Raw genomic sequence first — 72,089 nt, 5'->3', positions numbered from 1 at the left:
AAGTCATGTGCTATTCAATAATCTCCTTGTTGAGCAATTTTTTTTTCTCATCTGCAAGAAGGTGCCTTCAAACAAAAGTCAAAGTCTGATTAGAAACTTAGAAGTGAGGCAAGCAGCAACATATGCAATTAATTTTTTGAGGGATATTTTATTTCAGTGACAGTTTGTACTTCTCATGCAAAGTTCTTGAGATGCTTGCACTGTAGATAATATTAGAGCAGCTAAACTTGGGCCTCACACATATTTATTGGGACACAGATCTCTAGAATAGGTGTCATAGAACATGAACTGCATTATTCATTTGCAGCATAAAATCATTCAGCATGAACAAAGTTACTAGAGGAACAAAAGGCTCTTGTGATCTTTTACCCAGTATTGGCCTAAATAGTTCTGACAAATTGTAAGACACTGATCTCTCCTCTTGCTTCCAGCTTCTTTTGCAGATACACAGGATTTTTGCTGCATAGAAAAGCCACCATGTTCGTGAAATCAGCTTTATGCAGGAGGACAGGGATCACCAATATTCATCATCAATCACTTCAAAAAAAGAATGAGGATGCTGGCTGGATAAATTTCCTAAACTCTTTTTGAAGTGGTCTTTTTCCTGATCAGGTACAATTAATACTTGACAGAAAGACATTAGGCAACTTTGAATGGGATAGAGGTGGTTTATTAGAAGGAGTTTCATTTTTATTCCATTTGCATAATCACTTTTATTTAACTAACATTGTAGAAAAATGATCTCTAGTATTTGCATTGTGCTTGGAGAGCTAAATAATGTGTCTAAGGATACAGAAGGACTCTTTCTTCCATACATTCTCCCTTATGTGAACAAAATCCTATATTAATAGATAAGATTCCTAAAACTTTTTCATTTATCAGAATTACTTACAAAAATAGACACCATTTGATGTATTAAAGATATCAGAATCTGGCCTTGAGTTTTCAGCAACACAATGGCAGTAATTAGGCTAGAAAATAGATTAACCATTAGGTATTCAGTGGTATCTTGCAGACAGCCTTGAAAATGAGAATCTGCTTTATTGTAAGAGGGACTGGGGGAGATGGGTTTTGCTTTTGACTTGAAGGGTCAGAAACTTGTGAAATGTTTGTTTGATCTGGCCCGTTGTACTTTACTGCATCCCTTGCAAGGCCACTGTCATCTGGCATCCAACCCCACAAGTCCAACGGCCTTTGGCCATTGAGATGGTGCTCTGTGTTGGGATTTATCAGTCCTAATTTAAAATCAAAAAAATTAGCTGGGAGTATCTAAGATTAGGGTCCCTTTGTGGTCATGAAGTGAGATGAGATGTCTAATTTTTAAACAGATGAATCCTACCCCACTTTGAAGGGAACCGAATGAGACCAAGGTGACAAAACAACAAGATTTCTATTAAAGGGAAGAACTTCCTGTCTGAAGGTCAGTTGGTCTGCGCATTTATTCTAATCTCAGAAGCATCTCTGCAGCAGGGAAAGGTTGACTGCTTAAAGCAATCAATAGCTGAATTTTCATAGTTTATAAAAATGCACCCCACATAAATTTGTACAGAAATCTACAGTTTTCACTAACCACCATCATCTCTGATAAAGTTATAAAAACTAATGTTAAAGCACTAAAATTCAGATAATTTCCACTATCTTGCCCACAGCATCTGAAATATAGCGTAAGTTAAAAGTTGATTAAAACTGCCTAATGCCAAGTTTTACAATGGGTTTTACTTCTTTCCACTGTCCCTCATCCTGAGAAACACTTTTGGGAACCACCATGCTTTACCGAGAGCCTCTAGCTAAAACTGAGAAGCTGGAAATTGTGGAGAAGATTTAAACACTTTTTACCTTTCACTTCAGAGCACTTTCAGAATATTCATACTTGAATTCAAATCATCGTCTTTATGGATTGAAACTCAAGCAAGTCCTGAGGTGATGTTCACCACCCCAGAATGTGGAAAAGCAGGCAGTTGGCAGGATCTGGCCCATGGATCCCACTAAAAATCTATAATGAAATAAAACCCTCACAGCAAGGGATTTATTTATGTTTGCAGAACAGCAATTTCAAGGTAACTTAGCCTTGAAATCACCATGACTATCTTATTTATGCATATGTACTGCAATGCTTAGCAGCCACTAAAAACCTGAAATGCTGAGGATGTGTTGTGCCTGGCATTAGTGAACAGTGCTTACTACTTCTGCAGCATAACAATCTTAAAAATTTTACAACTGCAGAGACACTTGTCTATATCTGTGCAAAGACTGCTGTTTCCAAAGGTCAAAATGGCAAGGAAAGGAAGCAAAGCTGTTCTTTCCCCACTGGTATTGTCTCCAAAGCATTGGTCCAAATCCTTATGAGATGAGAACCAGCCTTCTAAAATCAAATCAACATATTTTTGGCAGCAATGAGTAATCCAGCCCACACATACACAGCAGGACTGATAACATGGATATTGAGACGGCTGTGGAAAAGGAGCAGGGAAGGCTCTGATGTGCTGCTCTTCTCCCCACTGTACTCAGAGATGCTCCCTGCAGTTAATCTGCACCTAAAGCTGGTCCTCAGAGAAATCTCCAGGCTGTGTGGGCACGAAACACAGACAGTAGCATGGAGAGCAGCCTTACTGATACATCCAGATTTGCTGTCTGCAATAGCTGTTTTCTTCAGCAGTGTGACAGCCTGATCTGCAGACCTGCATCCACAGCAGACTTGTGCAAAGTCCTATTTAGTTTCTTTTAAAGCTTTCCTTATAACAATGTTACAAATTTAGAGGATACTCACACAGAGGCAGCAGAAAAGATAAGGAAACAAAGACAGAAATTGACTGAGGACCAAGATTTAAAGTTGTATGACAAAGCAGTAGAGGTGATGGCACTCTTCAACAGAACACCAAAACTGTTCATTCGGGACATTCAATGAAATAAAATGGAATTGTTGTGGGGAAATTAAAGACAAAGAGAATTTTATCATGTATATCTCCTCTCACTGAGTCACTTCAAATTTTGGCACTTTACTGAATCAGATATAAATTAATAGAATTTAATGACAGTGTCTTGTTACAGACATCATGACATCATGACATCATAACATCATAAACCATGAAGTTTAGTCCAATTATTCCTGCCTAACACCCATAGCTTAAGGAATATATTATGTTAAAACCCCTGTCTTAATGTAACAATATGTGATGCAAAGCCTACCTTATCCCTGAATTAATTTTTCTAATGCTTAGTTGTCCTTGTTGTTCAGCATTTCTCTCTTATCTAAATAAATGCAGTTTCAGCATTTAACTATTAGATCTTATTATAGTTTTGTTTACCAAATTAAAAATACAAAAAAATATATTACAGATACATGAAATACATTTAATTATGAAATTAAATGGCACCAGATGGATGAACCAAATTTGCTTTTTCTTCTTGTGTATGATAAGGGTAAACCAGGGTAAACTGCTTGGTCCTACCACGGTTGGAATAAGTCACTCCTCCAATGAAGTCAGTATGTATATAAATCCTACTAATAATGTATATAAGCTTAACACTGCTTTTACTCAAAACACTTTTGAGAAAATTATTTCTAGATTGTTAAACAATTTACTACCCACTGATCTGCAGTGTGAAATGCAAGGAAGAGTACACATAGGCTTGGTACTAAGTTCACTGGTTGTATAATGGAGGGGGAAAGAAGATATAAGAGCTAAAATGGTACCTGATATCTCTATATACATACATATATAAATACATATTTATATAAAAATACTGATTTGAAATATTATTGATATATTTGCAGCATTTGCTTCAGTCCAAGGTGTCCTGAATGCTAAGCCAACATCTTTCAGCTTGGTCAGAGGCCCAAAATTTATTTCTTTATGCCCAAAGCTAAACATGACCTAATAACAGAGATTCTACCAAAAGATAGAGGATGTTCTGGGACCACAGATTTTATTTTCCTTGCACTTGTCATTGAATATTTATTTGTGTTTTGCAAATGGTGATACATGACTAGCCACAGCCGGGAACAAAACACTTCCATTCTGTTCATATTTCCAACCAGTTTTACTTCTCTTTCATTTTAAAACCACTTTTTTTCTCATCAGCCAGATGCCTTATTTGTGATAACTTCTATGCCTCCACCACAATGATCTGACTTCAGTGTATTGCTTACAGAACTTACTTGCTATGTACAGCCAGCAACAGCTAAAGCTCTGTACATGAAAGTCATTAAAACTGAGACAGTAACTCTTTTTATTACTGATCACTGTCTTGACCTTCACAGCGATGCTTTGAATTGGGCAATTCATATGAAATTTAGTACGATGCTGTAATTCTCTCTGTCATGTGTGATAACTCAGAAAGCATGCTAGTCATTCAGTACTACAACTAGGTGTAATTGCTTCTGCAGCCTGACTGAAAGCTACATCATATGATCCGCCAGCACATGATTAGTAGTGTAATAAATCTCTGAAACAAGGCATGCAAAATACATTCTTTAAGTCCCTCATGCATTCAGAATTTATTGTTAAATGCTTTTTCTCATGCAGAAAAGTTTTGCTGGCAGTGTATGTGTTTGTTGTTATAATCAGTCACAAGTGAGCAATAAAAATGTTTTCCCCATTATTCCAACTTTTAATAAAGAAAACTGAGCATATATGTATTTAACATCATAAAACCCCAAGATTATAATGATGTGTACAAAAGCTGAGTTTATACATGTTTTGCATAAAGCAGTGTTGTTGCATAAGTTTTAGTACCTTGGTGCCAAATTCAGAGCTCAGACATGAGACAGCTAAGTGCAGAAGAAAGGCACGCCCTCCTCTGATAAGAATGTCAAGAATTTTCTCATTTCACCAGTTTTACTCAGTACTGTTCCAGACCAGATCACTGAACCCACAACTCAGGCCACAAGCTGGCACAGCTGCCTAACAGCAGTCCACCTTTATTTCTTACTTAATGAAATTAACTTCTTAATTTAATCGAGTTTTTAAATGCCCTCCTTTACCCTGTAATCTACTGTGTTATAGCTCTGCTTGGATTCCTATATTCACTGAATGAAAAATGATTACTTACAGCATGTGAAATATACTATTAAGATAAACTTATTTTGTGGACTGAAACAAAAATTGTTAATTTCCAGGAAGGGGCTGGTGAAAAAAAAGTTGTGGGTTTAATTTGAAGCCAAATATAAAGGCTCTGAAGCACTGACAGCAACAATGTCAGATTAAGTGTGTTTTAATTATGTAAGCATGCGGGCACAGCTGGACTTCTTTACTTTTTTTCTCCTTGCACAGGGTAAACTATGTTTTTTTTCTTGATGTTGGAATAAGGATAATTAAACATGATAATTATATTTTTAACAACGAAGATTATTGCCAAATAGAAACACTTCTCTTTTCAAAGCACATTAAGAGTTATTTTCACTGGGCTGAAGGGAGGGAAGGTAAGAGGCAGAGGAAGGACAGGAAGGAGGAAAGTATTTTGATAAAGTAACTCAGTGATACCTTTTCTTTATTTTTTAAAATATAAAAATCCTTTAAATCTTTTTACTGAATCCCTCATCTATTCCACTTGTTACTCTCTCTCCTGTCACAGAGTTCTATTAGTCTAAGGAGACAAATCTGAACGTCGGCAGCTGCAGGGAAATAACTGAGGCACTTGGAGAAAGGTGCCTTGTCCCTGCATTTGTCCAAGGGCTTGGGACAAAAATCAGACATCACAGATTCCACTCTGACACCCCTTGTTTGGAGTCTGCTGGCTTTAGAGAAACTTCAAAATGTCAATCTGCCCTTAAACTTTTCTGTCCTCAATCTGCTCTCCCTCACTTCATAGCCACTAGTGGTTTCCAAATTTTAGACTAGTACAAATGAATTTGGGTCTATATTTTGTATTGGTTTTGGATGGTTTATGGGGCAAAAGGTTCTCCTCTGTACTCACCCGCAATATCCCAGAGCTGGAGCCGTACCACAGTTTCAGCATCCCAGTTCAGCACCTTCAAAGCAAAGTCCACCCCAATGGTGGCCCGGTAGTGGGGGGAGAAGTTCTGGTGGACATAACGTTTGATGATGCTGGTTTTGCCCACTCCCAGGTCCCCGATCACCAGCAGCTTGTAGAGGTGCTCCTTCTGGTTGTGCTTCTGCATCTTTCCTGTGGCTGCGGCTGCTCCCTGCAAACTGATTGCATGCTCTGCCCGAGGAATCCTGCCAGCCTGAGGGGAAGAGAGGGAGTGAGGAACTGGGGAGGGAAGGAAGGAGAGCAAGGTAGGTGGAGGCTCTCTCCCTTTCTATGAAAACAGGATCACCAAGTCCAGCAGGCAGCCCTTCTGGGAGATGAAGTAAGGACAGACTGGGGAAAGGAAGTCTCCCAGAAAGTTTGTGCATATATGTGTAAAGGTCAGCACGAGGTGTGTCTGGGATTAGTCTGGCTGCTAAAGACTTTGCAGGAAAATTCATGCAACAGTCCTGTTCTCTGTTTCGATCCTTGCTGGAAGGACAGTATTTCTCTTGTGCACTAGTTTTACACACGTTTTTTAAGTCACTGCCTTGTGGATAATTTATCACCCTATGCTTGTTTCCAGACGTCTTTAAGATGCCAGTCACTGCAAAACAAAACAGAAATCTCCCTTCAGAAGTTTCGTCTTGCCATCAAAGTGCAAAAATTAAACCAGTGTGTCTTTAACTTTAGATGTGATTTGGTTCTAATTCCACATAAATCAGTGTGAATGCAGTTACACCACTAGAAGTGGTGGTTATAGCAATATACAGCATCTTTACTTGTTTCCATACTAGGAGGGCTGTATGAATTTAATTATAGCAGATACATATTTCTTAATTTCATTACCATAATTGTGATTGCCTGTTTATACCTATAAGCATGATCCAATCTGAATGTAGCACATAGCCACACAGCTTATGTTTTTGGTTTTTTTTTCATACAACTGGACTCTAAAATGCAAAAAATCCAGGTTTATCCCATGACTCCGATAATCAGAAGTTATGAAAGCGTAACAGCATTAGAGCATATGAATGCCAGAGTCTCAACAGTCTTCTGTTTTCCAAAACAAGTGATCTCAAACTTGCAAACAGTTGAACTCATTTGAGTAAATCATTCCACTGACATGATTGTCCCTGTATTTTAAATGAAGAACACAGTGAATTCTACCTAGGCAGCCTAGTGGAGACCCCTACCCACCGCCTAGAATGTTTGATTCTTTTAACAGCTTTGATAGCAGAACACCCAGAATTTTAATATTGTGTGCAACTCATCAATGAATGATTTTTACATTTATTGATGATCTTGATAACATGAAAAAACATTTTACATTTACTGAAATATTGTTTGACGGAGTACTTATCCAAATGTGCACTAAAATGGCATTAAAATTTTGTCATCTATCCAAGAGCTGGATTTTAGTAGAAAAAGAATTCAGAACACTCATATTATGCAATCTTTTATAATCAGTCCTTAAACTCAAACTTTAACATTTGTATATATGTATATATATGTACAAACACACAAAATGGAAATAGGTGCTTTGAGGAGAAAAATGTCTTATTTTCTTGAAACATTTTATTTTTAATACGAAGATTTTTTTCTCAATAAGATAAATTGTCTTTCCAAAAACAAGCTGTCATTTTTATCCTGTTTGGAGAGACAATTTTAAAGGGCTTAGCCTTTTTTTTTTATGGACATCATAAAAGACTACAATTTGAGAAGCAAATCAGTTTGATCAGTTAGTATCTTTGCATGATTCAAGCTTATTATTGTTACTACTGGTAGCATATGGTCCATGAATTCTTGCCTTCACAGCACCACTGTTTCCTGAGAGGATGCAACACTCAAGCACTGCTAAGAGTTCACCATTCCCCTCTAAAGTTGAAGCTTTTCCATTTTAGTGCTTAAACAAAGAACAAGCTGAGAGGGTTTAGCAATTTAGGAAATTATGAAATTGGTGTTTTGGATAAGGTCTAAATTACATCTGATCTTTTATCCTTTTTTGATGATGCCTAATGCTCAGAGAACAGTGTGGGGAAGGTCACTGAAAGTGGGTATTAGGTAACTGGGGGTCTTAGGCTATTAGTAAGTGTAGTTAGAGATTGGCCTACACCCAGAAGCATGAGGCTTTACCTCTCTTCCAAAGTTTTTGTTAGCATTAGCTATAATAGCTCTGGATAATCGTGTTACTTGTTTAAGTCTCCAATTCTTCTTTGAGCATGGCTAAATTCTTGGCCCCAGCAGCATCCTGGTACAATGAGCTCCTCATAGGCTTAATCAAGGTCACCCTGGGTTGGCAGTAGAGCTACCAGTGAGATGTTCAGTGAGGTGTTCAGAGCAGGGGAGGATGTAGGAGAGTTCATTGCAGTTAGAGGGATGATTTGCTGAGCTATAGTATGGACTGAAACATCCTGCTGAGTGAAAGCTGTACCCAGATCTCCTAACTCCACAGTAAGCTGGCTTTTATAGACACTGTCTGCTGAAATGCTCCTAAAGTGGGAGGAGGCTCTCAGCCCTACCTTGCTCCACCTTTTTGGAGCTATGTGTCTGTACTGGTTTGCCTTCTCTGTCATCTGAAGGCACCGGAGTAGGGAGGTGTGGATGTATTACTGCAGCACCGTCATGGGACAAGGCACATAATTTGGGCTAGTTATGACTTACGTGATCACCGCAAGACTTGTTTGGCGATGTCAGCTGATCCCTTCATGGACACAACCAGGTTACTGCAACCCAATGATCTCCTGCATGCAGAGGTGTTTTAGCTGAGACCATACTTAAGAATAGTTAAGATAAACCATAAAAGCTTGCACTTGTCATTCACAGGTAAGTAGTTAGCAGGGCTCAGCTGATTCCAAGCAACTTGTTAGGCTGGGAGAACCAGATGTTGTCTCCAAGCCCTTATTCTACTGCTTCAGGTCCTTCAGCTATATCTAGGCAATAAGAGCATGTAAGCATGGCACCAATTTGTTTGATATTTTTATGTTTATGTTTCGCTTGTCTATATTTTTTCTGCTAGGCATTCATTTTAAACTTTATTAAATAATTGTAAAAAATAATTGAAATTCCACGTGACATTATGTATATCTATGTTGTTTTATTTTTGTATTTCCTGCTTATCCACTATACTATTTGCCACAATAGTGTCATCTAATGCTCTGCTATCTCCATTTTAATGCCTATACTAATATTAATAGACACTATTAACATTCTATTTTAATTGGCAGGAATTGATACAAACTCTACACATCTCAATTGTAAATAATAACATTAAAAACATTACATCAAATTAAGGCATTAAAGACTCTGCTGGCCTCTGTATAAAAGTGAAACTCATTTTACAGTGATAATTGTCAAGAATTCCTCACTATTTCTCTGAGATAAGTGATAAAATTGAAGATGTAATTACATTGGCGGGAATCCAGGACAGAATAACTGCATCCTGGATTTTATCACTCCTCTTTGTGTGGCATATACCACAGAAAAGAATGTCAACCCTGAACACCAGAGTTGTTATCAACATACCTTTAAAAAATGACAGTGTTGTCTGAGATATTGAAACTACAAGGCAATAGTTTTTGTCAAAGGAAACACATTCAGATATATGTACTCAAAAGATTGCCATCTAATTACCTAAGGTTTTCTCATCACAGCTATTGTTGTTATACCTGGTAGCTTTGCATGTTTTCAAGGGATTGGCCTACACCATCATATTGATCTTACTTAATATGATATAAATGACACCATAATCCAGAGACATGCTAATACACACCTCTGTGTGTATGCATATATATATACGTAAAAACCAATATGATAGATTGGAAGATTATTTTATGTCCTACTTTAAAAAAAATACAAAACATTGACATTCTACACAGAGGTTTTTGCCAGACTTCTGTATTAATCTTGGGGTATGGAATAAATACTAAATTGTTAGCTACCCAGAAGACTGCTAATCTTTTATTAATATATTTTCTTCCTCATTTCAGTCATAGCATATTCAATGACTTCATTATGGGAATGGTCAATCATGACAAGAATAATCTCTCACAGAGAAAGAGGTTGTTTCAACAAAATGATATGTTTTCCTCAATTTTATTTTTAGACCAGAACAATTAATTTGGATTTTCTCTTCTTCCATTCCAGTGATTTTTGTGATTAAGACATTCAGTTAAAAATTACTATTGACTCCTCAAGCATATCCATCATGGAATGGTTATTGACTTAGCAAACATAGCTAGAGCTCTCCTTTGATTAAATTATGAGCTTCTTAACTTATAATTAACTCAGCAGAAAATACACTTTATCAGGAAAAATCTCTCAAAGAATATCTAAACAAATGTTTATGCAACCAGTAGAAGTACCAGGCAGCTTTTATAGTCAGAGGGCATATTACTATTCTAAAATTATTTATAACTCCTGCACTCAATTATTCTCACTCTTTAAAGTTCAGTCTACACCCTGGGAGAATTCGCTCTATCAATAACATAACAATATGGATTTAATGTGATGTTCAAGTGTTATCTCTTGGGAATTATGCTGCAACTGTCCTATAAAACAAAGTCTGGATGGCAGGAATAGCCCATGGCAGTGTCCACTTTGTCTCAGGAACTACACTTCTTGAAAACCTCTAAAACCTTACACTTACAGCCCATATCATAGAATCATAGAATTGTTTGGGTTGGAAGGGTACCTTGAAGATCATCTAGTTCCAACCCACCTGCCCTGGGCAGGGACACCTTCCACTAGACTGGGTTGCTTAGAGCCCCATCAAACCTTGCCTTGAACAGTTCCAGGGATGGGGCATCCACAGCTTCCCTGGGCGACCTGTTCCAGTGCCTCACCACCCCCACAGTAAAGAATACTTCCTAATATCTAATCTAAACCTGCTCTCTTTCAGTTTGAATCTGTTCCCCCTTGTCCTGTCAGCTACGTGCTCTTGCTAGTAGTCTTGCCCCATCTTTCCTGTAAGTTCCCTTCAGGTACTGGAAGGCCACAATTTTGTGATCCTGAATCCTTCTCTTTTCTGGGCTGAACAATCCCAGTTCTCTCAGCCTTTCCTCATAGGAGAGGTACTACATCTCTCTGATCAGCTTGGTGGCCCTCCTCTGGACTCAGTCCAACAGTCCACTCTGTCAGGACATAATGGTGTTATGGTGTTAAACACTGTCAAAGAAGGAAGTTTCCATAAAATAAGTCACTACACAGGAACTTAAGTGTAGATGGCAACAACAGGAAGATATCAGCCCTCGTAAGGCAGATCTGGGTAACCTATCTGGACAAAAAGTTCTCACTGTGCCAAACTGTGAGACAGGGAGCTGTTAATTCCAGGCCTCAAAGGAGGTGAAGGTTTGGAATTAACACAGTGGACAAAACTTTACTGTACAGGTCATGGGAAAGAAAATAACTGTTTATATTCATGCCAGCCCAAGTTGTGGCATATACACCCTGTGGATACCTGGGACTTGGCCTGTATAAAAGTGGTACCTCCAGAAGAACACTCTGGTACCCACACCACTGAGAAGACAAGAAAAAGAGGGCCAATGGGATGGCATTGGAATCCACGTGGTGGTGATATCTTTATCTTTTTATTTAATCTGTGTCTCTCTCACTGTCTTTCATACCCACCTCTCTCTCTCTCTTCTTATTTCTTTCTATCTCTCTACCTTACATTTACTGTTAAATAAAATCCATATTATTGACTTTGGCATATAGTCTCGTTTGAACCTTAATTCAGGCAGAGGCATCTCTTCATAACTGGATCCTAACACCTTCCTACGTTGCAGACGCCAGAGATGGATGCAGTACTCCAGATGGAGTCTCACCGGAGCAGAGTACAGGGACAGAATCACTTCCCTTGACCTGCTGGCCACGCTGCTTTTGATGCAGCCCAGGATGCAGTTGGCTTTCTGGTCTGCAAGTACACATTGAAAGCTCATGTCCAGCCTTTCATGCATCAGAAACCCCAGGTCCTTCCTGGCAGGACTGCTCTCAGATCAGTTCATGTCCCATCTTGTTGGGGCTGCCCCAACACAGGTGCAGCAATTGGTCTTGTTAAACCACATGAAATTCCCATGTGCCCACTTGTCAAGCCTCTCTAGGTCCCTTTGGATGGCACCTCATCCTTTAAGAATGTGTCAACAGTCTTAAACAAGCATGGGTTACTGGCTGAGGGTGCAATTTTTCCCTTATGGCAATGGATCTGTTTCTATGGTTAGAGATCTCACAAGGCCAATCCTCAAGAAAAGATAGGGCTCAGGACAGAGAGAAAGGGATAACACAGGAAAAGAGATTCCAAATGTTAACAGCCCATGTGTGCATGAATTGTATTAAAAGAGTGAGAGTTCGTGGCTCTCTCACAATTACAAACTCTTAGTCTGATAAAGGGACCCAGCTTGGCTATTTACTGCACATTCCAACATACCTTCCATACCCATCAGCCCTGCATGAGCACAGGCAGTGCTCAGATGCAAACACATGATTCTATTCCATCAGACTCAAAAATTAATAATAATTTTATGTAATTCCCTCTCTCAAGGATGATTTTTTTTATATAGATCCACAGAGCCTTATAAAATGCAGGCTAAGATTTATCCTTTGGAGCCTGCAGAAAAATCTTTGATGGGTTGCACTGCATTTTACACCAAGTGTATTTGAGCAGTCACCTGGGAATACATGAACACACTGCAACTTGAAAAGCAATAAGGGGAAGGACCAGAATGTCTGCCAAGGGTAAAATCTAATAACAGCGGGTCAGTAATACTCTGGAAACAGTAAAATGGCTTATCCCTGAGGCCAGGCAGCAGTGAAAGCATCATACAGCACAGATTTAGTCTGAAATGTGCCGGTTCCAAAGGAACATAGTTGTATCTCAGATTCACTCACTGAGGCTGCAGATGGAAGCATCACACCTATTGCAGGAATGCTACTATGGAGCTACCAACAAAAGCCTGGACCATACTGACAGGGAAGCAGTTTTAAGTGTCTTCAGGTACTGAAAAATATTTGTATTATGAAAATCAAATAGTTACAGTAGGCATGTCTAGATTAAGACAGAATGTTACTGATAATCAGTATTATGCCCCTCTCATAAGGGTCCATATGAAACCCTCATAGCAGGAGCGTAGAGACCAGTCTACCCTCTCCTCCACAGGGAAAATTTCCTTTAAGAGCAGGGCTGAATCACATCGTGATTCAAAACTGAAACTTTTGTCCAATTCATACAGATTTAAGCCTGATTCTTGAAGACTATCAATCTGTAATGGTGCTCATCCAGAACAACCAACTTCTTGTACAGGAACATTTGTAAGAATAAATCCTAAATTAACATGCATTGGCTTAAATCATTTCCCTTGAAACTGCAAATTTAAACTGTGGAACAAACCAACACAAGATGCTACCTTTACCTGATAAAAGTTCATCAGCAGTATAATTTGTTAGTTGTATTCATTGTAATTTAAAATATCACAAAACCACTGAGGTGGGAAACTACTTCTGGAGATAACTGAGTCCAACATGCTCCTCACCCAGCTGAACTGTCCCAGCTCTCATGGCCTCTCCTTGATGTTCCAAGCCCTTAATTATCTTTGTATTCCTTTGCTTGACTCAGTTCTCCATATTTCTTGTACCAGGAAGCCCAGCATTGGACACAGCACTTCAGCCATATCTCATCAGTGCTAATCAGAGATGAAAGATCACCTCCCTCAACCTCTTGGGGACACTCTGCCTAACACAGTTCAGGAGAATGTTTGCCTTCTTTGCTATAAAGCTCAGGTTCAGCTTCCACCATGACCCCCAGGCCCTTTTCTGCAAAGGTCTTTTCAGCTGGCTGGCCCCCAAAGTGCACTGATGCTTGGGGTTATTCCTCTCCAGCTACAAGATTTGACTCTTTCCCTTGCGGAACTTTGTGAGAGTCATCTCTGCACAGTTCTCTAACCTGTCAAAGTCCGTCTGACTGGCAGTCCACACATCTGGTCCACACACTTTGTATCATCTGCAAACTTGCTGAGGGTGCAGCCTGTCCCCTTGTCTAGGTTATTAATGAAGATGTTGTACAGTGTTGGATCCAGTACTGATCCCAGGGGAACCACTCTAGTCACTGGCCTCTAGCTAGGCTTTGTACAGCTGATCGCAACCCTTTGAGCCTGGTAGTTAAGATAGTTTTCAACCCACCTCACTCCTGATTCATTTAGCCCATACTTCATCAGCCCATACTTGTGTATTAAGTTATGGGAGAAAGTGTCAAAAGCCTTGCACATCATCTTGGGATCCAGGTAATGGTTACCAGACTGTAGTTCCTGGACTCTCCTTCTTTTCCTTCTTGAAGATAACAGTAATATTTGCTTTCTTCAGTCCTCAGGAAACCCTCCTGCTCACCATGACCTCCCACAAATAATCCAGAGTGGTCTCACAATGACATCAGTCAGCTCCCTTGGCATTTATGGCAGCATCTCTGTAGGCTAAGACAGCGAGTTTATATCCATCCCCAGTCATCTGTCCCTGCTTCCATCTCTTTTACGTTCCTTTTTTATGTTTGAGTTTCGTCAGGAGCATCTTGTTCATCCATGCAGGCCTCCTGCTGCCTTTGCTCAATTTCCTATGTGTTGAGATGAACCATTCTTGAGCTTGGAGGGAGTGATTCTTAAAAATAAATCAACTCTTCTTGACCCCTCTTCTGTCTAGGGCCTCTCAGAGGACTTTTACACGCAGATCTCTGAACAGGCTGAAGCTGCTCTTCTGAAATCAAGGCTTGCAACCCCGATTTTTGCCTTTTTCCCTCTTCTCAGGATTCTGAACTCCACCTGTCACGGTTGTCAGCCAAAGCTGTCCCCAGTTTTCACATGCCTGAATAGTACTCCCATGTTTGTAAGCATATGTTCCAGCACAGTATCTTCCCTCATCAGCTTCTGATTTATGTGTGCCAGGAAGTTGTCATCAATGCACCCCAGAAACCTCCGAAGTTGCTTGTCCCCTGATGTGCTGTCCCTGCAGCAGATAATTAGGATGACTGAAGTCCCCCACAAAGACCTGGAGCTTCTTCCAGATGTGTGGGGATGTTCTTAATATGTAAGAATATTTCTAATACCAACGAAAACAAAGACATTCAGAAATAGAATCAGTTTAAGGAACAGGTCCGTCTAAGTTATTTTGGTCATAGTGGATGAGGAGCCCACCATCTCCTTGCAGCACAGGTTCATATTCCTTTTCTCTTAAGCAACTGTCCGAGCTTTCACCACTCTGAGCAACCTTCATGCAGACTCCTTGTGATACCAAGAAAAGACCTATTCTTGCTATCCTCTCAGGGTGGCTGTACCTGCTGTGTTTTGCCCTTTTGATCACTTTGCCCTCATCTTCCAGGCTCTCCTTTTGCTGCTTCTCCTTCCAGAGTTCTCCCCTTGCCCACCATCCTCACTCATAGTCCAGTGAAGGAACAAGTACTTTGGGAAATCGCTTGTCCCCAAAAAAGCAGTGAAGAGGCCCCTTTTCTTCCTGATGCCCAGAAACAAGATTTTGAAAAGGAAGTAAGACACAATAAAAGTGCTTAATAAAGACAGTACTGGGCTTGGGTTCCTTCCGTATTTTATTGCTTGTTATTCAGCCTGCTATCAGAGTAGTGCTTCAGGGCTCAACAAGAAAGGTTCCTGCATGCTAAATGCTGCTGTGACCCTGGGTGGTGGCCAGGCCTGGTCCTGGAAACCTTATCTCAACAGGCAAGAAAAACAAAAAATAGAGATAAGAGGGATAAGTAAAACTAGTGAATCTCAGTCTATCAGGTGAAGGGTTTCCAGATTGTGATGTTTGTCAGTGTTCTCAACTGTAAGAAAAGAGAGAAAAAAGTCCTTTCTGTTTGTGTATATATACATACACACAATATATTCCATCTATATATATAAAAGGAATGTCAGGGCATGTTACCAAGCAGCTGAAACTTCTCAATCAAATCTTCCCTTTCTGTAGCTTTTTCATAAACACATTACAGAACAAGAAAAAAAATCCTTAAGTATTCAGAAATACCAGGACTGTTTAGGTTGTTTCACATTTTTTGATCACTTTTGTCTTGGTTTTAGTACCCTTTTCAAACAAGCAAAAAAATCCCTAACCTATTCTGGAAGACATTTCAGCAGTGAGACAGCTGCCCTTTCAACTGGGAACCAGCTCCCCAGCTATGATATTTTACCTGATCCATAACCCAAATAAGAGGGCCATCACCTGTCCTAGTAGAGCCAGCATTTGTATTCTTTGTGAAAGTGGAATTGCATAGAAGGGTGCAAACAAATCAGAGGGTAAACAAGAGCTTTGCCATATGTGATTGTTCATGGGTTCAAAACACCACACAAATTAACACTGAGGAAGGGAACTGTACTTGGAGACCTGTAGTTGAACTCTTAAGCCAGAGATTTTGTAGTAATTAACATTGCTTCTCTCTAGCACCAGCACAGCAAAACTCAATGAAACACCTCTAGGAGGGGAAAGTAATTCTATTTTAAAACATATAACAACACTAACACCCACCTTCTTAAAAGTGCCATGCTTTATGTTAAAATATCCTGCTTACCTATACCCACGTTTTCTTGCAGCAATGGAAAGAAAAAGGGATGCCAGCTATCGAGCCTCCATTATCTCCTCATCCCTAGGTTAGCCTTCAGGTGCTGGTTTTGGATGTCTTGTACTGCTTCATATCTGAAAACAGTCATGATTTTGCCTCTCCATTCTGTTCCACTTCCATGAAGCATTAGGTTTTGTTTATTAAAGTATCTAGTCTTTTCACATGGAAGCTGTTGAAAAGAATTTGTCCTTTTCTTCTTACCATCACCTCTTATTATCATAGGTAGGTGACCTGTCCTTTTATTTTTTTATTTATTTATTTTTTGATCAATGACTCTATGTCCAGGTGGAGGTCGATGATGAGTGGTGTCCCTCAAGGCTCTGTCTTGGGCCCAGTGCTCTTCAGTATCTTCATCAATGACAAAGACAGTGGGATCAAGTGCCCCCTCAGCAAGTTTGCAGATGACACGAAGCTGAGTGGTGCAGTTGACACAAAAGAAGGAAGGGATGCCATCCAGAGGGACCTGGTCAAACTTTAGTAGTGGGCCCACAAGGACCTCATGAAGTTCAGCAAATCAAAGGGCAAGGTACTGCACCTGTGTCAGAGCAATCAGAGACTTGAGTAGAGATTGGGAGAATAACTCATTGAAAGCAGCTCTGTGGAGAAGGACTTGTGTATGAAAAGCTAGACATAACCTGGCAATGTGTGCTCACAGCTCAGAAAGCCAACCATATTCTGGGCTACCTCAAAACCAGTGTGGCCAGAAGGTTTATGTATTTGATTTGGCCTTTTAGTTCATTTCTTGTAATTGATTTTTCCCCTCCCACAACTGGATGCAGTTTCTTGTAGTTATTTTCCTGCTGAAATTTAAACTTGTGCATATAATCCCAAGTTAATAGAGGGCTTCAGAAAAGGAGGAAGAAATGTAAGTGACAAAACTTACAGCCTCAGCAGTCTTATTAATGTATGAGATTTAGAAGAAAATCTTCATGCAAAGCGAAGTATGGTACAGACTGCAGACTTAGTCATCCAAATGTCAAGCTTTTGGAGTATTCCTGTTTATGCCTAAACACCTACAGGGTGAAGTAAGAAGGTCCTGAAATAGCATCAGGATTTTAAGTGGGCTCAAGATATTCATGAACTGTGATGCAGAAATAGGTCTGGGAGCAAGAAGTGGCACAGTCAGACCAAGAGCAGAGTAGTGAGTCAAAAGTCAGGAGACAGTTGGTTTGGGTATCCCCATTTCTAGGTGAAGTAATGGCCTCCCAGAGGTCCTGGCTTGTCTGCTTTCAGGAAGATTTATCTTCTGAGACACTCAGTTTCCTTCAGTCATCAATGCTAATGAGAAGAAAAACCTTAGGAAATCCCATCTACAGTCCAAACCAAAAATCCTATTTATTCTGGCTAAACACTAAACAGAACAATAGAAGAGGCTGTCATTTTATATTACAGTACTGTTACAAGTGTTAAATAAGAGAGTAATAGAAAAGGTAATTAAATGAAATTTTAAAAAAATCCACATGCTGTATGTTTTATGTTTGCTTTGTTAAATACAATAATAAGGACTCTGTCCAGTTAGTTAATGGTTCTGGAAATTTTTCCCACCTTACATGAAGGGCATCAGGGTTGGAACTGCTGGACATTTAAGAATGCACAAAGTTTTTCAAGATTCTGAAATCCTCCTAGGGCAAAGACATCCCTTTTTAATATCTTTGGTGATTATGACAGTACTTAAAGTTAATTGTCTTATTGCTAAAGTCATATCAGCCCTTCTACACAGCCCATAAAAATATTCTCTATTAAATGAGGTTAAGTCAGAGGTCCCAAGGATCACTTCAAACATAAACATGCATATAATAATAATAATGGCCAGTCTTCGCGAGCGAAGATTTGGGAAAGGTCATTAACCCTTCGAGCCTGCGCAGTGGATTTTTTAGGTGAAACACAGCATGCACTGAACTGAGCCCACCCTTTAATCCTGAGGTTCATCTGCCGGGGCCGAGCAAGCTTGGACAGTGGCAGTGAGATCCCCAGGACGTAGGTTTGTTTAGATGACCTTCTCTTACATGGATTGCCTTACAGGGCTGACGAGCTCCATCTGCCCGGGGGGCCGGGAATCGAACCCGGGTCGCAGCGGTGAGAGTCCTGCACCCTATTAAACATGCATATATATATATCTTAAAGTGCAAATAGCAAAATGTGCTTGTAAGAGAGAGAACTAAACTATCAGCCTAGTGAATGTTACCGTGAGAGAAAAAGTTTAATTTAGCTTGTGCACCTCATGCTAAATAGCATCTGCTGAAGTAAACCAACGGATCCAAATGAAACAATTAGGAATAATTGGCAGAAGTACATGTCAGAGCCTTTCCTATTACAGATATAGAAAACTGCATACTTACATGCCTGTTTCTCCCTAGCCTTTACAGCAAGGCTTTAACCTCTCCTCCTCCTGCCCCACCTGTCATTCAAAGGGAACTGATAAAAACTGATGCTCTGTTAATGTCCAGCACCTGACCAACTCTTAAAGTTGCAGGTTATTAATAACTTTCTAGCTGCCATTAAATGCTTTTTATTTTCTGTGAAACCTAAACACACAGATACACATGCTCACATGCTGCTTCAGCCTACAGCACATCCAGAAGCCATAGCAACCAGCAGAGAAATCCAGCCTGCTTGGGCTGCACTCCCCAACAACCTTCTCCTCAGCACGTAAGATACTCTGGCTCTGTGTCAAACAGAGAGCGAGACAATTCACTTAAAACTTGCTGTAACCAAAGAAAAGGTGGAAACTTTGACTACAGCATGAAATAATGCAATATACAGATACCATTCAGGATATGGAAAGGAGTTGTGTTTTCTTTTAAATATGCTTAGGTTCACCTTCAAAATTTCAAATTCAAAGTTCAGTTGAGATCAATATTTTTTAAAAGTAGCTACATCTACGTGTATAATGGACTGCAGTGGGGGAAACCACAGTTAGCCATGAATCACTCTGGGGACAAGAGTGTTTGCACTCACAGGCTTTCAGACCTCACTAATACACTTTATTTTACAATCCAAGTGCTATTTTGCTCTCGTGCAAATAGGAGGATTAGTAAGGCAGTGCTGTGAGACACATAGCGAGGACAGACACCTCCGCATAGCAGGTCCACCTGCAACCTGAATCCCCCACAGCCATTCCTGCCCTACTCCTGCAATGCCCTGGAGCTCCCACAGTCACCGGCAGATCTGGGAATAGACTCCCCCCGAAACCTCCCTCCTCATCTGCTGCTGCATCACATCCCTGAGAGACTCCTGGCATTACACCATGCTCTTCACCACATTCTGGAGGGCACACCATTTCCTACATTATTGCAATCCAAAGTGGGAAAGTTCCAGTGACATTAGGCGGCTCTATCCCTGCAGACTGTCTAAAGCAGAGTTAAGTAAGTCCCATCCACTGAGGTGAAAGTAAAATCAGTGATGGCTTTGATGTTTTAATGGGATATTTAACACATGCCAGAAATGTCTTTTCTGAAGAAATTAATGATTCACTGGGGGGAAAAAAAACGCTGATTTTTTTTTTCCTGAAAAGGAAGAATGAAAAACTGAAAATCTTGATAAAAGATGCTCTTTTGTAGACTGAAACCACTGAAAAAAATTCTTCCTTACTCCGTCTTCCTTTTTGTCTTCTAAAGTAAATAAAAAAACCTCCACAGCACTTGTCCCTTTTAAAATACAAAAATTGAGGAAAAAATGCTTTTCAAAATTCTCCATTTGATATCGCTGCAAGTGTTCAATTAACAACACCTACAGCGCTGTTTAAATCACATCTTGATCAAAGTAGTTGAGAAATATAGCTTAATATTTTCAGAGGTCATAGGAAGTTTGATGTCAGCAGAACCTTTAAAAGTGCCCCAATGTTCTTAACTGCATTTTACAAACTAGTTTTAAGCCTGCAGCAATGGACAGTAAAGCAATAGTAAAGCGTAGGTAATTTAAAAAAAAGGCAACTTATAATATTCTCCTGAGCTTGCCATTTTAGTAAACTCCATTGGTGAACACTTGTTTTTCCTGTCTTCCCAAGACCCCTGGACTAATAAAAATCTAATCAGTCCTAATTTCAGCATTCTGAACAAATCTAGGAAAGAAAATCTCTGCTGTTGCTTTATATGAATTTTATGCTGCAAAGTTAGAGTGACGACTTTGGATGTTGAATGTCACCCTGTGTTTCAAGTTCTCAGCTCACAGAGCTGGAAAGAGTCATGATGATCCAGCCACGTCTCCTTCATAAGCCAACTGCAGGATTCCTTGAGCAATTCTGTTGTCAGGGGCAGTGCTCAAACTGGGAAATCCCCCCACTCCACTGATAGAGACTCCACCACAGCCTTTCATTGTTTTTAAGGAATTATTACACTCCCTTTTAAACAGATACAGCTTATTTATCCTCTGTATGTATTAATTTTCAAAACATTAAACTTTTAATATCTCTGTTTGCTAGGCTGATGACCAGCTGTGTTTCCCTTGTAAGTATTTATCAGCCATGACATTATCTTAAAACCTTCCATGGTAAGTTTAATATATTGGGTCTTTACTTCTTCACTTCAAGATACATTTGCCAACTCTGCAAGTATTCTCCTGAGCAATAGCATCTTTCCCATTTTTAAGCTACTTCAGCTAACACATCATTTATAGGTAGAAGCCATATAAACAAACTATAACTCTTAGAAAAAAGCAAAGCTGCAGAAAACCACATTTCCATTTTGTTGGCAGTAGTTAGTTTCCAGTCTTCTGTACCCCTAAGCCAAGCTTAGTCCCACCCTGCAACTTCTGAGGAGCTGAAAGGATATTAGTGGGTGAAGCTGTGTCACAGCCTGCACCATCACAGAGTGTGGTACCTCCTCACTCCTAAGGTTTATCAGTTCCTGCAATTGCATCCCTTTTGGCCTGCAGGAAGGAAATGCTCTGGCTGATCTTCAGCCTGTGGCCCCTGAATGTACTTACTGTACTTGACCCACAGTCCCAAATAAAAGTCGAGAATCCAAGTATGTCATATTGGCCACATATCAGCTCCATCAGGCTGACTAACATTCCTCTGAGCAACTCTGGAATACAGAAAACAAGGATGTTCCCATAACTGCAGTCAGCCGGAGGCAAACAAATATGTCTGATGACAGTTGCTGGGGGCAGTGATAGTGACAGACCACTTTAGGAACTCTCCCATCTTCACAATAGCACCGGTGCAGCTGCCACACACATGCAGTGACAGACAGAGGTGGGAATGGCTAAGAAAATAACATACAGTATTATTCAAAACACATATAGCTAACATGATATAATACATGGTGAATAGTAAGTGCTTTTACATTCGTAGTGTGCCATAGGTGTCAGCAACAGTTTTATGATGAGTTGATATCCTAATGGCTAAAAGACAGTAGAAACAAACATCTAGCTTTTGTATCCTTATTCTCAAGCTAATCTCACGTGCTATTAAAGAAATCCAAGAACCTAGCACAAACAAAGCCATAACTTCATGAAAATACCTGCTTATTAAGAACTGACACTTCCAAATGCACAGGATATTCAAAATGCATTATCTGTGTAGTGAAACCACAGCGACCCCACAGGTAGTAGGACAAACCTGCAGGTCACCTACACAAAGACAACTGTCTTCTGCAAGGAATTTACTTCTCAACGGGCCTCTCAAGTTTTCCAGTAACACCAAATAATACAAGTGGGAAAGAACAAGTGCCCTGGTCTTCCCCTGCCCCCCAATTCCCTCAGCTAAAACAATCCAATGCAGAATATGAGCTATTTTGGAAGTCCTTGTTCCAATTCTGGAAAAACACAAGTTCTAAATTTCCAATATTGTCTTGATATTTTTTGGCAGGGGGTTGAAGAATGCCAAGGCTATGAAGCTATCCTTCCCCTGCCCCTCAACTTGAGCAAACTAGCGTTACGGAGTTCCCGTGAAATTCTGCTACTGTAGTAAAAGGGAGTTTTCCCCTGTAATTTAAATGAGATATTTTGATTACAGACGACTTTTCCATTTTTCTGTATTTTATAAACTTCCCTACACCTAAAAAAACCCACTTATAAGACTGTATGTTGCATAGAAATGCTTTGGTCACATTTTAACAGGTTACTAAAGAAGTCAACTTCTACCCATGAAACAGGGGTTTTATGCCACTCTTGTTTACTCAGGTGGAGAACAGCAAAGACCAGTGCTGTGTTAACCAAGAACTGTGTTGCAGCTCAGAAATGGTTAATTCCAAGTGTTGCAATTCTCCCCCTCAACTCTATTTTTCTACCTTGTGTATTTGAAAGAAATAGGGCAACAGATTAACAGAAAAGTCTAAAGCAAGATTACTGGGGAATTAGCAAATTTACTCAATGAATTGTCCCATATCCACAGCCTGGACAACTTGCTCAGAGCTGTTGTGGTATCTCAGCTTCAGCTGTAAGATTATTAGTTCCTCTCTTCTCTCATCTTCCTTTCCCATCAGTTTATATCCTGCTGAAGCAAAAAGTTCTTGACAAGAAGCTTACAGAGACAGGTCAGCAAAGAAGCAATTTCTTCCACAAGAACTAACTCCTATAGGAGTGGGGTAATTTTTATTGAACTCTGAAATGATCAATTGCAAAGCACAGCAATAAAATCCAGAACTGGAACATTCAGTAACAGCCTGAAACATAGACTTGATTTCTATTGTCATAAGGGTTTGACATGCAGTTTTTACAGGACACTTAAAGCTTTAAAATTTCCTTTTAATCAGTGTAATTGCCCATTCCCTCCCCAATCCACACATTTGTTCTAAATTGCAGTGACTTCCTGATTTCTGAGAAGTAAGGCACTACAGTGTCCTTTCAAAGCAGTTACAGATTACCACAGCAGACGCTTCCCTCTGAGCTCTGAAGGTCAAGATTGTCCATGGAAAAAAATGCAACTGGTAACTGAAGATGTATATCTAGTGATGAATAACTAATCACCACTGCTACCAAAACAGCCATTCTATGTCATCTACCATCAGACTCGAGAGGAAGCCTTCAGTGCATAGAGCAGAATGAACAGTGTTCATCCTCTCACATAGGGAAACTGCTCTGTTCTGGAAAAATTCATTAAAGCTGTCCTGTTCAAGCTAGGGGACAGATTTTAAGCATAGTCTTCAACAATTGGTATGTTCGTATGGCTCAGGACAAGGCACTGGATGAAGACCTCTACATTTATAATTTTGCAATAGGAGTTGCAGCCACTGCAATGCTTTCAATTGCACATTCATCAGTGCCACGGCGGATTCTGAAGTAACCATCTTCTCCCCATGAGGTGCCCCAGCTGTTCTTCACAATCCAGAATTTCTCACCACTTTCTGGGTCTGCACCATAGCCCACCAGCAAGACAGCATGATTGGTCAATTCAAAAGGATTTGAGTCATCTTGCAGCCCAGTATGATGGTAGATCCCCTCTTTATAAAGCATGAAATCATTATAAACCTCAAAGGCAACAGCCATTGGCCCATGCTGAACAAGCTCAAGTTTCATCAGGGCTTCATTGCAGCCTCCATAGAAACCACCAACGTAGTGGTACTCCGAAGTGTAGTAGTGGTAACAGCTGCGTTTGAAAAGGCATGGAGAATCTTGGGCTGTGTAAGGGAAGCAGTCCTCTTCCACCACACCGAAGTCTTGCACATACTTTCCAGCAATGAGATATGGGAAGCCACCATCACAGCCTAAACAAAAAGAATATGTGCTTATTACCTTGGAGAGTTATTTGAGGTGGGAGCCTCTCCTACTTATATCTTTTGGAATACTTTCAGATATACTATTGAACATGCACTGCAGAGACCCAGACAATCCTAATATTCTAGTTAGCTGTAGCTAGCTTTCTGTAACACACAAGGCAAAATTCCCACTTGTGGGAACTATACTGGGAACGTTAATACATAGACCCCTTTCTCATTCAATTGCTCCTGACAATCCCCATCAGGAAGAGCAGTTAGTTACATGCAGTACAAAGACCTGACTAATAAGCATACAGTCCTCCAGAAAGCCTGAGTCATTGCTTTTGCTCATCTCCCCCTCCTTGTATGCTCCTCCTCCCTCTAAATATGCTACTGGAAGAATATTTAGTTCCATTCTTTCTAGGAATGCATTGCAATTTAGCTAGATTTTGAGCCCTACTCCTTAGATATTCCCCATGTCACAGGTAGATCTACCTAAAATCCAGTAACATCCCAAGCATGAGGCCACCTGCTCCTTATTCAATCCCATCATCCATCCCACAAAGAAGTGGTCTGACAACTCTGGAATTTTTTCCTGCAATCTTTAAAAAAATAAAAAAGTACTATAACATATAGCCTGGCAAAAACTTTATGAAAAAGCTAAATTGTGTGCGATGGGGAAGGCACAGAAGTTTTTAATATACACTCTCCTTCTGCAGCATTATCAAAACTTGAAAGCTGTCATTGTAAATACCAGCACACTTACCCTGAGAATACTGGCTGCAAGACACAACCTGCTGCGGACTAAAGATCGGTTTCTGAGTATTGTTTGTAAGGATACGTATTCTTGCTTCCAGCATGCCCATGGAGGAAAACGCGTAACAGCTGCCACATGAGCCTAAGAAGGGGAGAAAACGGAACCATGCAGAGCAGTCAGTAACACAAACAAGCCTAGTCACCTACAGTCAGGTACAACTAATTCCTAGAGTCCACTGAGTCAAAACCTACCAGATGTGATTAGAAGTTAAAAACCAATGGAGCAGAAACTTTATATCTACATTTAGCTTTTAAGCACGCAATTAAAAAAACCCACTTCTAACAACTTCTGAAGGAACACAGAGCTTACGCAAGAATAAGAGACAGCATACTCCTCTTCAGTGTTTTTTCAGCAGTACCTTTTAAGAGCTATCCTATTATGCTATTCCTTCAGAATGAACCTACAGGGACCGCATTACCAGGGCAGAGAAGTCTCAGCCTACTGCCTCAGACAACAACCCTTTATGGAGTACATATGCTAAGTGGCAATGAACTATTTGAAGTGAATGCTGACATTATTGTTCTTATTTCAACCTACCAATGGATTTAGTCCTGTAATCTCCAATTGAAAAAATATTCCACCTCTCCAGCTACCCCTAAAACAACCAACTTTTAGAGACTAGCAGTATAAATAGCAAGTTTGATATAGAGAATTCATCCCAGCTCCCCTTGCTTTACAAGGGCTTGTAATTGTACGCTGGCTTTTCAGAGGCACCTTAACTTCCCTTTGGTTTCCCAGCAGAGAGTTAAGTCTCCTTACTTTTGCATCAGAATTTAGTATTGCCTCTAGCTTTAGGCCTCTTCACTTCCTTTCACATATAAAAACCTTTAGAAGTGGAATGACAAGCATCACAGGGAAGAACAATTACTTGGATGGGGTCCTATTTTATCTACTGATTGTCACCAAGGTCCATGATTTCCTTTTGTTTCCTGACAGCAGGAAAGTCAAATATTGCAGAGCTATGAAAACAAGGGAGGCCTGAGGAACAAAACAAAATACCTTCTCTTGAACTGTGTGGGTGTATAAAAGCACAGTTATTACAAAAGCAAGATTTTGTGAAATTGCACCTTCACTCAGATGTATCTCTGAAGAGAAGGGGCAAAATCAGCCTGAACATGAACACTCCTTTGCCCAGCAGGGCAAAGTGAAGCAGTGAAAGATGCCACCCACTCACTATACAGTCACAGCATCTTAGATGGGCCACACGGAACACTTTGTTGCATCTTGTGTGCAAAAATGTAAAAAATGCAATTCACACAACCATTTCAGTCCATTGGATTGGCTGCTAAATTTCTCTCCTGCTACCCCAGTGGTATTTATGAGGCTCACAGACTGACCTCTTTTGGAGGTTTTGTTTGTGTGGGGGTTTTTTGTTTGTTTATTTTTCTTTTTAAAGCCTGAAAGCTAAAATACTAATTTGATAGAGCAGAATGAATATTCCACAGACATTTAACATACTCAGCATGGACTTTTAGATTACAGGAAAAGTGTAGGAAGCTTTATTATTGGAAACAACAGAGTAGCTCTCATTTAGAGAAACTCTGAAGCAACATACTGGAGAAAGGGTAAGTTTGGAACTAAGTGTTCAATTGTCTGGCAGCTAAAAGAGCCTTTGGTATATTCACAGTTCACACCAGGAGAAAGTAGAGGACTCACACCTACACAGGACCATATAATTTCCTGTTGCCATCTTCCAGTGATGCAATGTATCAGCTTGCAAGGTAGAACTCCCACAAGCCTTCCTAAGCTTCTTCTGCTACCAGGAGCCCAGCTGGCAGAATAACTAACCCATAAATGAGGGATCAGTGATTTAAGTAACTCCTTCCCCACCATGCTAATGTTATGTTCCCTTCCCCAAAAAGTTATAACTAGATAACTACCAGAAGATGCAAGTTTATTTGGAAATGGTAGTTCAGGCAAGGGACACATTAATTGAGTCCACTTCTAGCTTCCATTAATTCAGGTCTAACCATCTTATTCAGGTCTCTCACACCACAGTGCTATAAAAGTACTTCCTACAGAATACACATATACCAGCATGGTATCCTTTTTATTCTACTTTAAGCTAAATAATTCCCTATCACAGGGAACAGTTTTATCAGTATTCTATATTTATCAGTGTCCACAATTTTAACAGAGACTAATGCCTCCTCTTGCAACTAACCATTTAAGTAACTCCTAAATTTATCAGGGTGGCAAGACTTGGAGGCAATATAAGCAATTTTCATGGGTTTATTCATTAAATCTGCATGATAATTTGCCATCAGCAAGAATTAGGGAAAGAGTTTGATGTACATCAGTTCACTGAGTGTACAGAAAACTGTGGCTGAGATGGATTGGACAAAACTTGAGAGCTGTCTTTATACAGGGTTCTGTGGTAATTGGCCTTCACTCCAGCAAGCTACACTGCTGTCTGGATAAGCCAGTACCATCACCTATTTCAGCACTGTTGGTAGCCAGGACTCCAAACAGTTTCTACAGGTTATTCATAGTAAAGGTGCAATCTGTCAACTGTAAGACACTTCTTGCTAACAGCAAACTATGAAGTACATCAAAAGAACACTAGAGCATTTCATTCAGAGCTTTTATTCATTTTTACCTTGATTCCGAATAGGGCTGACATAATTAACACCATTCACATTTCTCCAGTCCCAGGATTCTGGCAAGCTTGAAACTTTTTTTAGTAATTCAGGTGTTAGAGGTGCAGGCTTTGGTCTAAAGAGGAGAAAATGATTTTGAGAAACATACCATGCTCTAGACAAGGAAACAATTACATAACACTCAGTTTTCATCTTTTGGTTTCTACTAGTTGGACTTCACACTATGCAATTTGAAGTAGCCTCCATCTAAACTGAGTGGGTGTCAATCTGAAGAGATTAGTTTCAGCAGGATGCAAGACCTACTCAAATATGCTCCCTGACGGAACTATATTATGAACTATCCACTGCTGAGGAATACACATTCAGTACAGGAAGCTCAGTTTGCAAGCTGCAGTGCCAGCTGCAGATTGAGTTCTGAGTGGCCTAGATGAGAGGCTGTGAACTGCCAACCCTTTGCATAACCAAGGACCTGGGGACCTGCGGCCACACCGGACACTCAGAGACACGGCAGGAGCTGAGGAGTCCAGATTTTCACCGCTTAGCCTGTGAGTGGATAAAAGCCCCAGGGTTTCTTTGTTTGGGGCCCCTCCACAGAAGTACCAGCTTAAGCTGTTATTTTGTTATTTAGTTATTGCATCAAGATTAAATTATTTTACGTATCTGGACATCTGAGACTCTGCTATGGGAAACCTGGAGTGAAGCCAGGAAGGAAACCTGGTCTGACTGCGTGAGTGTGGGGTCTGTAGCTGCAAAGGGGTCTGTAGCTGCAAAGGGGCCTCGGTTCCAGCTCAGGTGCTGTGAGAGTAACTGCCAGAGTGGCTTCTGGATTGTCAAACAGGGACGTTTCCTTCACATCTACAAGCTGCTGAGGTCAAATACCTTTGTGCTCATCTGAAGTGCTGAGGGTCACTGCAACACAGTTCTGCAGCAGATATTTTACACCTCTGCTATCACGAGGTATGTAGAATATCTGACTGCAGGAGGCACCTTGTCTTGGCAGCATGCACTGACAGCAGCTACAGATTGTTTAACTGCAGACAGACATGGCTTACATCAACACTTCACTAGATGTAGTACCACTTGTCTCAGAAACTTCTCTGGAGCAAGTTTTTACTGTGACTATTGAAGAAGTATTGAATGTTACTTTCCTCATTTACCACTTGCAGCCAAGTGATGCTCATACATCAGCAAGCCAAGAGCTTTCTGTATTTAGCTTTCACACAACCCAATGCTTGTCCTTAGGTGCCATTCACAAATACCAGACACTGGAATCTGTTTTGAAAGCAGGAGAGGGCCAACCAAATACCATCATGGCACTGTATGGGTGCAACAGGTTATTGTTACCAAGTAATTTACTGTATTTGAAGATGATCTACAAGGTGAGTTCTGTCTATATGATGAAACCATGATAATCTGCATAATTATCCCACACAAATTAGCAATTTTATTGTAGAGTAGGACCTTCTTCTACAACACACAACTGCCACAGTTTGGAAAACTAAGGAGCATTCCTACTCACAGGAATACCAAGAGCGAAAAAAGCAAAAATGCCAAGAAGGTAGAAAGCTGTAAAGAAGAGAATCTTTAGATCAAAGAACTCTAGTTTGCAAATTAATCTAGAGGATGATGTACAAATCCCCATTACTGCTCTCTGCTCAGTGATCTGCAAGACCCTGAAGGCATTCTTGGGGCTGCTTTCATGCTTCTTCAGTGAGACACTACTCCTGCTAGAGCATCCTGTTGAAGGCATGGCAAATTATCAAAGTAATCAGGGAATTCCCTCAGAAATCATTAATATTTATGTTTAATGGCAGAATGCAGTTCACTGCTTTTTAATTGCAATTATGAACTAGCAGAACCAGGACAAAGTACAAGCAGAAACTCCTGACTGTGGCAAGCAGCTGATGAGCAGACACGAGAGTGAGATGACAACCAGGACTGTCCCACTTCTTCCCTGCACGTATGAATTCAGCAGCGAGCTACTGGGCAAGATTAAAGGGTAGGTTGCTCTATTTGTCTCAACTGCTTGAGATGACAGATGCTCAGAATAATCATTCAAATGAAAACTATGTTGGCACTCCATGACTATGAGCTGGAAGGCCCTGAAACTTGATTAAACATCTGACCCACAAGCCAAAACACAGCTAGAAAGCGCCAGGACAAATATAAGCAGAGTCTTGGCAGCAGCGAGGTTTATGGCAAAACAAAAGGTTTTGTTTTGTTTCAACTACCTTGAAGCTCTGGAATAGAGACCCCCAGCTCTTCTAGTTAGTTCTTCCAGGGCAAAATGCTCATACTCCTTGTATCTTGTCGCTCTCCACGACTTCTGATGAGCATTGATAGCATTTACGAAATCAGAGTTGTGCACATAACGCCTGCCTGAAAGTCTGCAAACAAAAGCAACCAAATAAAACAGTAAGAAAAGGACAGATTGAAAAATAAAGGTGTTCTCTAAACTCAACATGTAAAAGACTAACTCTGGAAGTGTCTTGTGGTAGGTACTGATAAAAAAACATGGAAATATTGGATCAAGGCAAGGTTCCTTAAACTTGAGACTGACTAGATATAATCATCTTGCTTAGACATGCCAGTTTTGTAACTGAGCTTTGCCACAGGAGAAACTCTGACGTGACAGGCACACGCTCCTCTGTTTTAGTGCATTCAGGTTTTATTTCCAACATTATAACTGGTATTAACTTTGCCCTCAGTAATGGAATTGGTCCTTATGGTTTTAGTTAAAACCTGAAGGACAGTTATGAAACATTTTATTCCAGTAAAAGCTCACTTATCTGTTGCTTACCTTCCCCTGGGCTTCTGGAGAGGCAGCTCGTTTATGTGAACATCTGAAGGAGATGAAGTAATCTTCTGTCCAATGAAACAAGCCCAATTGTGGCCAAGTACATCATGTACCCATCCTGGTAGAGTCTCATTACAGTAGCTGGTTACATTCTCGCCTTCCTTTTTGTACTGTAATGTGAAGAAGTTATGCTGGTGTTGAGCAGATGCATTTGTTAGCCTAACAGCAGTTTCCTACCCACTCAGTTGCTTCTTGCCTGTGTTTCAGAGGAAGTGACCAAACATATACTCCAGAGGTTAAGCAGATAAATGAAACTGATACTTATCAAATCACTGCAGAAGACAATCAGGTTGTGACTTGCACTATTAGCAACAAAGCATGCATTAATATCAGTATCAACTAACAGGTGCTAGTTGTTTGGGTTCAACAGTTACTTTCTCAGCAAGATGCAAAAGACCTCTTAGTACTTACCCTTCTCTTCAAGGCCCTGAGGTTTGTTGCTCCACATATGTGATTAGTCAAGCTAACTCTGGACTATTTCAAAAGTTTGAGAAACTAGGACTCAAACACAGGAAGGATAGCAAGTTTCTCTCATCCAGTAACCTCTCAGAGAAACATGTACTATTTCTATATTTATTTGTGTGTAATTTATGTACTGTTTTTGTTTTACAAGTCAGAACCAAAGATGAGACTTCCTGCAACTGCTTAAAGCTTGAGCTGTGATGGTACAGCATCAAGAAACAACTTCACGTGAACTATCAAATGAAACAGTATGAAATGATGATCCATTGAGAACAACTCATTTAAAGTTGGCAGTGAGGAAAGTGTTACTAAGGTCTCAAGTCCTGAGTCCTAACACTTCCCTGTTCACACAAGTCTTCATTTTAGTACTGAAGAGTAATAATGTTACGTATTCAGTAAAATGTGTCTTCATACAACAGTTAGCACTAACACTTTACCCAGCTACCTAAGTTTTCTGAATTAGCAATTCTTTGACAGCAGAATGTCTCAGGGTGGGGCAGGGGGCGTGTGGCTCTTTACTCATTACTCATCTCTTAAGGTTAGAGCCTGTTTTGTATTAAACTACAAAGAAGCTTGAAAATCCCATGCAACAAAAGCTTTAACTTTACTCTTCTAATCACAAAAATAGAATCCAAGTTTCCTAGTCCAAAAATACTTCCTTAAATCTCATTGGAGTTGCACATGTACAACAGTACAGGGATTTTGGAATTACGTTTCAACAAAATGCTTGCTCAGCTTCTTTACTGAAGAAAGTGGTGGTTTTTGGTGACGGAAATGCCCCAAGATGGAAATGAGTAATTAAAGAAACAGGGGGATTGTGACTCTGTACAGGTTTTGTGGGAAATTCGAAGGAGAACATGTAGTGAAATAATTAAATTTATCAATCAAAGGAATAAAATTAAAGGCTAATTCTCTGTTTTAGAACAGGAATTTGCTTTGTCCCCAGTCTGGAGGTTGCAGAGGCTTCATATCTACACTCCTGCTTGTCTAGCAAGGCAAGCAAGTTTGCTGACTGGAGCAGCATGGGGGCACTAGGAAGTTGACCTGTTGCCTTGCTCTATTCATCCTCTCTTACTGTGCAAGACTGTGCAATATAGGATATAACTACACTTGGCCACATAGCAAGGGCAAGGTCCAGAAACTATTTGAGAAATACCCTCTTCACAACAGGAGTGCTAGAAATCCAGACACCCAAAAGCAACAGGTTAGTGACTTTACATCTATAATTTACTTTAGAGCCAATCACTTTATTGGCTCTACACGACAGCATTAAATTAATACCTGTCTTTTTTATGTAAAAGTTGCCACAGATTATAACAAGACCAAGTACAGCTATTCTCAATAAACACAGGCCTTCAATCTAAATACGTGAAGATCAGAGGAACAGGCCCACTTCCTGCAACAATCAGACACAGATCCTGCCTAGTATACAGTTATACTGAATTAAATTAAAATTAAATTAGATTTAGGACTTAACTCGTTGCCTTTTTTTTCCATGAAGACATCTGATAACTAGCAATTAAAACAACAAAATGCCTTTTTTTTCCTGTTTTGTTTTTCTCTCCTAAAAATCCCTGTCCTTTTCCAGGAGATTAAATTCATTGCTTTTTTAAAGATGTAGATAAACCAGAATAGCATTCACAACATTTGTGCAACTTATCTTTTGGGAAAGTGAATTTAGCAAGTTTCTTAGACTGTTCTTTCAGTTCATACATATCAGCGAAACTAGGAAGGGGGTAAGAGGACAGTCAGTGGCAATGCCTCAAGACACAAAAGCCAATTTCAGACAGTCTGTGTAGAAGCCTAAAATTAGGCAATTCAAATCCTCTGTAGCTAACTTTTTGTAGACTGGCAGACTATAAGCTACTACTGAACTGACTTTAAAATGGGGACACAGAGACTTTGAGACCATAGCATATCAAATGATACCTGGATAAAGAGAATTTAACCTCAAAGAAGCACAGTCAGCTAGGAAATGAAAATATACCCGAAAAGTCCCAATTTGCCTTTCCCCCTCTGACTTGTAATTGAGAGCCACTGACGCAGCGAAGTGACAGAGAAACCTTTAAAAAAACTCCAATATTTGTGCTTCATTTCTACAAGCCAGTTAATTACCCAATGAGCCACACGTTAGAAGAAATAAAATGGGGTAGCATTGTCATAGGTGCCATGACAATGACATCCACTGCTTACTACCAGAAGGTACATCACCAAGTCAGTACATTATTTCTAAAACCACAGGTAGCATTTCTTACTGCTACCAGTGAAGGTCTGAGAGATTCGATCTGGAAAATCTGACTGTGCCAGTGTAATGATTTTAGAGGACTGACTATGTGTATGCCTGCCCAAATAACAATCATACAGGGACACAGCACCACTGCATGAACAACAGCTGACTCAGATGGATGTGAATTTTAACATCAGACCCCAAAGAAGCTTCCAGCACAGCACCTAAAACATCCACAGAACCCATCCTGTAACAGCATCCTTCATGGAGGACAACAGTCAGACAGCTCTGATCACCAGCAACTGCTGGACAACTGCTGCATGCATTTTCTCTGCAGACCTAAGATGATGGCTTTCATTTCTGAGTTAATAAGAGACCACTGCAACCATACCACATGGTAACTTCATCAGCCAGTGCTCACATCCGCAGCATTAAATAAACTGCATCCAGTGATCTGACCAGTCTAAGACAACTCCTGCAAAAAGGCACCAAATATATTCAACAGTTCAAATTCTGAGGTTTAAGCTTTAATTCTATTTCGAATGCATATTTTTCTCAAGCCTGACAACTCACGCGACTTTGCCTAATGCCAGAATTTAGCCAAGCCACTCCAACAACATTAACCTTAAAGGGCTTCATGTATCTAGACTTCGAAGACTGCTGTCAGATACTTGAACCCCAGGTAAGGTTTTTGGTGCAGTATACTTTTAATAGCATCTTTCCTGTGTTGGTCATCATGACAATCTATCTGCATATTCACTTCTAGTCCTGGTAAAAAAACATAATTGTTTAAAGCTTTCTTTAAATCTTTAATCTCACTAAGGGGAAAGCACAAAAGGATGGAGACCTTATTGGAAACGTTATTTTAACAGGGATTCAGCAGTGCTACAAACACAGACTGCCCACCCATCCCCTTTTACATCTAATGTTCTCAACTTAAGCAGTGCTTGGGCAAGAAGCCAACTTGAGTTCTAGGGGGTGGGACTACCCTATACACTTAGAGGACTGGGCAATCACCAACCATAGGAAGTTCAACAAGGGGAAGTGCCAGATTCTGCACCTGGGATGGGGCAACCCTGGATGTACGTACAGACTGGGCAATGAGATGCTGGAAAGCAGTGCCAAAGAAAGGGAGCTGGGGGTCCTGGTTGACAGCAAGTTGAATATGAGTCAGCAGTGCCCCGGCAGCCAGGAGGGCCAACCATGTCCTGAGGGGCATCAGGCAGAGTATTGCCAGCCGGTTGAGGGAGGGAATTGTCCTGCTCTGCTCTGCATTGTGGTGGCCTCACCTTGAACATTGTGTGCAGTTTTTGGGCACCACAATATAGGAAAGATATTAAGCTCTTACAGAGCATCCCATCCTAAGGAGGGCAATGAATATGGTGAAGGGCCTTGAGGGGAAGCCGTATGAGGAGCGGCTGAGGTCACTTGGTCTGTTCATCCTGGAGAAGAGGTGACTGAGAGGAGACCTCATTGCAGGTCTCATGTACAACTTCCTCATGAGGGGAAGAGGAGGAGCAGGCACTGATCTCTTCTCTCTGGTGACCAGGGACAGGACCCAAAGGAATGGCCTGAATTTGTGTCAGGGGAGGTTTAGGTTGGATATTAGAGAAAGGTTCTTCACCCAGATGGTCACTGGACATTGGAACAGGCTCCCCAGGGAAGTGGTCACAGCACCAAGCCTGACAATTCAAGAATCATTTGAACAATACTCTCAGGCACATGGTGCGACTCTTTGGGATGGTCCTGTGCAGGGCCAGGATTTGGACTCAATGATCCTTGTGTGTCCCTTCCAACTTGGCATATTCTGTGATTAAGCCTGGTGGAAAGACTTATCACTCATTTGTTACCAAATTTACAAGTGTGGCTATGCATTTTAATACAGGAAGCACACACTGAATTAGAACAGAGTTGCAGACTTGCAGATGCCCTACTGTACAAAAATACAGAAGATTATGGTAGCAGAACAAAGTACTGCATCTTGCTACCTGATATAAAATGCAAGCAAGTATCAACTATAGGGGCATTTTCTTTACTCTAGAGAACATTCTCAAATTCTGAGACCTGTGCTTTCAGATTTACACTTTAGGGAAGCAGCAGTTGCACACTGCCAGTTAAGGGAGCCCAACTAAGAGAGGTTAAAAGTTGACTTTCAAGTGATATGCAGAATGATTAAATAGCATTAGCAGCTCTAGCACTTCTACTTTAGCACATGAAATGAAATGAATTCAGGGGTTTTTTTTCATATCTCAAAATTTAAACATAAACTACTGTCACATATCGAGACTGGTTATTTCAGAACAGTAGTCCTTGATTTTAACCAAATTTGGGAGCATTGGGGAAGAGAGAAAAGGATGTGACAAAGATATCACCGAATCAGTCTGGAAAAGACTAGTAACTTGAGTGGTGGAATATTCTATTATCTACTTCTTTCTTTTTGCTGAAGTGATTATACTGTTTCAAAATGAAAAAATGCCAGACTTGTGGTTTTTGCTAAAGGACATCTCAGAAGTCAGAATTAGTACCAGTTAGCTTGAGGTACAAACAGCAAGAACCTTACAACACTGTTTCCCTCAAAGTGGTAGTCTCAGCAATAAATACCTTAAAGCTATAAGTAATTGAAATTAGTTAGCCTCAACTTTCCTTTCAGCCTCACTTTATCTTTTTATGTTATGTTGTTTCTATTTCTTTTGCCATCCTTCGGGGAAAAAATAAAAACTTTAAAGCCTCATATATTGCATAGCCCTAAAGAATCCTTGTATCATCCAGCAGAAGCACGTGCTCAAGCTTCTGCTAAGTCAGTAGACTAAATTCATATCCAAGTTCAGTATAGGGATGTTTCAGCAGCACACATTAAACAAGAGCATTCCTGTAAAACAAACAAGTTACTCTGCGCTGCAAACAAACAGCAAGAAGAATAACTATGACTTGTCAGAAGCAGAATGCAAGAATACAGTAGGATGTTGCATTTAACCTGGAAAACTTAAGAGAACAGTAATACAACGACAGTTAGAAATAAAACACTGTTAGAGTTTCTTTACTTAAGATACTAAAGCAAACTGAGGAAAAAAATGCAAAGATAAGCTCACTCAATCCACTCCTTTGCTGTATATAATCATTTCCCTACAGGCCCCAAGTCAAAGAACAACTAACTTGTAATGGTAGTGAAGCCCCACGAAAGTCTTAGTGGGTGTCTGTTTAGCAAGCCATAGGAACAAAAAGCTTAAAAACTCACTGACACATGCATCATCCAACAGGCTGTGTCTATATATACACAGTACAGTAGCTCCGATAAAGCCACCACTTAAGGCAAGCTCACAGCATTCTAGTCAGTAATTAATAGCTTAATTTTTTAACATGAAGCAGAAATACACCAGAAGTTCAACTAGCACCAGTGGCACTTCTATGCCTGAAACACACAGACTACACTAGCGGCTTAAATACTGCTCTTCATTGTGCCAGGCAACTCCATCTCTCTTCAATGTCAGAACAGGAGCATTACAGAATACAAGTTACAGGACCATAGTATATAAAAAGGACGTTTCTTCTGTCCTATCACCATGATGAGGTTTTAGCCACATAACTTTAGTGCAACATAAAAAGAATTTGAAACTGATGAGCAGCCTTTAAGCAATAAACACTTGCTTGACAAGCCCAAACCCATTACTATGGAAAGAGATATGCAAGGTTTTCTGTATTATGGCTGTTCCAATACCACAACCCGCTCCATGAACCAAGAAATTATTCCACAATCAAGCAGTAACTCCAGAACCATGTTCACACTCTAAGGTTACTTCAGAGTGAATTAAGTAATTTTACCAAGTAGCAAAAACAACAGCAAATTACTCCATATCAAACATATTAGTTCTTTCTTGTTGTAGAGCAAGAGACTACCAGCAAAGAAAATTCTTCCCTTCCATGAATTCCAAAGGGACTTTGTCTTATGACTTTTCAAATACTCAACAGTGATCAAGGCTAAGCAATATACTATGAGATTGCTTTTACGCTTTCCTCTTATTGCATTTCCAGGGAGGAAGGCCCTTGCCAGTTAGTATTATAGTTTACCCTTTTTACTCCAAAGGCTTCTCAAGTATGACCAACACTAAGTAAATGAAGTCTGCTATGTTTATGTTACTTTCATGTGCAAATGGTAGGAGTATTTTAAACAATAGGCAAACATTGTTCAAAAAACTCTGAAGCCTGCATTGAATGGAATATATTACTTATTCCCTAGAAATTTTAGGGTAGAAGATGATGAAAATCGTCTTACAAAAGAATTAGTTGCTTTTGAAAGATAAAACCACATTTCTAGTTTCTACCAGGACTAGACATTTTGTATTTCTATTTCATATGTAATGCAGTATTTACTGGATTAAAAGTAAACAGATATGCACAGCTAAATATGTCACAAAGTCAAACAGTTTGTAAGGAACCACTTCCTCCCTCCAAGTCCCCACTGATGGTTGTGAAGAAAGAATTTTGGAGATAGACAGCATTGCATGTTGTTGCCCAATAACATCAAGTAGTTATCTGCAGCAAAAAAATGCAATTACTAAGTGTTGTGGTATTTCCTCAGCCTTCTCAGACATTTTACATGCATCTTGGTAATCTATTGTTTCCTTTAGAGCAGGAAAACTAATAGATGGTAACCGAATTTGGCTCTAATCCTCTCTATAATGTCTAAGAAAAGAAGTCTTTAAATTAAAGATGTCTTGCTGATGAATTCCCGACTACTGAACAATGAGCCAAACAAGCTTGCCATTTCTCAGTACCAAAGGTGACTGCAAAACTAACAATTAATGCATTTGCTCACAAACGGCTAAGACAGATACATGATTTGACTGGCCCTGTTTTGAGCAACAAGGTGAATCAGATGACCACCAAAAGTTCCTTCCAACCTAAATTATTCTATAAAAGTTTTGGTATATTGTTTTAAGATTACTCTTGCGAACAATGCAATACAAGAAATCAACACTTTTTGATTACTTGACTTAGTGCTCATGTTCTGGGATGTATTTCACAAGGTACATCCCAAGCAGAAGCAGAGCCTTCTCTGACTCTCAACTGTCTTCAAGTTGGCTCCTAACAGATCCATTTATGTTCCAGAGCAGGCCACACTGTTTCTATGATTGCACTGCTCACATACAAGAACTAATTTGATAATCAGCACCTGTTTCACTGCTCAGCATACCGGCTTGTAAAGCCACTCTGTATTTCAGTGTAAAATATCAGCCTAAGGATTCCCAGTCTGCTAGTTCAACTATATTCTCCTCAAAAGAGTTCAACAACTGCTGAATTCTACCTGCCAGACACAACACCTCAAGCCTGAGTTCATGGAAATTCTATAGCATAGTGTTCCACTGTCCTCACAGAGGCAGCAATTCCTGCTACTTTTGAGGGAGGCCCTCCCACTGTAGGTAGGCTCATAGATGTGTCCCTGCCTAAGAAGTTTCAAAACAATTCTGCCCAATTAGACTACCTTTCAGTGTCCATACAGTTTTTGGTGTATCACCTGCCAAAGCTATGAGAAGTGCACATAGCAGCAATTTAGTTTCACTGTCTTATACAGATGAGAATGTCAATCAGGTATTTCTCTCTCACAAGTATAAGACCCTGTCTTATTTTTAAAAACTGCATTCTTATTTTAAAAATTTACAGTTATAAGAGCGCACTAGTCTTGACAGTTATTTATAGCAGCTGATATAGTGCCACATTTTTAACTTGTGAAGAAAACAGTGTTGATAATTCAGAGGTGTTTTAGTTATTGCTGAGCAGCACTTACACAGCATCAAGGCCTCACCTGCTCCTCAGAGAGCCCTGCAAGCAAGTAGGCTGGGGGTGCACAAGAAACTGGGAGGGGACACAGCCTGGACAGCTGACCCCAACTGACCAAAGGGATATTCCATGCCGTACAATATCACATACAGAAACAACAGTTGAGGAAAGAAGGAAAAAAGAGGAACATTCAGAATCATGACATCTGCCTTCTTGTGTAACAGTCACGCAGGATGAAGACCCACTTCATGGAAATTGCTAAAGACCTGCTTACTGGTGACAAGTAGTGAACGAATTCCTTCTTGTGCTTTGCTTGCCTACACAGCTTTTGCTTTACCTGTTAAAGTACCTTTATCTCAATCCATGAGTTTTTGCACTTCTTCCAATTCTCTCCCCTGTCCCACCGGGAGGGAACAAGCAAGTGGCTGATTGGAGCTTTTCTACTTATCAGGGTAACCCCTATCTACACACTGGGGCTGACCTACAACAATGAGCACGTAAATAACCCCCCATTAGTTATGTTAAACAGCCTACACAGTCCTTTACCTTATATGAGCTCAAATTGACACACAGAAAGCTGCAAGGAACTTGCAGTTAAATTCAAGCCTTATACATCACTTCTGTTCAGTAAGGATTACAATTCTCCTGGGAGAGCGGATTATCACTTTTCTTAACATCTGAAAACACTGACTTTAAAACAGCTACTGTAAAATAAACCATCTATGATGGCATCTAGAAAGATGATGTAAAGCAAAAGTAATTTCTTCACCCTCCTTCTACTAGTGAAGGTTCAGTGATTTTGTGCTTGGACAAGGCCTAGGTGTTTACTGCTGACTCATCTGAAGCCAGACACAAGATCATGCTTCCTGAAAAAAACAAGAAACATGTTCACTGTTCCTGCCCAGGACTGCATTCACCAACTATTGCAAAACATATCTGTCTCCCAGGTAGCAAAGTTATCCTGCAGAGATTACTTCAAACCACCCTTCAGACTCACAATGCCACTCACTGGGACAGCAGCAGAGCACTCCTTTAACAAGAGAGTTTTCTCCTGTCTACCCCCTGTCTGCCATCACTGTTTTCAGCTTGGTATGAAGTCATTAACAGGGACTGGAAAAAACAGTATTACTCCTGATGAATAATTATAGGCAGCATAAAGGTTCCTGAGATATTAAAGCAGTATTCTGAAATAAAATTTAAAGAATCCTATAAATCCTTCAGCAAGGAGAACAGAAGGCTCCAAAATTTCCATGCATTAGAGAACATCTTTAAGGAAAGATAAAAGGAATGGTGTTTGCTATTTCACTTGGGTCCACAGTGTCAAGAAAAGTAAAAAAAAAAAAAAAAAAAAAGAAAAAAATTCTGGCTACTAAGAGAGTTAGCTTCATGAAGGCCTACAATTGTTTCAAGCATGCCAAGAAAGGAAAGCAGCAGTATCTGTAATTTTTTTCAGATAATGCCCAGTATGGGCATTACTCCCTACCCAGGCACTGATAACTATTTCCTTATGTTAAAAAAATTCTTTGTCTAGTAATCTAGGCAAATCTTAGAATCAAATATAATAAGTGTCCCAACTGACCCACCATGCCACTCAGGGACTGAAGAGAAGCCTAACTATAAGCCATTTTAGCAACAGCCAGTGATCTAGTACACACCAAGTTAACTCACCTTAAAAAATGCAAACCACTTGTAGTCATTTATCACAATTTCAAAGCCTTGATTGTAAATCAAAGTGAAGAAACCATAGTTGCCCAGACTATCTTGAGCCACATCTAACTTCTGAAGGTTGACGAGCACCTTTTTCTCCACAGGCCCTATAAGAAATACAATCATTACAGCATGATTACTGTGTGCAAGAGATTAAAAGCTAAATAGTAACTCCTCGCTACTATTATCTCCTCGCGGGTATTTCCACGGGGCGCGGTACTTCCACCTCTCTGGATGCTGTCAGGTTCCCCCGACAGCCAGCTCTGGCAGCCGGTGGCTTCCCGGGAGGTGCCAGGTGTGTCGCCCAGCACAGCCACGCTCTCCTCCTGGTCACAACCATTGCCCGGGCAGGCTGAGCTGGGCAGGGAGGCACCTGTGAGGGGCAGTGAGCAGGCAAGAGCCGTGGGGCTCATCAAGAGGCCTAGTCGAGCCCTAACCGAAACAAACAGAAGTGGTCAGACGCACTTCCATGCAGGAACCCGCCTCCTGTGCCGGCTCTGGGCTCTCCCGGCACGGAGCCGCCGCTGCCCCCCCACCCACATCTCCTCGGGCTCCCCGGAACACCCTCTCCCCCTCCCGGAGCGGCTGTGGGCACCCGGGGCTCCGCGGGGAAGGGGAACTGGCCAGGGCCGCCGCGGTCTCACCCGCCTGCGAGCAGTTGCCGTGGCGGCCGCCGGCCCGCCAGACGCGGAGCTCCCAGCTGCCCAGCAGGTCGGCGAAGGAGCAATTGGCCGGCGTGTCGGCCACCACGGCCGCGGGCGGCGCCGCCAGCAGCACCAGCGCCACGGCCCCCAGCGCCCACCCCGCCATTGCACCCCTCCCGCAGCCGCCGCCTCCGCTGAAGTGGGCTCGGACGCCGCCACCTCCCCGCCCCGCCACCTCCCCGCCCCCGGGGCCGAGCCCGCCCCGGGCCGGCTGCGCTCCGCCGGGAGGGGCAGGGCCTCCTCCACCCCGGAGGGTGTTCATTCCGAACGGCGTCCTCTGCTGCGAAGGGCGCCCACGTCTCCAAAGGGCATCCTGCCTCGCAAAGGGCATCCTCCTCACCGAAAAGCATCTCCCGCCCCAAAAGTTGTCCTCTCCGACGGGAGTCCTCCTGCCCCAAGGGCATCTTCTTCCCCAAAGCCCATCTATCTCCCCGAAAGGCATCCTTCCCTCAAAGGGCAGCCTCCTGCCCTGATCCCCTGTCCCGCTACCCAGCCTCAAGCCTGGGCACTCGCGAGGTTCCCCGCAGAGGGGCAGCCGGACGAGGCTGGTCCCCAGGGTCACTGCAGGTCTTGCTGCTGTGGAGGATGAGGGTTCTTGTTCGCCATGGGTTTAGCGGCACAAAGTCACTCAGAGTTTCTGAAGCAGCCTCATGTCACAGCCGGGAAGCCATGCGGCAGCAGTCCTGCTCGGGGTGTAACCCAAAAACCTGTACCATCTTTGAGACCCTTTGTACACAGCAGCAGTCAACAAAAAGCATGGAAAATCCCCCCCTGAAAGTGGAAACTTCAGTGATCTGCAAAATCCTGCACATCCAACAACCAGAATGTTTGCAGGGGACAGGTGTTGTCTAAGGCAGAGACGTCTCCACCAAACTGTGAGACTCTGAGTGTAGCCTCCGAGTGCACAGCTGGGTGTGGAGGGAAGTGGTTCTTCTGCTACTGTCTCTCCAGATGCAAAATGTGCCTACTTTCACATCCCCATATGTGCAATCAAGAAGTCTAAAATACTTGCTGATGAGTAAATATACCCTAATTTAAAAAAAGAATTATATATTAAAAAAAACCCTTTCCAGGGAACAATAAATGCATATAGTATGAAAATGTTGGCTATGAAAATGATGCACTAGCTTAACTAAGGATATAAATTTTAAACGAATTTTGTTAAACTAGTATAAATCTACATGTAGATGCTCATCACAGATTTCAACAGTGCAGCTTTAAATAACTCACTTATGAGCTAAACTAGGTTTAAACTATGTGTCCATTTTTTTTGTAATTGATTTAAATCAGGGGATTAGGAATTATATCAGTAAATTTTAACTGGTTTAAGTAATACATTATTTTACCACAGTCACTTTGCTTTTATTCTGTCTTCTCAGCCTTTTGGGGAAGGATTAATTTGACACTTTGCTGCTGACTCTTAGAGCAACCAACTAATAGATGTTCTTATTCAGACTAGCGAAGAGATAAAAACCACATTGCACTTGTTTTGGGACTGTCTTTTAAGGATCCTAAAGCACTGACTTGGTTGAGAAAGCAGAATTTCCTCCATTTCACAGACAAAAAAATAAACGCGGCTTCAATTCACTAAGACTGTGTTGTCTAATAGGGTTATGATATTAAAAAACAGAGCTCTAGGCTGTTTTTTCGCAAAGGCAGCTACATTTTGCTGGACATGCCATAGAAGTGCATGCACCTTGCCATTCCTGATCAAGCCTCTCTAATGAAATGCGGCTATGCAGCATCCCCCTTTTCAGAGAGCAACCCAAACATTTCCAGTGACCCTAGAAGAAGGAGGTCTGTGTTACAGTTATTCCTGTTTTATTTGCAAGAGCAGAAAAGGTCTGTGGTATCTCCATCTCATCCCCATGACACTGGTTGGATGATCCTGCCTCTTTGCATTTTGCAATGCTTTGAGCCTCAGTTTTCAGTTTCAATTTGTAGCCACTGCAGACTGTCATTGTGCAGAAACATATGGGTTTCTCTAATTGCCTTGGAGTCACAATAGATAATTGAAAATAGAGGTGTATTTTACATAATGAGCTTGTACAATGGTCACTGAGAACAGGCAGAGATGGTTCAGTCAGGCCTATTGAGTTCAATCCAGTTCTGGTCCTTAGCTGTAATTTATTTTACCTGTGTAAAATAAAGGCAGTCCCTGTGCTTTCTCTCCAATAGCAATTCTGAGCTAACTACTTCAATGGAAAAAAAAGTCTTCCCAGCTCACAAGCAATGACATACCTGGATTTGTCAGTGAAATACAGCCTTAAATTAATATTACTCTGCTTGTCAGACTCATAGGGCATCTTCTGTGTTTGGTGACAGACTTGCCCTTTATTGTTATGCTCAGGTAAGCTGTTACCTGTTCTCTTGAAGCCAAATTGTTATCAAAAAGTTTATAAGACCTCCCCAAATTGTAGTTTATCAGTGTTTTACAAGGTTCCTGAGGCTGAGGAGAGTCAGGCAAGGAGGGACCAAGTCAGTGTGGTGGTTTATTGTCCCCAAGGGAAGTGGTTGGTGTAGTAACCTCCTGATAGCTATGGTGTGTACTGACCTCTTTTGTAAGGTAATTGAAATCACTGTCATGAGGGGGAAACTCCCTCAAAAATAAACCATGAAAATTCTCCAGAAGGTGAATAGCTTTCTGCTGGATTGGTGAGCTGAATCAGTTCAGCGAAGGATTCAGGGCTCGTTGCTCACAGAGATTGGCACAGCCAACAAGAATTGCATGGGGGAAAAGGCAGATTTTCCTTCCGTGACAGCAGATGTGAGGATAATCTCACCATGAGTTGAACACTTATAAACAAAATTTTGGCAAATAATGACAAATAAAGCCTTTATTTCTGGCCTGTCCCAATCCTGGTCCCTTTGACTTGTCACTGTTCAAGCAGAAGTGGTGTGTGACTGTATGGTGTAGTGATGTGAGGAAATGAACTGGCTGAAAATAATCTTAGGAGCAAAAATTCCAGGGGTGGTTGTTATTCAGTTGTCTAATTTAGGAGCTGACCATGACCTGAGTAGTAATCAGCCATCCACTTTACAGGCAAGAACATAAAGATTACATGCCTGGAGTGCTTCACAAAGAACTAATTTTAGGGAAAACTGAATTGAAAAAAAGAATCCTTGTGCACAAAAGCTACACACTTATTTCAGCTGTTTCTGTCTAATAAAAAATATCTCCTTAACCCTGCTGCACTTTCATCAGTGTATCATCATCCCTACCACTGATGAAGCTGTTAGCGCAGTATAATTGGATTAATTTTAAAAAATAACTGAGGACTGCCTTTTCCCTTGCTTGTTTTGGAAAGGTGCAAGAATATGAGCATTTTCATGATCCTGTGTAGGCTCTGAAATTACCTCCTTACTGAGACGATGCTGTTCTGCAGATGGCTTTGCAAGAGCAAAGTCCTAATTGCTTGCTTTTAGAAAGTGAAAAGCTGTACTCAAAGACTTATTTTTCAGAGCATTATTTCATACATGATCATTATCTCACTATAAAATTTGATATTTTTTTTTTTACTGCAGAGTACTTAAGCCAGTTTAGCACTATACACCTCTATGCATGATTGAATGCATACTGTTTACTTCACAGTGAAACTGCTTCTGGCGGTTTTTAGGAGGTGGACAGATAATATGTATTCATTTGTTGCAACTATAAACTTGGGGGTTTTTAAGGTAAGATGCTTGATACACGGAACAATTCAAACGGTTTCTAGTAATTATGTGAGTTAATTTTGTGAGCAGAGTGAGAAGGATGTGTGTGTACAGCTTGATGTACAGTACTTTGTCTTGAAGGTAGGGGAAAAGAAACCCTGTTCACTACAATTGTGGAAGCATCCAAATTTTAGAAGGACATCAGTGGCGTCCGTTTTTTCCCACAGCACGCTGCAAGGTTGGAAATCATAATGAAATGCGATTCCATAAGTTAAACATAAATATCACCTTTCAGTTATTTTGCCTGGCTTTTGTCCACTGACAACTTATTTTTTCTGCCAACTTTCTCTGAAAGGTGATACACAGAATACTTGTCTGCCTAGCCTGTGTGTGTGCAGAAAAACATGTTATAATTTAAATGGTGTGGAACTTGTTCTCCTATTTAAAAACTTTAAAAAAAATGGTGAAAGCTTCCTGGAAACTATTACTTTGATTATTGTAATGATTATTAAATGTAATTATTATTAAAATAACAATACTAATTCCATGGTGATTAAGACGCTATTAGAATATCCAGATAATGTTCCAATTAGAGTAGAATAACAGGAAATTAAACAGGTAATTAAAAGCAACATGAAAATTCTATTATCTTCATAGCTCCATAATTTTTAGTATAGAGAAACTCGACTTTAAAATCTCTTTCTTTCGGGTATTTAAATCTGTAGAACATTACAGCACCAAGGAATCAAGAAGGTGTCAGTTGAACAATTTGGTCCAATTTGGAGTAGCCACTCCCAGAAAGATATGGGTGAGCTGCTAGAGTCCACAAACATTGCCCCATAGCACATCCAACCTGTACTGGAAGATATAAGCTGGTACTGAATGGATGGTGATATCTTGGAGAGCTCTTCAGCCCTGTAAGTCATTGAAAGGAGGTGAAGAAGACCAAAAAATTTTAAGTGACCTTCTCAGAGTTGTCTTCACTGCAAGAAATGCCAGTTTTCAGAAGCATCAGATCTTGTATACCAACAGCTTTTCTGTCTGAGTGCTTGGTACATGTGAGAGTTTTAATATTCAAAGGGTAAAAGATTTTACAAACCTGAAATAATTCAATATCTACACATCACACAGCTAAATATTATTATTTCCACTATTAGGAACTGGCAAAAAAAAAAAAAAAAAGGACAGAGAAGTTGAGTTCATCTAGTGTCCTGCAAATTGATGTTACAATGTGTAGGTCAGGTGAGAAACTGGATGGCCATAAAAAATAGAAATCCTGATAGTAATAGGGCTGTATAAGGTTGAAATAAAATAAGAAAATCCATTATATTTAAATTCCCAATCAACTTTCAAATGGGCAAACAGTTAAAATGATAACTAATTTGCCTTTTCTGGTGTTTATTTGTAGTTTGATGTTCTGCTTTAGCGTGTATAATTACAGGCTGCTTCTTCTGCCTCTTCTTTCTCCCTTTTTCACCAGGCAGAGCAGGTGCTTTTGTGGCATCAAAGCCAGAGATTAAGCTGTCACAGGTGAGCAAGGTGATCAGACAAAAAAAAAACCCTAGCATGTCCACACACTGAACCTGTGTCTAGACGGTCCCTGGGTCCTCCCTGGAGTGGAGGGTGGGGGCAGCAGCATTTCTTTCACTACAGTAACATCAGTGGACTTGAACTGACCTCCATATTAGGACTAATCCATTCATGATCTAACCTTTTTCTCCCAGGGTTCTGGCAGGTTTTCTTATTCTGAGATGCAAGTCTGCTAAAAACACTGATTTGCACAAGGTTCTGCCTATTCTAGGCAAAAAGATTATCTATCCACTACTCTTTTAAGGTGGGGTTTACAACTCGAGTACAACTCTGCTGCCCACTGCAAAACCGAATCAGTTTCATGCCGTGCAGTTGAGTGCTGCCTCAATTATGGTGATCCAAAGTGTGGTCGTAGCATACACAGCTCCTCTGTACATGGTCCCAGAAGGAACCAGAAGGCTGTTACTGGTGCTTGCCCTGCCTGGCTGAGCTCCCTCAGAAATTAATGACGAAGACATGTCAGTGCAGCAAGGTCTGTGGAGTATGTGTACTTGGCAGGAAAAAAAGGTATTTCTAGTGCGCCACAGACTTACTGCTTGGTAGGAACTGGGAAACTAAAGACAGCCATAAGTCATTCCTGTTCTTTATCAACTGCTAAAGTGGGATGAAATGAGGTAAGCTCCCACTCAAATACTGGCTGTTCTCTGTTTATTGCTATGTATTGCTGCCTGCAGGCCAGGAGAAACTTTCCAGGACTGTATCAGATATGGTCCTATTTGAGAAAGGATGAAAAAAAAAGATATTTGCAATTAGAAGTGCTTAGCTGCCTTTCTTTCTATTATTGCTGTTTATAACTCAGATGAAGTCCTGCCTAGTTTTAAAATGGGGTTGTAGAAAGTGAATACACATATGCAGCTGTGTGGTGTGACCTCAAAGCTAAATGACAATTAAACTTTGTGTGTACCAAAGAACCCTGTGCATATGATGAATATTCAGTATTACTTTTCTACCGTGAGTTTTGAAAACAAACACTGGATTCTTTTCCTTTTTTTTCTTTTTTTTTCTTTTATTTCTTTCCTTGTTACTCCAAGATGCCTGAGGATTATACAACCAATGCATTTTTAAAGTGTGTCAAGGGCTTGTCAGTTTGTAGCACTTTTTCTGAAATGCTGCCAGCCCAAAACATTCCATTTTTCGATCAAACATGAAGGCTGTCAGGAAAAAAAAAAAATAAGGTCTTCTCTCAGAAAACTTTCTGTAATTGCCTTCCTCTTTATTGCTAACTTAATTTTCTAATTGTTTTTTACTCCTTTGATACCAGGGCCACAAAAAAATGGAGTCTGTCTTGAACTCTTTCTCTTTCACCTTGTTTTTACATATGAAATTAAAAAGCCTTTTATCTGAGGCTGTTCCTTAGCTCTTTTGAGACACAGATGCAATCGGACTTCAATCCAAATTGCAGGTTTTGCAAGTGCCCTTTGCTTGTCTCCATTTACAGAAGATAAAAGAGTTTATTATCAGCTCTGCCATTCACTCCTTGCATCCAGGCAATTACGAAATGCAGGACACACCATTGCTGGCTGTTACTGCACTGGAGGAGGTGACACCAGAGCCAAGGGCATGTGTAACCTGAAGCCAAATGACTGCTGGCAGAGCAGCAGATGGGCACATACTGGCTAGGTCAAAATTCAGTTTGGAAATCAGAAGGCGGCTCCTAACCTGGATGCTGCTGGGTTATCCCAAAGAAAGGGTAAGAACTTGGGAGTGTCCTGTTTTAGGAGGATTACAGGGGACCTGTTTGCCACAGCCCAGATTGAGCTCAGTGACCCTGAGGCACATCTCCAGGCCTACAATTCTGCAAGTGGGCATGTATATAAAACATATGAAGAGTAAGTAGCCTAATTTAGACTCCTGTTTTGAATTACCCTTTGAAAGAGCCTCTTTCTTTCTGTTCCCACTGTTTCTCACACTGGGAATGTAAAGAATCAGACTAACTTATGCCACAGGGTTTAAAATTGCCTATTTTTTGAATAATACTGAGAAAACACTAGGCTGTTCATTTCTTTTATTCAATAGCTGACCATTTTCTTCTTTAAAGAGACAAAATTTTTTCTTCGGGAAAAATCTTAACCGAATTAGTGTAGGTTTTAATAGAATAAATTGAGTGTAAGAAGCTGCTGCCTCTGTTTTCAATCTATAAAGCCACTGAGTTAGTTGTCTTGAATCTACCTCATTGTTAAATGTGAGACCTTTAGATACAAATACAATAACATTTGAGAAACTTGCAGAAAGCCATTCACTGCATATTGATTCATTTTTCTTACAAAAAAGGAAATGGTCCCATAATTTCTAAATATATTTCCTAAAATATCAAAAAAATGTTATGTTCAAGATGGATAAAATAATTTACACCTATTTTGAGATGCCTTAATATATGGCAATGCTCTGAAGTTGTGCCACAGCAGTCTTTGGAACATCAGCACCCACAAGATTTTGACAATTGCTATACACAAAGTTTTGGACATCATCCATATGAATGGGTGTGCTTTGACTTCTATAAATGCAAAATTACAAGAAGGAGTTGATTTGTGAGGCTCTGAATGGGCAGACCTGCATTGTATGGTGTGAGGTAACTGACAGGCGTCAAAGGTGATTTGCTCTGAAGTCATCACAAACGTAAAATATAGCACACAAGCACAAAAAACCAGTCTGTTAAAATCAACAATGTTTATTAGTCAAGGAAGGAGGAGGCAACGAAGGAGCAGAGGATGCTGCAGCACTCCAAATTTGAGCCTGTTTTCCAGATCATGTCAAGTGTGAGCCAGTTCATAAGGTGGAAAACATGCCATGTCAAAAGCAGGGGGATGTGCCACAAGTCTTCACTTATCTGTAGTGCAGCAGATACGTGTTAATCACCACAAAACTGGCGTACCACCTGAAATAGGCTTCTACCTTTTTTTCATTCACCTTTTTAGATAAAAAGCAAAAATTATGGATTTTACGTATAATTTTCTGCCAGCAGTTGGAGTCACATCACAGCATCATCTGAGCCTTAAAAATTATAAAGCTACCATCTCTATTTTTCTGCCTCCTCTGCCTTGTGTATTTTGTTTTCTCTTTTGTTTGCGGGTTGTGTTTTGAGTTTGGGTTTTTCATCTTGCTGTTCTAGTTTTATCCTTCTCATTTCTGCTTTGGTTCTCCTTGGATTATTCCCTCTTGCAAGCAATTTTTGCTTTATTGGAAGCAATATCAGACCTATTACAGAGCTGCAGGGCTTGCTTGCATTAACCTTAGGATTGCTTCACATCACTTTGGGTAAGAAGCTGAGGGATAATTTCTCACTATGTCTTTGCACTCCCCATCTATTGTCTCTCGTTATTGTCTTGTCTAGAGCATGAAAAATCACAGGGGAGCAGTGCTCAAAGATTAGGAGTTCTCACTTTATTTTGGTTTTGCACAAGGCCTATCCCAATAGAGTCTGACAACTCCTAGGTACTGTTGCAATATAAACAATGCATTATTTAATGTATTTGGTTTATTGTATAACATGTAGGTTTGCAAATTCCAAAACAGCAAAAGGAGGCTTCTGTAATAGTGAAAATCCATGTCTCCTCCAGCGTTTAGACCTGCAGATCTGGTTGCTTTTATAGTGATAATATTCCTGCACTGACCCACATTCAAGAGAGACTTCACAAGGCATCCCACAGTGGAAACCCCTCTGGAGACATGTGCAGTGATGATCTTGTAGAGAGTTTACATTTATTTACACTAGTCCAATTTTCTCAAACAGCAGTGTTGAGATGGGAGAAATGAGTCCTGAAGTATTGAGCCACACCCTGCTACATTTTCTTTGCATCTGACCTCCATTTTACATGAATGTGAAGAGATTCATGAATCTGCAATCAGGACCAGGGTCTGGCCCATCTGTTTAAGAGACAGTATAAATCCATCTTTTCACTCTGCCTCACAGTACGCAGATACTTTGCATGAGAAGTTAATGCAGAGCACATTAATGCAATCCTGAAGTATTTCTCATCATAGAAACCTATGAAAAGCACTGGAGGGGTCATCTTTCAGGCTTACATCAAATATCACTTGATTCATAGTTACCCAAAATGATGATGACTTCACTATGGTAATTCCAAGGCCATGACCAGTTTTAGCGCTCATGAGTACAGTGGTGGAATAGGTCCCTTTCTGAACACTGACACTGTTTTATGGAGCATAGGGATTTTTGTTTTGATGAAACCAAGCCTTAATTAAATGATATGGACCTCATTTCTGATTTTACATTGTGTACATTAAAATGCCCCTCTGTTTTCCTTGTCACCAAACTAGTAAGGAATCAGATATTCTCCCCAGGTAGTCCACAATTTTGCTGAAAAACTCTGCCCAGAGAACATGAAAACAACTTTCTTTTGGGTGCTGAATACCTCTTGAAAGGGCACTTCAGATTTTGTTGTTATTTGGAATAATTTGGAATTAAGGTAACACTCCTCAGATTGAGAGAGAAAACCTCCTCTGACCTGCTAAGTACTCCTTAGCACCTGCTCAAAGTAGTATTAATGCCTATTCAAGGACATACCAACAAAGCAGTGCTTCACATAATAGTAACAATACTCAGCGTGGCAGAGCTCTGGGATATGCAACCTGAACTGTCACCTTCTTGCTCAACAGCAGCTACAAGCCAGCACACAGGAGCGGCACATGCACGCAGGACACACACACAGGAAACACGGGCTGGCCTAGGCACAGGGCTTGCAATCACACTGCTCAGCTCTGCAGCAGCTGAAGGATGACCTTTTACCTCTGCTCTCATGATCTTACTGCAGTTATCTAATCTTTCTTTTAAAACCGGGTGTCTGTCATTTTTCAGTACAACAGAAATATGGCAATGGGCCAATCTTTTCTAGACAGGGTAGAAACGCTGAATATCCTCAGAAGACGGAACAGGCAAGGCAATGACTAGAAGTTAACATCCAACCAATGTAATTTCTCACTTAAAGTGATGCAATGTGTGATAGGGTGTATTTCAGAAATGGCTCTTTGAAGCTTTATTTGGGTTTTCCTCACTGTGTTTTGCACTGCTTTGATGCAACAGTTTATGGATAAGATAATTGTAAAGAACGGTCAAGCTTTTCACAGAAACCATATGCGTACAAGAAAGTGCTTGCTAAACACCTCAGAGCAATACTTGCATTCTCATTTGTGTAAGGATGCATTTGTGCCTTTTGTAGTTGTAACCCAAAGTCCTTGCTATGTGTGGGAGCAGTGAGCCTCTTTCTACAGAAACACAAAAAGCAAGGAGAGGTTATATTTTCTTCTCCTAACTTCTGCTGAATTCACTGGTTCTAGGGGTTGTAATGACTTGGACTAAGTTGGCTTCTCCTTGTTCTCCCGTCCTTCCCAGATATATCAGACAAAATAAACCTCTGCTTTCTGCTTCAACAGTATGATTACCTCAACGTTCTTCAGGTAGAGAGGAAAATCTCTGGCAATATGCTCCTGCAGGAGCAGGAGACCAAGTCCATGCACAGTGAAGCTTGTCTTTCTGAGCTATAGCATGCAGCAGGGAGATTACGGTCTTCAATGAACAGCACTCAGGGACTTCTCTTCCATTCTCCTGGAAAAGAAGAGGTTCAAAGTGTGTAGGATCATGGGATGATTCAGGTTGGGAAGGACTTTGGGCATCTTCACTCCCAAAAACTTGGCCAAAGTAGGATCATGTCTGAACAACGTGAGGTTGCTTAGGGTCTTATCCAGTTGGGTCTTGAAAGCTGTCAGGGACAGGGAGTGCAGAAACTCTGGGTCTCTGTCCCACTACCTGACTGTCCTCATGGTGAAAAAGCTGTTCCTAATATTCAATATGAACATCTATTTTTTTGCCATTCCCCTACTATACACCCCTATGAGGACCTTGACTCTGTTTTAATGAGGACACCACAGGAAAAGCCTTACCCAGCATCTTTCTGCAATGCTGAAAGGAGCAATGAAACCAGCAAATGCATGGAGCCTATGATTCCTTCTTGATTTAGAAATGCAGTTATCTCTTTACCTGTGGTAGAGGGGCAGGTTAAATGCAGACAGGGACTGTAAGAGCTAGCTCTCCTTCACTGTTTTCATCCTGTGGACAGGGGAGTGCTTTCTCCAGTGTTGGGAATGGAAAGAGCAGACACCCTGACATACACCTGAACTTCTGGCACTGCTCTCAAGCTCCTAGGCAGCAAGGAATCCAAGTGACTTCTGAAACACAACTCTCTGGAGTTTTTCTGGTATGTCCTGTCAGCCTGGTGGGATTATCCTGTGTGTGATGCTTTGCTTTTTGGTTGGTATGAGGCCTTGGGGTGGAGGGGACATTGTAAGGTCTGTACTGCAAGAATTTTCTGTGTGACAGTGAGTGCAGCTTTGTGCAGTTGAGAATGGAAGGGTTAATCCTCCACCTGATACACTTGTAAAGGGAAGAAAGAAACCTCAGCTGGGAGGTTTGTACTGAGATTAGCAGTGTTGATGACTGTGAATCTGCAGTGGTTTTGCAAACAGATTTCTGTCAGCTCAGGGCGATATTTCTGCTACAAGGTTGTCCTCCCCCGTTCACAGGAGAGACAAAGTGCAGTCCCTGCTATGGGATCTTCAAAGGCTCTTTTAAATCAGAAGGCAGTAAATATGTCTATTTCATTTTTACAAAAATAAATGACACTTCTGTCCAAATAAATGCCAGATCAAGTGATCTTATTGCTTTTTTTGCTTAACTAAGGCAAAAAGAGCAAGGCTTCTCTTTCGCAGTGTGACATGCCTACTCATTGCTCTTCATGCTCATTCTTGTTTTCATACTTGTTTCTCTACCTCCTGAGTTCTCAACCTCTCACTTAGATCCTCTTCTCTTCTAGGTAATCACCTCCTTGCCTGTGGAAGAACTGCTGAACACAGAATGTGAAGAGCCTTCTTTGCTGAGTGTGCTATGAAATCAAGTCCTACTGGAAGCCTGAGGTCAGCATAGGTACCCAAAAATATGGAGGGGGGGTGTGATGTGTTAAAATATTTAAGCAGTCAGGATTGCTTTTACAATCCTCTGACTGCCCCTTACCTAGTAGGAAGTATTTGTTAATCATTGGCATTAAAAACTAAAATCTGTGAAATCCAGCATGTGCCCTCATTGTAGGAAGATCATAATGCAATTTTTAGCCAGTTTGGCACATATTATTGAGCAAGAGTCTGTCTAGAAAAACATGTCTATTGCAGAGTAAGGGCTTTCTCATAACTAGTTTTGCAATATATTTCATTTATGTTCTCCAGGATGATATTCACTTCAGTGTTTCTCCTTCACTTATTTTGCGGTAGCTGGTTTTGTTCTGAGTTTTGTTTTTAAGGAAGCATGAAAAAACAAAATCAGAAGACATGTACATGTGCTATCAACACTAGATCAATTTCTTCTTTACTGGTCATCTATAGTTTTGCTGACTATTAGCTTACAGCTAATAGTTGTGCCCGTGCAGAGAGGTCGCTACATCTGGGGAGGGTAGAGCCACAAAGTTAAGGTCTAACTGGTTTCATGAGGCACAAAGTAAAGAAAAACAGGAAATTCCATAAGGGGAGAACAAGTAAGACCAGCATTTTGTTTTTAGACATAGCCCTCAAAGAAGTTTGAAGAGTGATTATTAACATCTTGACAGAATCTGGAGGCTCGAGGCAAGCTGATATGCCTGGATACCTCGTTACCTAAAAAGACATTTGAGACAAATAACAGGTGGGTAAAGAAAGGAAAAAGGTATAACTTAGGGTTCTGACAGATCTCACCGGTGTTAATGTTGCTATCTCAGCTAGCTGGCAGGACAGACGTGTGATACACACGTCCAACCCACACACAGTACAGGCTTGCTAGACCACAGCCTGGCATATGAGCTCAGGCTGAGGCTGGAGGGGCAGGGGTGGTTACCCATGGCATAAAGTTTGCCACAGGCATCTGGGAAAGTGGATGTAGGTCCATGCTCATGAGCATGAACCATAGTGCTCTGATAATCCAACTGTATATTAAAACTTGTAATTTCTCATCCTTTGGGAATAGCTTTAAGCTTCCAGACAGATGTGAACCCAAGCATGTTTCCATGTATTTAATGTTCAGTATAACTCTCCTTCTCAAGAAGGGGGTGCATTGCTATGCTATGCTATGCATTTTTCTCCCTGAAATATTATGTAGCACTAAAATGCCAAAGTGATACTGAATGATACTTGATATCTGAATTCCTGAGTTTTCCTGGCACATTACTGAGCAGCCCTTGAGAAGCACACTGATATTTATGAGAGCAGAGAATTCCCTCTGGCTCCAGCTGAAGAGATATTCTCCTTACCTGACCTGAGTTGAGCACTCCTATTGCTCCCTCCCTTGCAAGGAAAGCCTGGCACATGAAACACAAAAACAGAGCACAGTGCCAAGTATTGTTCCCAAACCTCAGCCAAAGCAGAGTGCATGGGGTTTAAAATACCATCCTCTGGTCATGCAGAGAGCTGCTGCTGAAAGGGACTAAGCAGCAATTAATCCATTGACACCCACTTATTTTGTGTTCTTGGCTGGCAAGAAGCAGCTGTGGTACCCACCAACCTGGCTGGACAAAGTCTATTAGGTTAACATGACGTTAACATTCACTTTCTGTGTGGGTGGAAGCACAGGGGCTTGGAATCACTCATTAACAGAGAGTAAAAGGTCTCACTATAAGGACTAAGCTTAAAGCTTTTTCTTTTTTCTTTTTGCATGCAGAAAAAAATAATTCTGAAGTAATCTTAATTTTAAGAACTTCTGAATTGATTTTGTGCAATCTTGCAAAATGGTTTTCTACTCAAACTGAATTTTGGCAGGATGTTTGATAGAATACAAACTAGAGATGAAGTATATGAAGAAGAATCTGGGCTATTTATATTAGAATAGCTGAACTCTTTTAAGTAGTGCATGAAAGCACATAATTAACCTCTTTCCTGAATTGTTATTTCTCTTCCTAGAGATTCCCCTTCATGAAGGTTAACAGTGGATGACTGTTTTGATAGTGTGTTTTTTTATTTATTTTATAGATAAAAATAGTGCTGTAAACTAAAACTCCCTTGGTCTGGATGTTCATATGCTTTTTACATTCATCAGTACAGAAAGAATATGAAACCCCAATACACTGAGATTTTACATTCCTATTGCTCAATAGCAGAAGCAAAAGACAACACGGGAATTGGTGCAAACAATTAGGTGCGAAGTTTCCTGTTGCTGCCCTGCTTACTGCCATCTCATTTTGGGAAGAGTCGGAGGGCTGCGTGGTTGTACAGTTCATGAATCTTGCTGATAAAGTCTCAGTGTCCTGTTTGCTACTGGATCTTTGTCTCATGGATCTGGAATCATATCACAGTTATGGGTCTTGCTGACTTTTAGGGTACTAAGAACATGGTCCCAGGATACAACTGGGAAGGATTGTTTTCAGTTAAAATATGGGTTGGAAAAGACCTTCAATATAATCTAGTTCCAACCCCCCTGCTGTGGACAGGGACATCTTTCACTGGACCAGGTTGCTCAGAGCTCTATCCAGTCTACCCTTGAACACTTCCAGGGGTGTGGCATCCACAACTTCTCTGGGCAACTGGTTCCAGTGCCTCACCACCCTCATAGTGAAAAATTTCTTCCTAATACCTACTTTCTTTCAATTTGAATCCATTCCTCCTTTTTGTGTCACTACACAAAAAGTGTAGTGTAAAAAGTCCCTCTCCATCTTTCTTGTGGGTTCTCTTCAGGTACTGGCAAGCTGCAACTAGGTCAGCCTGGAGCTTTCTCTTTTTCAGGCTGAACAGCCCTAATTCCGTCAGCTTTTCCTTATAGAAGAGGTGCTCTATCCCACTAATGATCTTGATGGCCCTCCTCTGGACTCGTTACAACTGGTCAATGTCCATCCTGTGCTGAGGACATAATTGGTTTTATTTCAAAAAATTAAAATGAACATATGTTTTTCTAAAGAGTGAGTTGCCAGCCAAGACCTTAATGACAAAATGATCTAGTTTCCAGATAAAATGTGCAGTGATGAAGCACAGAGACAGTAATTTATGTTTTGAAAAACAAGTTGGAGTAACAACCTCAGGGGATTTCATCTTCCTTTGAACTGCTCACGCAATTCTCATTCACAATAGTGAGAGCTACACACACCTGACACGTGTTTAGCAGAGCACAGCTTCTATGGCAACTTCATATGTAGTGAAGTCACCTAATTTGGATGGCTGGAGGAAGTGCATGTGGGAGTCTGACTAAGCCAAAAAATCCACACGTGACTTTGTACCACTAATATATAAACATACAAGTTCACCATATGGGGAGCTGGGCATTGCTTTAACATTTTGATTCATCAAGGGGAAAACTAGACATGTTCTTGTAGATGGTCCCAAACAGAGAAAAATGGTAGAGGAATGTGATCTCCACGTGTTACTTGAGAGCCAAAATCTTCCTCAAAGACGTATATTTATCAAAAGCATAATGATGTGGCTGCAGCCCAATCCATTACCTTCCCCTCCCAGAGACAATACCCAGCATTTATTGTGAGAGTCAAAGGGCCAAACTGCATGAATTCACAGCATTTCCACTAGCCAGCTCTGTTCAATACTGTTTATAGATTTTCCTGACCTGTTGCCTATTGTTTTTCAAGCAGCATCCATTTTCTGACTGTGATAGCGTAAAAGATAATGAAATTTATTCATTCACTAGTGCTTCATGCATATATACAAGCCTAGCTGCAAATAAAATGTTTCTTGGAACCCAACAACTGGCTTCATATGCTGATGATAATTGTGGTATAATAATAGAAACCAGAGAAAGGAGCAAGGGGTAAGCTTTAAGTCGTAAATACAGAGCAGAACTCTATGAAAGTAGCTTTGCAAAATGAGGGTTTAGTAATGAACCGGGAAAAGAAGAAAGACAACTGTAACCAGAGAGCAAACGTAATAAATACGCTAGTATTTCTTTTTCAGGTAGTTTTGTAGATTTTGTCAAAAAAAAACCAAAAACGAACGCTTCATACAAACCCCTCATTTATGATTAAAAGATCTAATTACATAAACTCTTCCTCCTCAAGTTAAATGACTTCAAAATAGGCAAAGACACTAAGCTAACTAATAGCCAGGTTTCAGAAAAGATCTCTGAGCTTCTGAGCTGAGGCATTCAAACCACAGCTTGTGGTTTAAGTCAGTCACAATGCCTTGTGACTGACTTGAGGAGGATGATTAACTCTTGATTCATGGTTCTGGGAACAGCAGTCAGCAACCACTTCCTCTGGAACAGTGCTGTTCACTGTGCAGCGCAGTTCACTGCCTTTGAGAAGAAAGTGTCTCTTACATGATTTCACAGAAATATTGCAAGTGCTTTCTACTGCCTCTTGCACTGGTTTTGCTCATACACTCAGACTGAAGAGTTTCTTATGCTTATCACAAGACACAAAACTTGTGTAACAGTGCTGGCAGCTGTTTGTGTGTTTGCTCTGGGGAATTTGCTGCCTTTAATTTTGGTGAACATCCATTAGCTAACTGGGGAGATGATATTTATACTTTTTTTTTTTTTGCCAGTGTGTTATTAATAATGTGATAAATGCCAATTATGTGCTTAAATGAGGTATGTAGGTTTGTTGAATAAAGTGCCATAAGAAGGTTAAAAATTCACTGTAGTACAAGACAAGTAAAAGAATTTATGAAAAATGAGGGAATAACCAAATCTGAAGGAACCAAGAGCCATGACCCAAGAAGTAAGAACAGGAGGACATTATAAATCAATTTACAAAACCAAAGAACAACTTTGCTTGAACTTCTTGCTCATTAGCTCAATAAAATACCTGCTGATAGGCTGATTGCCCCTTACTCACATAAGTTCCTTCCTCTTAGACCATGCATAGTAAAATCATTGTCCACAATATCTTTATGTTTAAACTGAGACAAGAGAACAAAAAGCCAATGACTGTAGCTTTAGGTTATTATATATACAGGAGATGCTGAAGGTGTGTTACCTTTGTGGATTGATCACCTAGCATCCATCTTTGCACAGATATTAAATAAGCTCAAATATCTCAACTCTGTGTGTGGTTTGTCATCTTGCACAGTGTGTGAAAGAACCCATATTTGGGAATACAGATTTGTAAAGTACATTCCTATCCTCCATCAGTGGAGAAGAAACCATCAGACAGGAAATCAGATCCCAGATCCTAGAATTCAGAGATCATTACTGAGTGTATTCAACATGTGACCAACTTGAGTAACTACATGAAACTGTCAGTACTGATTAATCAATTATATATTACTAACTCATCTTCACATTGTTTGGATTCGTCTTTCTCTGTAGCAGATGTTTGGAATTGTCCAAAGGAAATCCAGAAGGAGAGAAAGTTAACCAGCAGTACAAACCATATAGGTCCAGTGCTTCAGCTTTCTTTTTTACACTCATTGTTTAGCTTTATGGATCTACTCTTAGGTGTTTAAAGATGAGTGGGGTGGATGCAGGATTCATTATCCTCTGGGGCTATGTCTTCGTTTATCTAGGTGCAGTGTTTGAAATTGTTCCATCAAGGAGCTTTTTGCTTATCATTGAATTCTACAAATAGTGCTAATAAATACAAGATATTTCTATCCATCAGAGCTATTCCAAGACTTATTGCAAGGGGATTTCCAGGGTATGTCTTTCTAATGTCCTAAGTACAGTACTAGTTACTCAAGACAAGGGAATAAGAGGCCAAAGGGTCTTTAACAGCCTGTATGGGCAATGTAGAGGTGATACAGAAATTGTGTTGCCAAACCATGAACAGCATAGGTCACCCCTAAACAGCAATAGGATCAGCTATTGATCCTATTACCACTGGACCAGTCAGGAAAACATTTCGCACAGTCATACTTCTGCTGAGTCAACCTGAAAGCTCGTTTGGATGATTTTTAAATTTTTTTGTAATAATTCAGTCTGTGGAAGACATGCGATAACACCATGATTTTAGTCATGTGGTGGAAAGAAACCACTCATAACCTACTGATACAAAATTAGTCTAGCAGTATTTTATGAGGAAATGTAAATCAAAACAGTTTAATCACTTTGAAAACTAGGCTGTGCTGGTTATCTGATGGTAGACATCTTAGAGCTGTCTTCACATGACTGCAATTCAGAGGAGGAGGAACAGAGAAGTGACACACAGTGAAAGAATAAGAGAAGTCCTAATCAGAGGTTTTAAGGTCAGGTTTTAAGTGATCTTATTGTTTGCTCATGTTTCTTTTTTTGCCAGTTTCCATCACGTGTTTTCTTTTAACTCTAAATCTTGCTCTAAAAAGGACAAAGTGTAGATAAAATCTAATCTTCTGATGTCAGACAGCTTCATGACTTTGCGTCAGACCTTGTCTCGTTTCTGAAGATTATCATACCTTTGATTCTCCCCAGAGGCCCGGTAAGCCCTCTTCTTGTTGTTGACTTTTAAAAGTAGTTCTCCCCACTTGCTTCATTTATCTTTAGTCCAGTGCCTTGAAGTTGGTAATATTTAATAGGTGCATTTCAAGCCTTGCACATTCAGAACTAAAAAACCCAACCAACCCAAACCAAAGAAAAAGTCACTGAAAATTAAACTCCATTACTCTCAAGACAGCACCAACAAAAAATTATTTACAAAGTAAACATTCTTTTTGTGTTAACAGTGTAAAACATATCATTAAAAAACAGTTGCAAAGTGTACTGACCTGTTTTTTCTCAACACTTCAAGTACAGGTGATTCAGAGTTCAATTTAGCATGAAAAGAGTTTGCAGTTCTTGCTGAATTTCTAGCTCACTCAGCCAGAATAGTATCTATTGATGAGATAGTCTCACCTAGTATTTGTAGCAGAGGATACCAGGTGAGACTAGAAGAGGGTACCAGATGAGAATGGTCTTAGGAGAACCTCACTCTGCGCAAACCATATCTTCCTGTTCATTTTGGGATTGTGGAATGGCCAGATCAAGGAAACAACTAATGGTTGTGATCCACAGGAACTCGTGGATCTGTTCCTCCAAATTTTGCCTGTCATTGCTTCAGATTCACAGCTGTGAGAGAAGGGAATAATCATCTTTTGTGATACTCTGAAGCTATGTCTCAGAAATTAATTAATTTACAAGTAATATGCTTGCATCCAAAAATCTTTTGTTTAAAGTATGAAAATTTTATTCTTTTCAAATAAAAACCTTTAAAATGAGGTGGAAATGGACCAGTATATGGACATATATGTTTATAGAAAATATCCACAAATCCTGAGGAGGAATTTTTATGTGATGTTTTACAAGGAGAAGTACATATTTAACTTCCAGTTCTGTGTGTTTTGCATTCATATATTGTGGCCCAAAGATAAGTGTTGTTCATATTTGCCCAACTGTCCTAAAGATAGATGCACAGATACTACCATAAAGAAAAACCCCAGCCAACAGCTTCAGTCCCAAAACCTTTTTGTTTATCTGCGCTGAAAGACATGGAGAATAGGAGAGTTCCTGTTTCAGGTTCTTTCTCACGCAGGTTTGAACTGGACTTATTTTGCTTTTAGCTATACATCTCACCTCTGGTTTTGTTCAATTTACAGGTTGAACGTGTTGGTTTATTGTCTGAGAGATCTTGCAGTGCCAAAGAAAAGAGGACCCTTTGCTCAAATGTGAAAACTGTGTCATAATAATCATTGGGAGATGAATTGTGTTTTAGGCAGAGTTTGCAAATGCTTTACTTGGGAAACTGGATGACTTGGAATTTCATTTGAAGGCTCTTCCAAAATACTGGACCGGAAAAGAGAGAAAATTCCTTCATCATGTATTCCTTCATCTGGCCTGCATTTATGCATTTCTTTTGTCACTCAGAAGTACAGTTGTATAGAGTTTATCATAGCAATGGAGGGAAAAACTCTGCACGAGGCATTTTTTATCCAGAATGGCTACCATAATTTTACTGTAACTGATGGATTAATTTCAGTGGAGTCATTTTGTTCTTGAAATGCAATTCCTCTCTTTAAATCAAGTATTATGAGGGTTCCACTATGGATGCAGTACAAGTGCTTAAGATTCAGACCTACTGTTCCTGCAAAGCAAAGAATTTGAGAAAGATTTTAGGAGGATCTTTCAAACTTGGAACAGTAATCAAATCTAGATCATAGAATCATTTAACCTGAAAAACTGGTGAACGAAAAATTACCTCTAATTAATATGTGCAAGGATGAAGATGAATAATCAGTCCTGAATACACTTAGGACTGAATTTATTGCACCTGAGGTCACGTATATAAAAAGTATGTGTCAATGTATGCTCCATTCAGAAGACTAGTCAACGTCTCTTAAGACACTGGTTATAGGATGGCATGAAAGTAAATTAGAGTTGTCTATTTTTCTTTATTACCTGTGAAGAATTTACAGGAGTCACCTTGATTTAGCCCATTTGGATGACTTATTTATGAGTATTTAAATTTAAGTGAAATGAGTATTACCTGCGCTATAGGTCATTCAACCTGTTAAGTGTCAAGGAGATACAATAGTACAGCATGCAGAAATCTGCCTCCAGAATACTCTTTGTCAAAAAAAAAAAAAAAAAGAAACTGTGAAAATTAATCCTCAAAGCTGATTCTTCCTCAATAAAAATGTCCCTGGTGAGATGGGCAAGATGATGACCAGGTCCTGGCCTGAGGCTTAGTTAGCTAAACAGGCCATGAAAAACTACCAGAGTGACAACTAGAAGAAGATGACAACAGTCATGGGTAACACTATGAAGGATGGCCAAATTTTGCAGGTATTTAAGGGGGAATTGTATGAGAAACAGCCAAACCCACTGACACCTGTGAGGGGCTACTGGGGACCTCTGGGAACTGAGGTGGCAAGGTCTAGGAAACCCTTTAGTGATGCTTGGTATGGCTGAAATGATTGAGATAACAGCATCAGAGATACCTAGTTTGGGTGTAAAGGTAGCAAAAGTGAGACCAAGAGGGAAAAGTAACATAGAGAGTTGTTTATTTGGGAGGACATGGAGCTAGAAAAAGTGAGATGAAGATGGGCTGGGAAAGAACAAGCTTGAGAAAATGGGGGAGAAGGGAGAATAAAAGAAGCTTGTTATGTGTAAGCAACTGGTTGGTTAACAACTTGGGCCAAACCCTGCCCCATCTTGCAGGCTACCCTATCTTCTTGTTAAAATCTCTTTCAATTTTCTGAGTGAGCATACTTGGGGTTCTGTATGTAAGACGTTCACCAGCTTACTAGCTGGTGAATAGGAAAAGGGGTGTCGTGCAATTCTAAAGGAAGTGAAGATGTGAGCCTAAATAAAAGGAAGAGATGAGACAGCTAAGGCTTATAAACTGCTATTAGAGTGCAGCTTCTAGTGCATATGAACTTTATATTGCAATGTGTGTGTGGGGGGGGGGGTTGGGGAGGGACCAGGGAGCTTTGTTTCCAAAACCTTGTTTTCTGGAATTGAGTAGGCACCGACTCCACTTTGGGTTCCCTAAGAAATGGTTTACTACAACCTCTGTCAACTAAAAATTCAATTTTTAATTCTGCCTATTCTTCAAAGTCCAACTGTGCTTCTAAGAAGATCTGTTTTGTCGGGAAGGTCAGAAGTTTCTCCTGCTTGGGCCAATTCTGATCCAACAAATAACTTCTGTAAGTCACTGGGATGTAGGATATCGACTGCTCTACAAAGTAATTGGGTTCCCATGACAATAAAAAAAACACTGGATGCAAAACAAAGTATTTTAAAGAATGAAAGGATCTCAGTCTGAGATGAAATGCTTTTTTATACAAGTTCAGCAACCTATCTCATTACACAGTGCTCATTTATTTTATTTTCTTTTTTTTTCTGGAATATTCAGTTTTACGTCTGACCTTGAGAGAGCTAAAGAAAAGCACAGAGGAAGACATGAAAGACCACAGACAAATCTTATAAGGACACAGTGCTTCTATCCCAAGTCAGTTGTTTTCCAGGACTTTGGTTTCTTAAAGAAGAAAGCCTATTGCTAAAGCAAATGACATCAATACGATTACATATCAACTATTTATTCTCCACAGGTTTATTTCATCAAATGTCTTAAATATGCCTGTTTCAAAAGTGCAGAAAGAAACTATTTAGCATTAATTAAAGGGACTATTGAATAAAGAAATGGTTGTGTTTATCACCACTGTTATCTAAAAGTGATGCTTTACTAACTTCTATTTTAGGACTTTAAGGATTATTCCAGCATCACCTTCATGATGAGAGGTGGAATTAGTTCTACATGCAGTGATGTTATACCTTTCACAGGCTTCCTATGCCCTTGGACTCTTTGGAGAAAAAGCAGGACTTTGGGTCATTACTGGCTTGAGAAATTTATTTCTCAGTCTTGAGGAGATGACCCACTATGACTGAACTCTAAGCATTGACTCATTATTGGGTCCAACTTTTGACATATAAAATACATTGCAGAGCAATGTGTTTCCAGCACGCAGGCCAGATTTACTTCCCTGTAAAATTGGTTTCAGAGACTTGACATAAAGCCTTGTAAGGATGCTCCTAACTCACATCAGTGGTTATAGCACTAATATGGGACATAAATGTTCAAAATGCTCAAGCTGTCTTTGACAGGTATTTTTGTGGAAGCTTACAACTAATATGCCATTGAGTTAAACAAATATCAACAGCAATCTCTTACACTTAATTGAATTTATAAAAGCAAAATAATCTCTTATGTGTTGAGTCTACAGACCATGTGGATACTGATATGTTCCAGTGGGAGGAAGAAATACAAGGCACTTTTTTCCTAGTGCTTCTTGTCTCAGCTGCAGACAAATAGTTTTAAATTTTCTCTTCAGATCATGCTTCCATATACCCTCAATTTGAAAGGAAAACACACAATTGGAATCAAGTGAATTCAGGTCACCTTGAGGGGTAGGTATCTTGTCAAGAAATCAGGAAATGTGGATAAATATGAAAAACAATGACAATTTGTGAAAACTGTATTGGGTCTATGACAGCTCAAGGAAATGAATCTCACTCTTTTGCAAATATTCTTAAACTGCTCACTGACGTATTCAGTTTTGAAATGTCATGGCACACAGCAAGACACCAGAAGCTGTAAAACATAAAACACTGATGATTGTGGGTAGAATTTCAGCTTTGGAGGAGGGTTTTCTAATCTAAGTAGCCTAACTTAAGCACATCTGTTTATTCAGTGAATTATGGCAGATCTGATACTCAGTGCTTACTTAGAGTTCTCAACAACCTAAATGTGAGACTAAAAAGACCATCTGCATATTATTGACAAGTTCATGCTCCTTAGGAGCTTTAATTTTAATGTCTCTCAGTTACCAGTTTTCTCATGGGACTAACCCAGTTTGTCTAACTGGACTAACCTGTTTGATGTGTTGAATAAATGGACACCTTAGAGTGACTGTCTTATACCACAGATGTCTAAAATCAGTGAATCCCACCTGTGGTGTGCATGGTAGCTGGAATCACAGCCACTTCTATAATTTCCTGAAAAATTTAAAATATAAGATGAAAAACATGCAGACGTAACAGACAGGGAGAATGCAATGTACCAATGAGATCAATGCACCTAAACAGATGCAAAATACAGAGGTGACCTTTAGCAAAATACTTGCCACATTTCTGGTGATTTACAGAGAATTGGTAGTAACACTTAATTAGACTTCTAAAGTTCATGGCAAAATATTGAGTAGTTTGATGTATATGTTAGCTTTAGAAACCGGACTGGCATTAATCACTCAACAAATGCATCTGCTCACCATCAACATTTTTCTATCACATTCTGATTTCTTAATTAGTTGGATCAAGTAGTAGAAGAAGATATATGTTTATATTGTTTTCCCTGAGGGCTACTTATCATCCCTTGATGACCATATCAAACTCCCATTGTTTTTTGTAATAGCCATTTCCTATCCAAGGGTGTAATTTAGCCCAGGGAATTTATCAGCTACAAAATATACATAAGCATCTCAGAAGAGGCATTAACACCATATTTTAACATCCCATTGTCATTATGCTTGATGAGCTATTTCCAAGTCTGTTACTAAGAGAAATGTCATAAAAACAAAAGGCTCCAGATGTTTGGAGATGACTTCAAACAGTCTAGGCAATATGGGACAAAATTCTGTGGTACCTAATTCAACAAAATTCTTAGTGAAGCCAAAAACTTTTTGTGGTTACTTCAACCCATACTTCCCTTTCTCCCCATAAAACTGACTGCTTCTTCCTTCATCCAAGAGCTACCTATAGCTCAGACCCTTGAGCAGGCAATGATACCACACAACCCTTCCCTTTCACTGCACCTGGCTGAAGTTACTGCAAGGTCTGAGCAAAGACAACTGGAAAAGCTAAAGCCAAACTTCTGGTCCTGCAGGTAACAAAAAGTGGAGTGATTTGGATATACTGCTGAGATCTAATGAATACAAAGACAAATAGGCTTCTGGAGAAGTATCAACAAGCTGCTTAGACAGTAGAAATGTATAGAAAATTGTTTTCTCTATCAAGTCAAACAGTTCATAATGAAGAGTCCCAGAAGAATTTTTTTTTCATCTGTTTTTCTATGACTAAGAGCAAGATGATATGGAGAAGATTTTAAGAGAGCTTTTTAAGGCAAAAGTAAAGCAAAATCTAGGATGAATCATTCAGTATAAGGAACATTTTACTATATCTAAGACTAGGGAAAACTAAGAAAATAGAGAATATACAAACAATGCAGTCATCAGTGAATAGTTAAATAGCATTGAAGAACCACACAAGCCAAATTATTCATGCTTGGATGCTCAGTGTCTACAACAGCATTTGGAAGTGTGTCAAAAATAGTCAAACTACTTCCTCTTCGAAATTCTGAGTTGTGTTTTTCAAGGTTTTTTCACCTCAAAGCCTATGGTGTGAGGACAAAAGAAGTCTTTATGTTTTTTCTACTCTACAAACCTCAAATCATAGAAGAGTTGAGATGGACTCCACATATATCTGTCCACCACTGTTCAGTGCATGAGAACAAAGCAACCTTGCAGAGCTGACTAACAGCATCTACAGCAGGGATGCTGCCAATAAAAGTGGTAGCCTGGTGATGCTGCTTTGTTGACAGAGAGACTTCAGACAGCCTTTGTCAACAGAGGTGCTCTCTATTCATTTGGATACTTCTCTGCTTATTTTACTGCTATGCTGATTTTGCCTGGGATAGAGTTAATTTTTTCCGTAGTAGCTGATATGGTGCTGTGTTTTGGATTTGTGCTGGAAATACTTTTGATAATGCAGGAGTGTTTTAGTTACTGCTGAGCAATTCTCAGAGTCAAGGTCTTTTCTGCTCCTCATGACACCCCACCAACAAGTGGGCAGGGGGTGCACAGGGAGCTGGGAGGGAATGCAGCTGGGACAGCTGACCACAACTGACCCAAGGGATATTCCAGACCATATGGCGACATGCTTAGTAGATAAAGCTGGGGGAAGAAGGAGGGGGACATTCAAAGTGATGGCCTTTGTCTTCCCAAGTCCCTGTTACATGTGATGGAGCCCTGCTTTCCTGGAGATGACCTACCCATGGAAAGTGATGAATTCCTTGTTTTACTTTTGTTTGTGTGCATGGCTTTTGCTTTTCTTATTAAACTGTCTTCATCTCAATCCACAAGCTTTCTCAGTTTTACTCTTCCAATTCTCTCCCCTATCCTGATGTGGTGGGAGAGCGAGCAAGAGGCTGCGTCGGACTGAGTTGCCAGCTGGGATTAAACCATGACAGTGGATTACTGTTACTTCTTTACTCTGCTGTTTACAGTGGTTTTACTAGATTCAGGGATACCTCATCATAAACATGATTTGTCCTGTGTCATTCATAGCGCAGCGCAATTGCAACAATTGCATCATGATTAGCAGCAGAATTCATCTCTGGCAGAGGAATGATAAGACCCCTCATAGCAGTTAGATCAATTAATCTACAAAGAAATGCTATGAAAATGTTCTCACTCTGCAGACTGAGAATAGACTACATTTGCACAGAAGAGTCTATAAGTTTTTGTCAATATAACAGTTATTGTTTTTTTATTTGGGGGAACTAAAGAAAGGTTTTCATCAAATTGAATAAATCCATTTAAATGTTACATAAATGCCCCAGATTGCATTTAGTGTCTGTTATAATGGGTCAGCATTGTAGAAAATTTCTCCATTGGAATAAGGCTGTGCCGGATCTGGAATATATTGTTCTAGAATAGCCAAGACTGGAACACAATAATACAAAAAGATGAAAGAAGCTATAATACCTAATGTATTTCTATCTGCTGCAGAAAGATGCCTTCCATGTAAAAATTAATTAATCATCTTTCCTGAATATTGGACTTTACTGTCCTGCAATAGATACTTTCAGCAAGAGTGTAGTATGGATGGTAGTACACACAGCACACACTGCCTTGTAGCAGGAGTTATTTCTGATTCTGATGTTGCAATTGCTTGTTGCATTGTCTTAATTTTAAGTAATTGTAAAGATACATATTGTTACATATGTTGTAGCCTTAAAGATGCATTCATTTCAACAGAGTAAGATGTTTAAATGTTAAACTCACTAAAAGATGAAAACATAATTTTTAGTTGGTTTGGTCTTGGGTTTTTTATAATTACTATTTTAGTAACCGTAAGATACCACAATGTTCTTTCTGGTTTGCTAACAGTTTTTACCAGTATTCAGATTTCTAAAGTATTCCTAAATATTGTTAATTTCTATTTGCAACTGATATCTTAGTAGATTCCAGAGATTAGATAATTGGGCAGATGGCAGCACCTTATGGCACATTCAGATTCAGGCCTTGACCGAGTTAAACAAGAATATTTTTGAAGAGTTAGCTTCTAATTCTCCTTCATGTTCTCAAATGATGGAGATCTGGTCACTAGTTCATCAGAAATTCTGATAAAACCAGAACCTGTTGCTGTGTGAAGGCCTCAGATTAGAAGAGGCAAGGTGCTGTGATCTCTACAGAATTATAAACAAGCATTTAATGTGGAGAAAAAAAACATTAGAGGGAACATCAGCAGTTAGTCTGCATAGGCATGACTGGAACATTGTCTGAAGCTGTCTACATAAATAGGCTTCCGGCTAAAGATTCAATTTGAGTTTATATGCTTGGAGTCCATGTGTTAGTATTTATGCATGTGTTTATATGTCTGGAACCTAATAATGAAAATAGCCCCAAGAGAAAATATGATCTAAAGGCAAAAGAGAGCAACTGGAAATGGATTAATAAAATGACATAAGGGACTCATCTTATTGCAAATGCTGGATTTGCTCACAAATCCAACAAAAAAAAACAAAACAGAAAAGGTAAGAACTGAACCTGTGTCATACATGAACAGAAAATAGAAAATAAATTAGAGAAATGAGTTAGATTATTTTGTTTCACTGGTATAGAGTAAACATATGCAGCTATTCTTCCCAAGAATTCCAAGGCAGTGGAAGGATTAATGAAAAAGTTTATTTAGGATGCAAGGACCACTTTTTTCAATGTTGTACACATTGAGCCTCAGGGGCACAGGCAATGCCCTTCCTCCTCCAAGGCTTTTTCTATCTTCCCTTTCTCCTCCCACATTCTCTCTGGCCCAGGGAGGCCTTGTACATGTGTGCAAACATGTTATGTCTCTGCATACCAGAGAGCAAGGCTGAGAACTTCTCTTCTATGCGTATTAGCATGTTATGCTAATACGACATTGCACACTCTTGTTAAAGGCAGCATCAGAGAGGTTCAGAGAGACCTCACCTACTGTCAAGGACAGAAGAATTTGTCTACTGAGAGAGTGAGGCACTAAGGGTTATCAGCTTAAAACAATTGCGTGAAACTTAGAAAAAGAATCTATTTTGGACCAGGACAAGAGGATCAAGAAGAGAAATAGGACAATAAGCACAATCAGTTTATACATCATAAAAGTCAGAAGGAAAGCTGAAATAAAAATACCTGAATTACGGACAGTGAAGCAAATAGGGTTTGAAAAGAATCAATTAGTTCTAAAGAATGAAAAGGAATGATAGAAGGAATGATAGAAGGAAGGAAGGAAGGAAGGAAGGAAGGAAGGAAGGAAGGAAGGAAGGAAGGAAGGAAGGAAAAGAAAGAATCTTACTTTCTGCACTAACCAGTATGAGGAAAGCATTTCCAACAAGCCTGTCAGATCTCAAGGTTCTCTTGGCACTAAAGAAGGATGATGGATTTTATGATCTGTTTTTATATCATGGAACAATTTGTTTGCTGATAGATGGTACAGCTAGCCATAATATCTTCCCACAAAAATGATAAAGGTGGTTTTAGACTGGAGAAAATGTAGCCAAGTAAAGGGCATATACAACACAAGCAACCTGAAGTTGTTAGTAAAAGAAACAAAGGGGAAAAGCAAAAAACATTGTCCCTTGGAGTTCATAAGGGGTGAAATGGAGGAGTATCATCAAGTACAAAACTCATCTTCAGCAAAGCTCCTTAGTCCGTAAATTTTGGCTTACTTACCAGTTTAGTAGTGTAACTAAAATCCTGGTGTGAGAGAAGAGGGAGAAAAGTCATGGTGAACTCGGTCAAAATTTTAATAGAATATGTGTTTCAAGGAGGACATTCGGAGATCAAACAAAAATTGGAATTCCACAAACTGTCCCCAAGCTTAGTCATGATTCCTTCAAGTTGGAGGGAAGCTTGAAGGTTGCAAAGAGGTCACAATGCACCTATTGAATTTAACTCTGAGCATGATAACAGCGTAACATTAGCCAGGTGTGTCACACTGGTTGAAAGGCAGTTACTTTGTAGTATGAAAGAAACCAGGGCTTATCATTAGTGACTGAAGAAGTTCCACTAGATTTACGCAGGTTAAAAGTCACATGGTATATTGAGTGACATAGGCTTCCTACTCTGAAAATCTTTGAAGAGGAACAGCTCTTGAAAGTCTTTGGATCTCATCTTGATTCCAGAGGTCATCAATGTAAACGGTGGAACACTCTCACCTAGAGAAAATCCTGAGTGCTGGGATTTTTACTAGTAGCATTTTTTACCATGAGAAAATAAATATCACGTTGCTGTGGGTTGTAGCTAGCATCAGGAATGCACAACAAGGACAGCATATTCCATCCATCCTTGTGAAGCTGTGAGTCACAGAACTTGCCACTAGATTCAAACAGCTCAACACCACATGGGGACATGAGTGCAAGATGTCCTTGATTTGTGTACTGACAAAAAACATGAAAATGGCATTGATAGTAAAGTGTCTGATGGAATGGCAACACGGATAGGAATGAAGAGACAGTGTTGACTCATCTCTTGGATCAGAAAACACAGACAAGGTCTGTGGTTGTCTGCTTCACATAATGGACAGTCTATTGTTGCCAAAGAGAGATGTGCACTGGGAATGACATCAAATAGAAACACAAAATAAAAACAACCATCCAAATACTGTGGGATGCACAGCAGATGAAGTAAAAACAATCAGCCAACAGTGGAGACAGCACTGGAGATAGTTATTTCTATCTGAAGATAGATTTTCAATTTTCTCAAACATACAGAATATTGACCAAGAGGTAAAAAAAAAGGCCAGGATTTCAGCAAGACTAAAACAGATGTTTGGAAAAAAAAGGCATATAAGCAAGATTAACAGAATGATTGAAGAACTCAGAATCTTAACAAAGATTAGGAATCACACTTATGACACATCTCTTGGATGGGATATGTCTTAGTGACCCCTGGCCTTAGCAAGTACTTGCAGTGCTAAAAAATCACAACCAAACTGTTAGAAGAGAAAAGGCAATGATCTCTACGAAATTTAGGAAGAAGGGGACCGACTGCAACAGGGAGTAATCTGGCAGAAACACTAGAAAGTTTATACAGGACTTGAAAGTAATCCTCGGTTGCAATGCCTCTGTAAACAGTTGTCTTTATAAGCAACATGTTTTACAAACACAGTATTATCCAGCATATCATATATATTATACAATATATAATATAGACAGTGTTGCATATGTTGCTTCTGAGAAATTTTGAATCATCAGCTACTTCCACTGTATTTTTTCTGTTAACCATTTTTAAGATGCTTATTTCTACAAATAACTTTTAGCTTAAAATAATAAATAACAAATTCAGAAGAGCTCATCAGCTTGTTCATATAATCCAGAACTGACAATTGGCAGGTTTCTGTAATGAAGACATACTGCATTCATCTAATACATGTTCATAAATCTTTCTTACTTTCATCAGTTTACCAATGAAAACATTTGTTGGCAGGGTGCAGCGACTTCAAAATCTTCTGAGATAAAGTCAGAACCTCAGTTCAAGAAATGATAATTGCTGTAGGATTTATGTAAGCATAGGTTACTTGGAACAACATGCTAGTTTGCAGAACACATTTTAGCCAAACTTATCTTTTTGCACAGGAAGAAAAGATCTTCAAGAGGGATAGAGAAAGACTAGAATAACTCCATCAAGTTCTGCAGAACATCTACTTAGACAGAGAAGGCAAATGCCAGGTACAAGCAAATGTGTAAATTTTTGAAACAGGAAGGGCCTTGAGTTTGAAAAATATTTTTTTTCTGTCAGAGCAATAAAAATAAGC

The 72,089-nt window shown here is 40.1% G+C and overlaps 2 protein-coding genes and 1 long non-coding RNA gene across 5 annotated transcripts in view; 1 reads left to right on the top strand and 2 right to left on the bottom strand.

Moving 5' to 3' along the window:
• RAB38 (RAB38, member RAS oncogene family) overlaps positions 1-6,155 on the bottom strand; it is a 17,388-nt gene extending 11,233 nt beyond the window's left edge. Inside the window, exon 1 of the mRNA XM_017819612.1 lies at positions 5,917-6,155. Coding sequence (XP_017675101.1) covers positions 5,917-6,121 — 205 coding nt within the window. The 5' untranslated portion in view covers positions 6,122-6,155. The remainder of the gene's footprint in view (positions 1-5,916) is intronic.
• Positions 6,156-23,091: 16,936 nt separating this feature from the next.
• On the bottom strand, positions 23,092-41,804 carry CTSC (cathepsin C). Of its 3 annotated transcripts, none has more exons than XM_017819729.1 (7): positions 41,703-41,804; positions 40,620-40,765; positions 30,431-30,597; positions 29,862-30,017; positions 27,630-27,745; positions 24,980-25,111; positions 23,092-24,222 (listed from the first exon to the last, which is right to left on the bottom strand). In XM_017819729.1, exons 1-7 carry the CDS (start codon positions 41,764-41,766, stop codon positions 23,720-23,722), a joined length of 1,284 nt encoding a protein of 427 aa, XP_017675218.1. In that variant the 5' UTR covers positions 41,767-41,804; the 3' UTR covers positions 23,092-23,719. The 3 variants fall into 3 exon arrangements, with proteins under 3 accessions (XP_017675218.1, XP_017675220.1, XP_017675219.1); XM_017819731.1 differs by lacking the exon at positions 41,703-41,804 and adding an exon at positions 41,303-41,483; XM_017819730.1 differs by lacking the exon at positions 41,703-41,804 and adding an exon at positions 41,032-41,086.
• Positions 41,805-52,720: 10,916 nt separating this feature from the next.
• Positions 52,721-61,184, top strand: LOC108499603. Its single transcript, XR_001875597.1, has 4 exons — positions 52,721-52,818; positions 53,434-53,543; positions 59,899-59,970; positions 61,124-61,184. It is a non-coding gene; the product is annotated as an uncharacterized LOC108499603 (long non-coding RNA).
• Positions 61,185-72,089: the final 10,905 nt, after the last annotated feature.

This window comes from Lepidothrix coronata, unplaced genomic scaffold (genome assembly GCF_001604755.1).
Source record: "Lepidothrix coronata isolate B3197 unplaced genomic scaffold, Lepidothrix_coronata-1.0 Scaffold76, whole genome shotgun sequence".
Taxonomy (NCBI): Eukaryota; Metazoa; Chordata; class Aves; order Passeriformes; family Pipridae; genus Lepidothrix; species Lepidothrix coronata.
This window is presented reverse-complemented; position numbering and strand designations above follow the sequence as displayed.

Coding starts and splice junctions, on each gene's coding strand:
- CTSC (XM_017819731.1), bottom strand. CDS start 41,468: ATGGCGGGGTGGGCGCTGGGGGCCGTGGCGCTGGTGCTGCTGGCGGCG. Junction 40,766..41,302: donor CGGCAACTGCTCGCAGGCGG/GTGAGACCGCGG, acceptor TATTTCTTATAG/GGCCTGTGGAGAAAAAGGTG. Junction 27,746..29,861: donor CTCTATTCCAGAGCTTCAAG/GTAGTTGAAACA, acceptor TCTCCTCTTTAG/ACCAAAGCCTGCACCTCTAA.